The sequence below is a fragment of the Melozone crissalis genome, unplaced genomic scaffold, assembly GCF_028551555.1.
Source record: "Melozone crissalis strain CALT ecotype California unplaced genomic scaffold, PUWL_Pcris_2 ptg000254l_1, whole genome shotgun sequence".
Classification (NCBI taxonomy): domain Eukaryota; kingdom Metazoa; phylum Chordata; class Aves; order Passeriformes; family Passerellidae; genus Melozone; species Melozone crissalis.
Window position 1 is genome coordinate 436,421 of NW_026536012.1, and position 68,034 is coordinate 504,454.

General features: G+C 50.2%; 5 protein-coding genes across 5 annotated transcripts in view; 2 read left to right on the top strand and 3 right to left on the bottom strand.

Annotated features, from left to right (window-relative positions):
- The first annotated feature begins 8,166 nt into the window (after window positions 1–8,166).
- LOC128949656 (biotin-dependent 3-methylcrotonyl-coenzyme A carboxylase beta1 subunit-like) lies at window positions 8,167–18,490 on the top strand. The gene is made up of 12 exons (XM_054294565.1): window positions 8,167–8,723; window positions 10,699–10,895; window positions 12,127–12,305; window positions 13,092–13,172; window positions 13,349–13,527; window positions 14,259–14,451; window positions 15,478–15,569; window positions 15,754–15,910; window positions 16,427–16,549; window positions 16,920–17,062; window positions 17,390–17,471; window positions 18,371–18,490. Exons 1-12 carry the CDS (start codon window positions 8,167–8,169, stop codon window positions 18,452–18,454), a joined length of 2,067 nt encoding a protein of 688 aa, XP_054150540.1. The 3' UTR covers window positions 18,455–18,490.
- A 94-nt stretch (window positions 18,491–18,584) lies between these two features.
- Window positions 18,585–26,344, bottom strand: RPE65 (retinoid isomerohydrolase RPE65). Its single transcript, XM_054294528.1, has 14 exons — window positions 26,288–26,344; window positions 25,416–25,498; window positions 24,951–25,101; window positions 24,146–24,253; window positions 23,913–24,054; window positions 23,204–23,351; window positions 22,859–22,940; window positions 22,534–22,666; window positions 22,277–22,416; window positions 21,324–21,453; window positions 20,370–20,484; window positions 20,171–20,265; window positions 19,969–20,080; window positions 18,585–19,477 (listed from the first exon to the last, which is right to left on the bottom strand). Exons 1-14 carry the CDS (start codon window positions 26,296–26,298, stop codon window positions 19,326–19,328), a joined length of 1,602 nt encoding a protein of 533 aa, XP_054150503.1. The 5' UTR covers window positions 26,299–26,344; the 3' UTR covers window positions 18,585–19,325.
- A 1,812-nt stretch (window positions 26,345–28,156) lies between these two features.
- Window positions 28,157–38,951, bottom strand: DEPDC1 (DEP domain containing 1). The gene is made up of 12 exons (XM_054294554.1): window positions 38,891–38,951; window positions 37,787–38,052; window positions 36,499–36,643; window positions 35,707–35,825; window positions 35,182–35,312; window positions 34,688–34,735; window positions 33,867–34,007; window positions 32,632–33,399; window positions 31,928–32,100; window positions 31,102–31,278; window positions 30,716–30,901; window positions 28,157–29,064 (listed from the first exon to the last, which is right to left on the bottom strand). Exons 1-12 carry the CDS (start codon window positions 38,942–38,944, stop codon window positions 28,924–28,926), a joined length of 2,349 nt encoding a protein of 782 aa, XP_054150529.1. The 5' UTR covers window positions 38,945–38,951; the 3' UTR covers window positions 28,157–28,923.
- Window positions 38,952–39,586: 635 nt separating this feature from the next.
- LOC128949636 (cystathionine gamma-lyase-like) lies at window positions 39,587–48,830 on the bottom strand. The gene is made up of 12 exons (XM_054294539.1): window positions 48,636–48,830; window positions 46,998–47,079; window positions 46,352–46,447; window positions 45,301–45,410; window positions 44,637–44,768; window positions 43,389–43,446; window positions 43,097–43,174; window positions 42,330–42,482; window positions 42,093–42,214; window positions 41,567–41,619; window positions 40,397–40,535; window positions 39,587–40,148 (listed from the first exon to the last, which is right to left on the bottom strand). The coding sequence occupies exons 1-12, from the start codon at window positions 48,795–48,797 to the stop codon at window positions 40,140–40,142; spliced, it is 1,194 nt and encodes a 397-aa protein (XP_054150514.1). The 5' UTR covers window positions 48,798–48,830; the 3' UTR covers window positions 39,587–40,139.
- Window positions 48,831–52,407: 3,577 nt separating this feature from the next.
- ANKRD13C (ankyrin repeat domain 13C) overlaps window positions 52,408–68,034 on the top strand; it is a 15,744-nt gene continuing 117 nt past the window's right edge. Inside the window, exons 1-13 of the mRNA XM_054294532.1 lie at window positions 52,408–52,745; window positions 57,210–57,251; window positions 58,684–58,788; window positions 59,732–59,817; window positions 60,807–60,852; window positions 61,548–61,614; window positions 62,858–63,002; window positions 63,708–63,839; window positions 64,590–64,751; window positions 65,458–65,537; window positions 66,098–66,196; window positions 66,772–66,872; window positions 67,663–68,034. The exon at window positions 67,663–68,034 is cut by the window's right edge and continues 117 nt beyond it. Of these exons, the coding sequence (XP_054150507.1) occupies window positions 52,439–52,745; window positions 57,210–57,251; window positions 58,684–58,788; window positions 59,732–59,817; window positions 60,807–60,852; window positions 61,548–61,614; window positions 62,858–63,002; window positions 63,708–63,839; window positions 64,590–64,751; window positions 65,458–65,537; window positions 66,098–66,196; window positions 66,772–66,872; window positions 67,663–67,793 (1,503 nt within the window). The 5' untranslated portion in view covers window positions 52,408–52,438 and the 3' untranslated portion in view covers window positions 67,794–68,034. The remainder of the gene's footprint in view (window positions 52,746–57,209; window positions 57,252–58,683; window positions 58,789–59,731; window positions 59,818–60,806; window positions 60,853–61,547; window positions 61,615–62,857; window positions 63,003–63,707; window positions 63,840–64,589; window positions 64,752–65,457; window positions 65,538–66,097; window positions 66,197–66,771; window positions 66,873–67,662) is intronic.

The following is a 68,034-nucleotide window of genomic DNA, read 5'->3' on the forward strand; positions in this document are numbered from 1 at the left end:
ACAGGGAAATTCCAGGCTCCAACTCCTCAGCAGCTGCCCCAAACCCTTCTCCCCAGCTCCCTCCTTTCCAGGCTGGACAATAATTAAATATCAAATTATAACACTCTTTTTAAAATGAGAGCGAATGTAGGAGTGGTGGGAAAGCTGTCGAGGTGTTAAACTTCCCAGAAACTGATCCCAGACGTGGAGAGTCACTCAGGAATCTGATTAACCAGGTACCTCAGCACTGTGTGCAAATGTGCATGGAAATTCTTACTCTAATTATTCAAGGCCAGCTTGGACTTCCAGCCTGGCCTATGGAAGGGTCCCTGCCCTTGGAACTGGATGAGCTTTAAGGTCCTTTCCAACCCAAACCATCCCAGGATTCTATTCCATGATTCTGTGAAGGTTTTCGGTCTGAAATCTAGTGTGGTGACTCTGAGAATATTTACATAACACATCCATAAGTATAAATGCAATAAACAGAGCAAACAGCAACTGGCATCTGGATTATTTGACCAATCATAAATATGAAGAACAATTCTGAATTTTGCACTGAAAAAAGTCACAGCAGACACATTTTGGTCATACTGTAGCAAGGAAATAAATTAAAATTAATAATTTTAAACACTGTTATAATTGAAATTTATGTACAGACACTGTGTAATCCCCCTGCAACATTTCCTCTTTTTTAACATATTGGTATTTGTAGATTCAGATTAAATAGATTTAATAATAGATTAAATAAATTTAGATTAAATAGATTTACATTAAATAATATTTTTCACTATTTCTTTTACCTTTATGTTTCTCCTGAGTTCTGAAGAATCAAAAAGCTGCTGCAGTTCTACAAGAAGAATTCCTGATGCAACAGCCTTTCCTGCAGTTCATAATTACTCTGGCATTAATGAAGCTGTTAATTACACCACTGCTCTTCTGCTGAGACCAAAAGATAGAGAGACCTAAAAATGAAAAATTTGGTTATATTTTCAAAGTTTAAAATGTTACAGCTGGAAATCTCTTGGAGGTTTTTGTGGAAAAGTTCCCTCTGCTAACTGCTAATCCCACCATGGCGTCTGGAATTTCTGCAGCATCATCTCTGTGAATATTCCAGAGTTCCCTGTTTGTTGCCTGGGTGATCAGGACTGGATTTAGTGGGGGCAAAGAGAGCTGCACATGCAAAGCAGCAGTTCCATGTGCCCCAGGAAGCTCTCAGTGACACCTGCCAGCAGCAGAACTGTTTCTCCATCCCTTTTCCCCATCCTGTGGATATGTTCTGCCTTATTCACAGAAATTCCTCATCCAACACCAGGACAAGGCAATCAAGTGATGGGCCAGGGTGGAATCAGTGAATTTCCACATCCAGTTCCTGCTCTCACACTCCTGATTTTACTGCATTAAAGTCACTTGCCAGGACATTGACATTTCCTTCCATTTCTTTACAGTTATCCAGAACAGCTCCTTAGAAGTACTGCTGTGCTTCCAGTTTGAAAGCCTGTGTTCATTTATTTTACTTCTTTTCTAACAATACCAGCTAAAAATGTCCCCATCAGAATGTAGAACCCACTGTTAGGGGTTTTTGTCACCTGAAATGATTCAGCTGTGGCCATCAGTGCTGAATGCTGGAAAAAGGATCCAGTCAAACAAACTGGGGGAAATTTGAAGGGCTCTTTTATGCACCAACAGGGCTGAGAGCTGCAGTAGGTGAGCCCAGCTCAGAAAGACTCTGAATCAAAGGAACTTGCCCGTGCCATAGGGGTTCCAAGGAAGCTTTTCCCTTGAGAATCCCAGCCCTCCCTCTCCAGCCCGGCTGAAGGGCTCCCTGCCGAGCCAATGTTTCTCACACTCAGCTCAGTGAAACCAAGGCTCTCAGGGGGAAGATGATCCAAGTGCCCTGGAGAGGAGAGGTAACCCAGGGGGGGCTGCAGAAACCAAACCCTCCCACCAAGCCTTTAAAATGCGCCTTAACACTTCACAGGCTGCTCTAGCTCTGATTTTCATTTTCCCCTCTTTTTCTGGCTTCACTGGTTCATACCACAGACAGAATTTTTAGTGCACCAAACTCAGCAAAATATGTTACCAATAACTAAAATTATTATTAATATACCAAGGGAGTACATGCAAATCAAGGGTAAAGCAATTCCAGTCTGAAGAGGCCACAGAATTTTCACAAAAATCTAACTATTAATTTTTAATCATGATTCCATTTGAGCTGTAAATATTCACATAGGGGTTACCAGCAGGAGTAAAATAAGCTACTTGATGTGTAAATCCATGGGGTCTTAGAGACTGGGGGGTTGTAGCCCTGATGCTTGCCAGAGGCTGAGTTGCTGAAGTGATTTTTTGGAACCCCATTTCTGTTCTGTCACTGCAAAATGTGAATTCACATGGTACCAATTACTGGATCTTGGACAAAACAAGTAGCAGTGAGAAGAAACCCCTGTGGTTTTTATGAGAATAGTAAGTAGAAGTCAAGAAAACATTTCATGCCAAGTGGATCAGGAAAACAGGAACTGGAGGAGGATTTTCTGGTATCACTGCAGCATCTTGTCTGTGCTTTTCTATGTATTGTTCCTTAATACTCAGTTTTATTGCTGAAACTTTGCACCATAATTCAAGGCGGAGATATTTTACAAATCATGGCAAATTTCATGGAGTTCAAAGCTCAGAAATGAGGTTTTTGTTTTCAAAAATGTGGTACATGATTGTAAAACCATCCAGTTTTGCTGAGGACTGCTGACACAGAGTGGGGCTGCTGGCTAATGGGGTGCCCCAGCACACACAAGGAGGGTCAGACTCTTCAGGCAAACTTATTTATCCACCAGGATCCTGGAAAAGGGCAGAAGAGGGAACAGAAAACCACTTGCAGGGCTTTTCCCCCTGATTTTGGTACTGTATCGCTCTGGCCTCTTTCTGTGGTGAGCAAATCGCAGTAAATGGTATTTTTATCCTTTTATATATTACATGCTTGCAAAAATTGCTGACAGAAACTGCCAACAGGCTGCTCTAATCACTATAATGCTGCTTCACTGGCAAAAAAAAAAAAAAAAAGCCTTTTTGCTTTAACCCAGACCATCTGCTTTGGGGGCTTTTAATGATGCAACTATGCTGGCATTTACAGAATGAAAACCTCTCTGCCGTGACCTCAGAGTGGGGGATCAGCTCCAAGGGGATGGGAAGGAAGGAGGGGGATGTTAAACTGCTCTGAAGGAGACAAGAGATGCGTGAGGAAGGTGTGGAGCTGCAGAATTGGAACACATCTAACCTCAATTCTTCTCTCAAGTAATGTTTTCCTGGAAACAAACGCGTCACGTCCCCCCAAAGGTGCTGTGAGTAACAGCAGCTCCTGCAGCATCGATAGGATATTTACTGAGTGATTCAGCCCCTTCCTGCAGTGTTTATCTGCCTGCCCTGACCACATCCAGTCGCCAATTACTAGCTGGGAATGGCCTTACAAACCCATGGGCAAGGCGCTCCAAAGCTCGGGCGCAGCCTGAGGCTTTGGTGTCAGCGCCCGGTGCCAGGGGTTTGCACAGGGGAATAAATCCATCAGCGCTTTCCTGGAGTTTGCAACTGAATCTGCAGCTCCTCTCACCCACAAAGAGCTTTGGATTACCTCAGAACACTCTTGGTCAGGCCTTTGAAGCAGGGAGCAGCAGATCTTCACACAGTTGTTGCATTTCAAACTGTACAAGAGCAGCTGCTCAGAGGTTTCACACACCTGGGCAGCCAAAACCAACAGGTCTGGGCCCATGAAAGTCATTTTTCTTCCAACTTGGCTATCCTCACCAGTTACCTGCATTCTCAGAATAAAATTCTGTTCTTTACAGTTCTCACCAGTGCAATTTAGGACAGACTGGCCCTGCTACAGGGAATTGTACACCCTATTAATTCTGTACACACCGTTAGTTATGTACACGTTATTAATTATGCCTTAATCAGAAGATAATTCTGTTCCCCTAAGATAATTCTTCTCTTTTTGCTCTGTGCACTTTTTGCAGGAGTAAGGCAAACCAGAAACTCACATTTCTCAGTGATGGAAACAAGAGGACACATTGTTTGTCTTCTCCAAATCAGCTGTGGTTCCACGATTGGAGTTATTATGGGATTATTCTTGGGATTGTCAGCTCTTTGTGGGAGCAGGCTGAGAAGCAGGGAAGGCTAAACTGGAGTTTAAAATACTGTGATACTGGTAAATGGTGTGGAAAATAACTGTAGCTAAGGGTTTGATGCTAATACATAATTTTTGAGAGGTGTTGTAATACAGCTGCTGTCTCATACAGCTGTGATGAACAAATAGTGCACAAAACTTCCATGACTCAATGGATCACCCTCATCTTTTGGCACAGCTTGGGAAGACATCCCTGGATCTCTGTCTGGGGATTCATAAAACCCCAAATCACCCAAAATAAGAAGCTGAGTAGTATGGGAGCATCTGATAAAACCCTCTGTGGGAATGGCATTTACTTACTGAGGGTCGGGCTCCCACCTTCTCCTGTATCTTCCAACTACTTCATTTAACTCCTTGTGTTCTCTTGGATCTTCCAGCAATTAAAATAAATAAACTTCTTAATATTTCATATCAAATCCAGACTCTCCCTCAGCACACCCGCCAAGGCTCAGCTCTTCCTTTGGGGTAGATGCAAACAAGCGAGATTCTCACACACATCAAGATAGAATTACTGTCTTATCAAATTTGTTTTGAGTCAAATCTATTTTAGAATGATGTAAGTCCTGAAAAACGCTGCAGGACTGTCCAAGTCTGTTAGAACTTCTAAGTAAACAAAAAAACCCTGCTTTAATTTAGCCCAATTTCCAGGCCACCATGGTCAGAACCCAACTAAAAGCTCTTTGGGCACTAGAAAACAAAATCTAAATATGAAACAGAAGCTCCACAAGGAGGAGGGCTCTGTGGGAACCCTCCTGCCTTTGGTGTGACAATCCCAAAAGTGTGTTCTGGTTTCCCCCAGCATCCGGTGCACTCCAGCAAAGTTTCTAAGTTTAAGCTTCACTCAAAGCTTCAGTGTTCCTTAAATGGCACAGCTCAGCTTGGCTGGCAGGGCTGCAGCTCATGGTAAAGGAAGCCACCACCACATGAACGTTTTCCCTAAATGCTGCTCTATATAGTCTCAACGCTCAGCTCAGGAGTGGCTAAAATAAGCCCCTGAAATAACAACTGCAAACACTACACAAGGCTGCAGCCTCTCCCAGGGGCTGGGTTTGCCTACCTCAGGGTGCCTGAAACAAAGGATGCTCCATGCCATGACAGGACAGCAAGGCTGAGCCAGCTGGAGGACTAACATAAGTCAATTAGGATCCGTTGGCTCTTAATTAGAGGATTTGTTATTTATTCCAGGCTGCCTCCCGGTACAAACTGGTGGCTGACGCCTTCTCTCTGGGATCAACTGGCACTCAGAGATGTGGGGCCTGTTTCTTTCTCCTTTAATCTGAGCAAACAGCATTTAACTTTCATGAGAATGAAATCAAATTACTCTTCTAAGCCTGAGTGAAAACGCCTGTTGTTACATACAGCAAGTTCTGCCTGTGACACTGATTCTGTCTACTGGAAAACCTGTAAAATAATAAAGAATCAGTGAATCATTTAGGCTGGAAAAGAGCTTTGAGGTCATCAAGCCCAACTGTTAAACCAGCACTGCCAAAGCCACCCCAATATAAGCCGAGAAACTAACAGCAAATGGTATTTATGGAAAATCTGCACATTAAAATCACATATAATGAAATTGCTATGCAACACCAGTGATTCAGAGATGTCTCCTATGGAAGCCTAACAATTATGGAAAATTAAATAAGCATGAAAATATAATTGGACAAGAGTCACTGATATATTCACAGAACAGAGAACTCAAAAATCTCATGAATCCAGGGAAATTATATGGGTCAAGTTTAAAAGGAGCCCAGAAACACCAGGGAGCCCAATTCTCACTTCAAACACATATCCAAAGTGTTTGCATCTGCAATTCCTCCTCCAGAAAGCTGAGCACCACCACCAACCACTTGAAATCCAGACTTCTTCAAATGTATTCTGCTTTACATGGATTTCTGTCACCACTCCTTCCTTCCCCCTTATCACCTGCACCACAGAGAGCACAAAAATTCACATGATATCCCACAGGAAATGCAAAAGATCTCTGTAAGGGTGCACAGTGACTCTCTCTCCTCTTCAGCTCTTCACAAGTTTCTCAAAGTGTTGGGAGAAAAGGGCTCTGGCTACGCCAGGGAAGGAGGGGAGAACTGAAGTGAGCAACAGCCATCCCCAGAAATGCCCCAAAGCAGCCTGAACGGTGCAGCAGCTGCTGGATTAATGCATGGGCTCCATCAGGAACCTCTTGTGGCTGGATCAGTCCCCATAACGTGTGGATCAGTGGTTTTGTTAAATGTCATGGCTCAGTCCAGAGGAGGCCCCGGCGCTGCTGCAGGGCTGGAGCCAGGCTGGGACACCTGGGGTGCTCACCTGGAGAGGAGAAGGATCCAGGGAGAGCTCAGAGCCCCTGGCAGGGCCTGAAGGGGCTCCAGGAGAGCTGCAGAGGGACTGGGGACAAGGATGGAGGGACAGCACACAGGGAATGGCTTCCACTGCCAGAGGGCAGGGATGGATGGGAGATTGGGAATTGGGAATTGTTCCCTGGCAGGGTGGGCAGGGCTGGCAGTGGTGACTCTGCAGTGTCTGTGCTGCCCTTGAGTGCTGCCTTTGATCTGGCAGAGCATCTCTGCCCGCTGCTCCCGCGGGTGTCCCTGGTCCAGCACAGACCTTCTCCCTGTCACAGGGTTTGGGACAGCCACAGGGACTCAGGCACATCCCGTGGGACAGCTGAAGCCACCCAGGGCAGCGGCACCTCCTCCCACAGCTCCACCTGAACTGAGCTTCTTGCCACAAGGGAGCACAGCGTTGAAAAGTGTCCTGTCCGCTATAACTGTAAAAGGACAGCAAATATTATTTTAAATTATTATATCTCGGGAAATTTTAATTATTACCTTCAGGATTTTTTAATAACATATATAATGTATTTACCTACGAATTCCAGCCCATGCTGGATACTTTCACTCACGAACATATTAGTCATCCCTTAATTATTGCTACCCATCCTTATTAATATGTATAATACAGATAAAGAGCTCCCTGGCAGGGATGCATTTTAATGAAGGCACTGAAAGGCAACATACAGTAATTTCTAGAAGGTTGTGCCATGGTTGACAGTAGCAAACCAAAGCAGCCCAGAGATGGGATGAGGTGTGGAAGGAGAAAAATCAAATGCGTTTCAATATTCTAACGATAAACTGAATTTCAGAGATGACATCTGGGGCACAGGGCACACAAGGAGTGGGACACCCAGGGCACAGGACACCCGGGGCATGGGACGGCAGGGACAAAGGATGCACATGGCATAGGACACTCGGGTCACAGGACACCAGGGACAGAGGACACCGAGGGCACAGGACACCGGGGGCGGGCCGCCCTGCGGAGCCGCCCCGACCGGCGGGCGGGGACCGGACGGGGTAAGGAAGGGGCGGTGGCGGCAGAGCCGGCGGGGCCGCGGCGGGCGCGGGGCGGGCAGGGAGTGGGGCCCGCGGGGGCCGGGGAGCTCCGGCCGAGAGGCCGCGGGCCCGCGCTCCTTACCCGGCCCGGGCGGCCTCGGTCCCGGCCCCGCCGCGTTCCGCAGGCCCGGCCCGGAGCGGGGCTGGCCCCTCGCGGCGGCCGTGGTACGGCCGGGACCGGGGGTGTCCCCTCACGGCCCCCGCGGGTACGGGCGAGTCCCCTCACGGCCCCCGCGGGTGCAGGGTTGTCCCCTCACGGCCCCCACAGGGACCGGATGTGCCCCCTCACGGCCCCCGCGGGAACAAGGGTGTCCCCTCACGGCCCCCGCCGGTACGGGAGAGTCCCCTCACGGCCCTCGCAGGAACAGGAGTGTCCCCTCACGGTCCCCGGGACAGGGCAGGCACCGGCGGCAGAATGGAGTCAGGGCGTCCCCTCATCTCCCCTGCGGGAACAGGGGTGTCCCCTCACGGTCCCCGGGGCAGGGCAGGCACCGGCGGTGCCCCCTCATGGCGGAATGGAGTAAGGGCGTCTCCTCATGACCCGCGCCCGAGGCGAAGGGGCCGCGCTGCCATCCAGCAGGAGGAACCTGCTCTTTAATTCCTGTCACTCGTTTTCCCTCAGTTCTCGGGGCGATGTGGAGCCCGGGCCTGCTGTGCGCCCTGGGCCGGCGGCGCCCCGGGCCCTCCGTGCCACTGCGGCCCCTGACCCGCCTGCTCCAGAGGGAATATCGGGAGAAACCCCCGATCCACCTGCTCCAGAGGGAGTATCAGGAAAAAAACCGGACCCACCTGCTCCAGAGGGAATATCGGGAGAAAACCCCTTTCTGCCTGCTCCAGAGGGAATATCGGGAGAAACCCCCGATCCACCTGCTCCAGAGGGAGTATCAGGAAAAAAACCGGACCCACCTGCTCCAGAGGAAATATCGGGAGAAAACCCCTTTCTGCCTGCTCCAGAGGGAATATCGGGAGAAAACCCCTTTCTGCCTGCTCCAGAGGGAATATCGGGAGCTGCCGCTGCCGGGGCAGCGCTGGGGAAGGACACAGCACCTGCCTCCCCGCCGGTTTTTAAGTAATAAACCCAAATCCAGGCGCCATCCCAAAACGTTCCCAGTTCTAGACGGACGTGTCCCTGCCGTGTACCAACACGTGTTCCAAGAGAATTTAAGGAACAGCGAGGCTGTGATTAAAAGGTAATAAAGCGGTTTTGTGGGGTTTTTAGAGCGTTGCTATTTGTGACATGGTGTAAGAGTAACTTACGGACAATTTGGGGACTTTTAACATGGTACAATACTCGCCCCATGGAGCAATGTAGCTGCTCAGTCCCTGGAAGGCCAGGTTGGATGGGACTTGGAGCAGCCTGGTGTTCCTGGATGAGCTTTGAGGTCCCTTACGACACAAACCAGTCCATGAAATGTTGACTGAAATACCCAAGGTGCAAACTATTTGAAACAGTGCCATGTGTTGTTTTGCATATATTGCCAAGAAATACTTTTTCCAGACCTACGTAACATTTGTTGCGTGTTGCATTTTGAATGCAAAGACGTAAATGGTGACTCACACCCTCCTGACGGAGTAGGGGATGGGTGCTGCTGTCCATCATCATTTGCAGATAAAATGACAAAATGTGTTTCATGTGTTTGTCCCAAAAGATCAGGCAAAATTGCAAAGGCCTTTGTTCAGGGGAGTGATCCACGAGCTGGAAGCAAAGCTTTGGAAAACACACTGTGCCCTCCTGTGGTGGCATTGAGGACAGGAGTAAATCCTTTTCCTTCGAAGTTTTTCCAGGCTCCATTGTGTGCAGGGAGCCCACCCAGATCACAGAGTCACACCCAAAGCTCTTGGCTGGATTATTCCCAAGAGCAGGTGGAACATGGAGGTTCATGCTGAATTAGGACAGGCACATTATGATAGCCTCATTATTATATATTATATTATTAGCTTTATTAAACAGTTTTTTGGATAACAAAAGTGAAACGTTTGCTTTAAATAATAGACCTTTGCTTTTTACTACACCTTGGAAAAACAATAATCTGAAAATGTGAATTTATCTTCATTTTCATGCCATTTGTGTGAAAACTGTGTAATATGTCTAAGCTCAATCTGCTAAAGGGTAACTTGTAAGGCAAATGGTTGGGTCAGGAGGGCCCTCAAAGCCCATCCAGTGCCACCCCTGCCATGGCAGGGACACGTCCCACTGTCCCAGGTGCTCTAAACCCTGGATTTGGGCACTCCCAGGGATCCAGGGGCAGTGTTGCCTTCTGGAGCAAGGCAGGCGACCTGGTTCAGACGAACAGCACGGTGGCCCACTCACCAGGGCCACTCGGGCCAATGACACACGCAGACATCAATGTGATGGACGGTCCAAAGGCGTTTATTATCTCGTCTCTTGGGTTTTTATAGTCTAAGGGGTCTCTACGTCAGCATGGGTCTGTCTTTACCATCTATGGTTAGTAAGAGGTGGACTGTTACTGGGTAGGGGATGGAAAGTTACTGGAATTTGGTTAAGGGAGGCTACCTTCCTATGTTAGTTTCTTATCTATGGGAAGCAGATGGTCTTATCTAAGGGGATCAGAGGGTCCTGGCTTTCCGTGACATCGCGAGATCTTCCGCAGCGCCTTTCCCTGTCTACCACAGGGCAGCCACAGCAAATCTGGGAATTCTATTCCAGGGCCTGCCCACCCTCACAGGAAACAATTCCCAATTCCCAATCTCCCATCCATCCCTGGCAGCCATTCCCTGTGTGCTGTCCCTCCATCCCTGTCCCCAGTCCCTCTGCAGCTCTCCTGGAGCCCCTCCAGGCCCTGCCAGGGGCTCTGAGCTCTCCCTGGATCCTTCTCCTCTCCACGTGAGCCCCCCCAGGTGTCCCAGCCTGGCTCCAGAGGGGCTCCAGCCCTGCAGCAGCTCCATGGGTTCCTCTGGACAGGGCAGGATGAGCTTCTCATCCACCAACACCCCAAATCCTCCGGATCTCCTGTCCATCCCTTCTCCCACAGCCCGTGTTTGTGTTTGGGATTTTCCTGGCCCAGGGCAGGACCTGCACTGGGCCGTGTTGAGCTCCTGCGGCTCCTCCAGCCCCAGCTGTCCCCTGTCCGTGTCCCTCTGGAAGCCACCCTCCCCTCCAGCAGCTTCGTTCCCATGAGTGAAACTTTGGATTTTCCCCATCAGGTACTCGGAGCTGCTGGAGCGGGTGAAGGAAGGAGGGGGAGCAGCCGCCGTCCTGCGGCACACGCAGCGCAACAAGAAGCTGTTCGTGCGGGAGCGCCTCCGGCTGCTGCTGGACGATGCGGATTTCCTGGAGCTGTCCCCGCTGGCAGGGCTGCACTTGCCCTACGGGAATGTCCCTGCTGCCGGCTGCCTCACGGGTAATGGGCTGCGGGGGCTCTGGGAGAGGGAAACGGGGGGAAAGGATGCATGGAATGAAGGTTATGGGGTATTTTGGCATCTGAAGTGCTTTCCTAGGAAAAGTGAACGCTGGTTTTGTCCAGTTCTTATTCCCAGCAGGGAGGAGTTCAGCCACTGCTGTTTTACCGTAATGGGAGAAACTTTTGAAAGAACAGTTTTTAATTTCTTCTAGATTTAGTAATTCCATGTACCACTTACTAATTTTTGTCTCAAAAGATGTAGCTGTGGATGCTATCTCCTCTTTTCCAAGTATTTTCCAGAATACACATATTTAACCCAATTATGCTACATGGAATACATTCCTGTCCTTATATCTTGGCTGCAACCACTTAGTTTGAAATAATTCCTGAAGTTTGCTTTCCTCTTTTCCCTTTTTGATATTGTCTGCAACAACAGCATCGCAAAAAATAAATCCCAAGGTCTTTCTTTAATCCAGATAAACACAAAAGTCATGGGGAAGATCAACTCCTTACTGTGAATTTAATTTGGGATTGGACTGCCCAGAAATTCCACTGAGTGACTGCTTTCAGCTCATTCATACAGAAACAAATCACACAGTATTTCCACAAGTCCAAAAAATGTGTCAAATCAGCTGTTGCCTCTTTAAGGAGAGAGGACAAAGTTACTGTGAGAGACAGGAGCTGTGACATACATTTGGAAGCGTTTTTCAAATCACAGACAATTGCATTTTCTATGCAGACATTGTCTCTTTAAACTGGAACAGCTCTTCAAAATGAAATTTCACTGAAATTCAATGAAATTCAATTTCATTCAATATCAGCGAAATTGCATTTTGAAGAGTGGTTCCAGTTCAAAAAGTAGCTAGAAGTACAGTATGAAAACCCTTTTTTTCATCACAGATTGTCATACTTTTCACTTTTATAGGGGTAATTTTTAATTGCCTTCCCTTTTATCTCAAGGGATAGTTACAGTGTATTTCTTTCTGTTGCATTGTCACCAGAAGTAAGTAAATTTATTTGAGGTTTTTCTGTCATTTGGATTATTTTTTAAATACTGTCATTCCAGAGAAGAGTGTAGATTTCTTCTCTGTGTGGTATTTTCATATTAATTTGGAGCTCCTTGATGTAGCATTACTGAGAAAAACGCCTGAAAAAGTTAAAAGGTTTGCCCCCCTTGCTTTACCTATTGCTTTAGAGAGCCCTGATAACTATCTGTGGTACCTGCTTGCAGGAATTGGCAGAATCTGTGGGATCTGGTGTGTCTTCTTTGCGGGTGATGCCACTGTGAAAGGAGGAACCCTTTACCCAATTGGAGTGAAAAAGCAGCTGAGAGCCCAGGAAATTGCCATGGAGAACAGGCTGCTGTCTGTGCACCTGGTGGACAGTGGGGGAGCCTTCCTGCCCCTGCAGGTACTGCTGGCACTCTGCAGAGCACAAAATATCAGTGTTTGTTTCAGCACCTGGGCTAGCCCCACCTGAGCAGAGCTTGGAAACTCCAGTGAGTGTGCTGAGCTGCTTTTGTGTCTGATAAAGTGGGAGGTGTCTGTTTTCACTCCAGAGTCTCTAAAGTGTTCTGTATTTTATTGTCCTGTTTGTGCCAGAGGTGCACTCAGCTCTGTGGCCTTTAAATGTGGAGTTTTTGGAATTCTGAATGCAAAATAACAATGTGAACAGGTTCTTCTATGAAATGCAGAGATCATCCTGTCATAGAGACTGTAGTTGTTCTCTCTCCAGCTGAGGGCAAGCACACAGGAGAAGTTACCTGGAATTTTAAAGTTAATTAAAGTTATTAAATTTTAAAAGTTACCTGGAAGTTAACCTGGAATTGTATCCAAAACTAAGCAAAAAATGAAACTGCCAAAGGGATTTCACAGATGAAGTAGAACTACCACCCTTCCCTTCTCCACATTTACGGTCAGTTTGTGTAGAATATATTGATTTCAGAGAAAAGTCACAAAACTTAACCTGTGCTTTCAAAGCAAATAGGTATTTGTGGGATATTTGACAACGTATAAAGGAATAAATACCATAATGAATGCTGTATATGAAATATATGAAATATTAATCAGGAGTGACTATTGATGGGGACCTTCCCAGTGTCAGTTTTGGTGTGTTTGGGAATGAATGGAGTGAAGAGGAAGCATCAAGTTTCGTAGTTACCATTAAAAATCCCTTTTTCTTTTCCCTGTCCCTCAGTCAGAGCTGTTTCCTGACAAGATGCACGGTGGCAGAGTTTTCTACAACGAGGCAATCATGTCTGCCATGGGAATCCCTCAGGTACAGTGGCATGGGGGGTGCAAGGGGGTGTAGGGAACGTGTAAACGGGTAGTAAAATTTCTGGTTTGTTCCCCAAGTGCTGTGATTTAGCACTTTGTGCATTTCTGAAACAACTCTGGGCTTGGCTTTGCCTTTCCTGTCCCCCGTCCAGCCCTGCTGTGTGTGTGTCCCCTCAGGTGGCCGTGGTGTGTGGCTCCTGCGTGGCTGGAGGTGCCTACGTGCCCACCATGGCCGAGGAATCCGTGATCATTGATAAAGTTGGGATGCTGTTCCTCGCTGGGCCGCCCCTGGTGAAAGCTGCCACGGGAGAAGATGTCTCTCCTGAGGAGCTTGGAGGAGCCAGGCTGCACTCCCAGTAGGTGGAGATTTCTCAAGAGCAGGGAATTCAGCACGCTCAGCCTGAAAGGAATGTGCCATTGGCGTTTCAGAGCAGGGCTAAGAGTGGAACCTGTGCTTACACTGGCTTGCCTTCTCAGGTTCAGGGGTTTGGGTTAAATCAGCCAAATGGAAGTAAAATGAGGTTATTGATGGGGTGAGGCAGGGACTGGACGGGTTGGATTTGGATCTCTGTTGTTCCACATACTTCTTGAACGACTTCAGGCAAGTAATTTCCTCTGTGCCTCACAGGGAGCAGCTACAGAAGAGGGATGCTATCTCCTCTTTTCCAAGTATTTTCCAGAATACACATATTTAACCCAATTATGCTACATGGAATACATTCCTGTCCTTATATCTTGGCTGCAACCACTTAGTTTGAAATAATTCCTGAAGTTTGCTTTCCTCTTTTCCCTTTTTGATATTGTCTGCAACAACAGCATCGCAAAAAATAAATCCCAAGGTCTTTCTTTAATCCAGATAAACACAAAAGTCATGGGGAAGATCAACTCCTTACTGTGAATTTAATTTGGGATTGGACTGCCCAGAAATTCCACTGAGTGACTGCTTTCAGCTCATTCATACAGAAACAAATCACACAGTATTTCCCCAGGGCATTTGGAGACTCTCAGCTCTTTTCCTAGAGTTTGGTTTTTCTCTCAGGATATAGAACTCGTTAATTCAATGCTAATTAATGTCTCTCTCTCCTAGAGTCAGTGGCTGCAGTGACCATTTTGCACCCTCAGAAAAGGAGGCCTATGAGTGCATTCGTAATATTGTCTCTACCTTAAACTGCGAGCCAGTGCCAGAGCAGGACAGGGAGCCTGACAGTCCCTTGTACAGCCCTGAGGAGCTCCTGGGCCTGGCACCACTGGCTTACAGCTACACTCTTCCTGTCAAACTGGTAAGGGAGCAGGGATTTCATTCCTGCATCCTTCACTCTGCTCTGTCCCACAGCTCCAGGTGTTATTCTGAATTATTACCTCATCTGTTGCCAGCCTGTCTTAAGCCTGAAATAAAGCAGGATGGCAACAGTTCTGTGGGATTATAGAAAATATTTAATTTTATTATTAAAATATTTATAAGAAATAATTTATATTTATTATAGAAATATTTAAATGTTTATGATAAAAACATTTAAGTACCTGAAATCCTGCTGGAGATAAAATAATCCAGATTGTGCCAGTGTTGCCCAGCTGATTCCTTGCACTGTTGGGATGCTTGCTATATGTCTTGCACTGTGTTGGCTGCCTTGAGAACATAAACCCCTTTCATGTCTGTGTTTCCCTTCCCCTGCCTTTTTGTTTCTTTCCCCCAAGCATTCAAATAATGTAAAAGAAATGGTGAAATTATTGACTGAAAAAACAACACAGCTCAAATCACACTTGTTTGAGGTTGGGATGGAACTAAAGCTGAAGCAGAGACATGCAGAGCTGCCCACGCTGTTTCCTTTGTGTTCTGCATGAGATTTTGTCTCCAAGGATGTGAATGCAGTACCTTTTCCAGTGGTAAATCCCTGCACTTGAGGGAATTGACTGTAGAAAGCTTTGAAGGCAGCTTTTAACTGTGTTGGAGAAAAGCATGAGCAATATCAACCGAACATTTCTTATGCACAAAATCTGGAACTGCACATACTGGGGTTTGGTTTTTGCTTTTTTACATTTTTATGCACAGGAACAGCTGTGCTTTGTAAAACTAAAATAATTTTGGAGTTGGCCTTTGTCTTAAAATACACAGTTGGTAATTAAACGAAACACAAATTGGATGGTTTGTGCATATTGAGCATTTAGCCAGTCACCCAAAGACCCTCTGTGCTCATCTTGCTTAACTCAGGCCTGCTGCTGTTTGAACAGAGCATTTCTTTTAGCAGAACTCTCCTATTTTCACCTCAAATTCTCGAGTAAAGTCAAGTCTGTGTATTTGTTTGCAGATCCTGAGCCGGCTGCTGGATGGAAGCAGATTCCAGGAATTCAAGGCTGCCTATGGGACAACATTGGTGACAGGATTTGGCCATGTGGGAGGGTATGGCTGGGAACATTCCCCATCCAAATGGCTGCACGTGCATTTCTCAACAGCTTTTGTGGCCTCAGCAGGTCCCACACCACTCCAGCCATTCCTAGGGCTCAAGAGGGAGAATCATGGAATTGCTGAGGTTGGAAAGGACCTCTCAGATCATGGGGTCCAACTGTCCATGTTTGTTCTGTAGGCGCTTGGTGGGGATAGTGGCCAGCAATGGGGAGCTGGCTCACGATGCTGCTCTCAAGGGCAGCCACTTTGTCCAGCTGTGTGGCCAGAGGGGAATTCCCATCCTCTTCCTCCAAAACACTGCTCCGCAGCCAGCAGGGCCTGCAAGCATCTCACAGGTAAGGCATGTTTGCTTCCATGCATTTCCAACAATTCTTAGTTCTTCTGGGGCCTAAAGTTACATTTTCAGAATTATTAACTGTTAGGAAAACTGTTTCTTTAACCACTCTTGATGAAGCTTTGTAATGACTTTGCTAACAGAAAGATTTAAGAACATTCTCACTTGAACTTTAAGCAGGCCTGGATGCTGGTATAAAATGATACAGCTCAGTTAGCAAGACAGGCTGGAAAGTTTGGGATTTGCAGTGCTTTTTGACATTGAAACAATGCTTATTGATTCCTCTGCTTACTCTGCACTCTAGAAAATTGGCTATTTCTCTTTTGAAAGTGAAGGCATTAAAGCCCAGTAGGATTTGTCCTGGGCTAAGGAAAGTAAAACCTCCATCAGCTCCCAGATCTGTTTCTGCAGATTTGTAAATAAATAAATAAAACAATTTATAAATACAAGTTTGTTGGGAGAGGAGGGAATCTAGAATAAAGTCTTAAAGGATCTAAAATATCTGGTTTTATTCCAGGCAGAGGCTCATTCCAACAGGCTGAAGGCCCAGGCCTCCATGATGGCTGCAGTTGCCTGTGCTGCTGTTCCCAAAATAACCATTGTCATTGGAGGCTGTTTTGGGAGTGACAGCTACGTCATGGTACGAGTGGCACCAGCCCAGGGCTTGGGGACACACCTGTCACACTGCTCAAGTGCCACTGCATTTCTAAAACACAGCTGGGGAACTGAGCTCTGAACTCATATTTAAGTAAGAAATGCAACAATGCATGCGATTGCTGAGAAGCAAATGTGGAAGAATCAATCATGGAAGTGCTTGGAATTGAAAATGAAATATTAAAATAGAAATATTGAAGGCAGTGGGGAGGTGGTGGTTCCTAGCACAGGGTGTCTGTCCTCATACAAATCCACCTGTGCTCCATCCTGCCTTGCCCTTGGTGGTTTCATCCCACAGACACCTCTTTATGATTCATCTCAGCGGGTTTGTTCTGTTCTTTGGTTTTTCCTTGCAGTGTGGGAGATCGTTCAGTCCAAACTTTCTGTTCCTGTGGCCCAATGCAAGAGTTGGTCTTGTGGATTCTCAGAATTTCCCCACAGTTCCACCAGCTGGGGACTGGACAGGAGAGGAACTGGAGCTAAAACAGCTGAAGGCAAAGTAAGGACATTCAATATCGACCTGACAGGGATTTCATTGTTCAATTATCTACTTTTGTTCATCTTACAGAGCAACACATCCTGACTAATGAAACAAAATGGATCTACTGCAAAAATATTTTAAATTTCCACATAGTTTAATGTCTTTCTGTTAGGGACTTCCCATTACTGCAGAATGGTCAGCTCTGTTATTTGCTGCTTTCTGACTCATTTTAACAGCGGTGCTGCCCATTCTCTTCAGATGGATGGATTTGCCTCTTTCATCTGTAATTTTTCACTGCTCTGGTGTTTTTGTTGTGCTTTTAAGCCTGTTCTCTGCTCTCTCCAGGTTAGAGGAAGAAAGCAGTGCCTTTTACTCCTCTGCCAGGCTCTGGGATGATGGGATCATCTTACCTCAATACACCAGGAAGGTGGGTTTTCCTTTTAGGCCATTTTATTCTCCAGTCTCACAGTGGGTGAGCATGACTCACTCAGGGTTGGCAATGTGGTGAGTCCAGACCTGGGGCTCCCACTTCTCACTCCATGGAATTTCTCTCTGTAATTCTCATCCTGTCTCTTCTCCATTAGTTTATCAAAAAAGCTTCTCTTGAATTGACCACAGCATTTCCTCACTGAGCCTCTCCTTTGAATTGCCATAATTTGAATCTGCATCTGAATCCCTTTTTTCCATATAATTACCCATTTCTTCACTCTTTGGAGTTCAGGCTCCTCAGAATTCCTTTTGTTTCCAAAACATTCTTTTATCCTGGGATGTTGCTTTTTGCAATTTTCTCTTCCTGCTTTAAATTTGCTGTGGACATTTGGGATGCTCCCCTGCCTTTTTTTTTATTTGAAATTGGCAGAAATCCCTCCCTCCATTCGGTTCTTTCTGAAAGCTGCTGCCATTGTTCTTTTATTTTTCCTTGTAAGATTGTTTATTAGCAATAAAAATCTTCTCTGCACTTCTGAAGTTTGTTTACTTGAAGATCTCAATCTGTCCTGGTTTCAGCTGGGGTTAAATCACACCACAACCCTTCTAAATATGGTGCCTATTTATGGAACTATGTGGATGGTAAATATTTTCATGGATTTTTTGGGAACTTTGATAACAGAGAGCACCAAGAAGTTTCTTTAGTCCTGTAGCCCTGAAATTCCCACTTTATGAGCCTCACATGAAAATAAGAGAAAGTTGAACTGTTGATTTTACCTTGTTCAGTGTTCCACAAACAGAAGGAACAAATAAAAATAAGCTCAGAACTAATGAGTTGTACTGGTTGGGTTTTGTTTTGTTTGAGGCTCATTGTTTATATTGTTTTTTGTTTATAATTAGGTGATTGCCCAGTGCTTGGAGATCATGGAACAGAAGAAGTACCAGGCTGTGTCTCCCCGTCCCCATCCCATCATCAGGATGTAACTGCAGCCCCCTCAAACCAGAACCCTCTACCAGAACTCTGAGTATAAAGGTTTTCTAATTCTTTGATACCATTAATAAAAGTGTTGAACAATTGAAGACAAACAAGGATCCCTGATTTTAAATCTGCAGGCAGGAAGTTTTTATTCTCAACAATAGCCTCTTTTAACATCAGCTGAAAGTTTATTCTGGGAGAAGGAAGGATTAAGCTGAACATCTGTAGCACTCTAAGAAAGAAAAGTCAGCCCAAGGGGTAACAATTGCTTGATTTTTTCATGTCCATGTTTTTACATGAAATCCAGAAATCAAGTACACTTGGACAAAAGAAGGGGAAAGGAGCAAACACACAAGGGAAGGTGTGCAGTGTGCAGCCTGGGTGAAGAACAAAACTCTGCCTGCCACCCTCTTGGGATTCCCAAAGCAGCTGTGGAAAACTCCACTGGGATTGCTCTGAGGATACCACAGCAATGACCAGGATGGTGTTTCAATCCAGAATCGTTCCGTTTAGGCTAAAAATTCTCGACCATGTAACAGAGCCGGTTGTACACAATGTTACCACATGTAAAAGTGTTGAGGTTACTCTCTGCTCTTTCAGCTTCTTTCACTCTGCTGCAGCTACAAAGTTTAATTTTGCATAAACAGAACCTCTCCACCACCCCCAACTTGTGGTTTAACTGGAAAGGGTACCAAAGGGCGCATTTAAAAAATACCTGATTAACCATTTTGAAGAATCATTGACAAGACTGAACTGCTTGATCTGAGTTAAGCAGCCCCACAAATGCAAAGGGCTGTGGAAGGAGTTTGGGTCACCTGTAAACGGAGGCTGCACCTGTGGGAGCTGGAAGAAGCCCGGGCCAGGTGTCGCTGTTTGTGCTCACGCTCTCTTGAAGAGCCCATGGAATGTGACGGGAATGTTCACCTCCACCTCGGCCCTGGCCACCTCGCTCATGTCTTTGGCGTTGAGGATGAGGAGGAAGGCGGGCTTGGGCCCCGCCCCCGGGCTGATGACGATGCTCAGCACCACCCCTGCAAGGTGAGAACACGCTGGGTGTGGCCCAGGCGGGTGTGGGCTGTGTCTGACCCCGGCTGGGCAAGGCAAGAGCAGCCCTGGCACTCGGGGCACCAGAAATCCCGGGAGAGTCATCCATGCTGAGGGACAGGGACACAGCACAGGCTGCCCAGGGAAGCTGCGGCTGCCCCTGCAAGTGCCCAAGGCCAGGTTCAAGGCTTGGAGCAACCTGGGACAGTAGAAGGTTTCCATGCCCATGGCAGGGGGTGGAACGGGATGAGTTTTAAGGTCCCTCCCAACCCAAAAATTTTATCACCATACTTTTAGTTTTCCCGTGTTTCCTCAGAAATTTCCCACCAGTGTTCATACCAGTCCCATCTCAGCCCTGCAGCCAGCCTGGCACAGCCCTTCCCAATCCCAGTCCCAATCCCAATCCCAGTCCCAATCCCAATCCCAATCCCAGTCTCAATCCCAATCCCAGTCCCAATGCCACCACCCCCAGCATTACCATCATCTTCCTCCAGCGCATCCGGGTGGGAAACGAAGATGGGCTCTGACGGGTACGCATCCGGCTCCTGCCACACCCAGGTCTCCTTGGTTTTCACGTTCAGCTTGCACAGCTAAAGGTGGGGACAGCACACAACCACAGAGCTCAGAAATACTCCTTGCTGTCCCCAAATCGAAGCCATCCCCCGTTGGCTGATATTTACCCTGTCTGGCACAAAGTGGTTCAGCCCCAGCCCGTAGGTGTACGTGTACGGCTTCCCTCCGTACTTCCTGTAGTTGATCTGGGGGAACTCAAAGGCTACAAGGAGAAGTAAATGTGCATAAATGCTGAGGGTTAGGGGGACACGGTGTGCAGGCAGCACGTGGCTGCTGTGGCCCGGGGGAGCCGGGCTGGCATCGTACCGTGCCGTGGCCCTGAGAAAATCACCTCTGGCTCCAGCCAGATGGTCTCGTCACTGCGCAGCGTCGCTGTGGCCGTCGTGTAGGGCAGGGTGACCAGGTTCTTCCCTGTGTCAGCCTGTGACCAAGAGAAATAAATACCCAAGAGATTGCAGAAAAGCTTTGGATTATTTGCACAGAGCTGTAGCAAACAGCACCGAACAGGGAAGGCAGTGACGTGTGGCAGAGCCTCAGGAGTGGCAGGAGGCGACTGCTGCCGTGTGCTTGGCAGTGCTGCAAGAACTGTCCTGATCCTCAGCCTAAACACAGCTTCCCTCCCTGCTGGAGGCATTCAGGGGTTTCATTAAGCACTGCCACGTGGGCTTGCACTTCTCACTTGATCCACAGCCCAGTGAGCTCCGTGAGAGGCTCTGCTGACCGGTCCCCTGCAGCCCTTGGCCCACCCAGCAGCCACCATGAGCAGGGTCATGGAAAGGAACCCAGCAGCTGCCAGCCAGAGAGCTCTGTCTGTGCCAGGCTGGCAGCTCCAGGGACCTCACACCGAGGGCTGGAGGATTTAACCACAAGTGCTTGGGCTGTGGCTGCTCCCTTCTGTGCTTTGAGCAGATCCAGTATTAACTGCTCTGCTGTGAACGGTAACACATGGAGTCATCAAAGAGTTTGGGTTGGAAGGGACCATAAAGCTCAGCTCATTTTCCTTGCTATGGGCAGGGACACCTTCCACTAGACCAGTTACTCAGAGCTCCATCCAGCCCAACCTTGGACACTTCCAGGGGATGGAGCAGCCACAATCTCTCTTGGGCAGCCATATAAATAAACTAGAAAAACATCGATCAGCTAAAGGAAATACAAAGTTTCTCTGAAGGCCCATACTTCAGGTTTTCTCTCTTGATGAAAAGGTTGAATTTGAAGCAAGTGGGGCAGGAGCCTGGCAGGGAGAGGAGCAGCCTGCAGTACCTTGTCGATGCTCAGGGGCAGGACGTATCTGCGGGCCTCGGGCTGCGGCGCCTTCTCCGCCTGCCGCTTCACCTCGTCCCAGTTGGCCCGAAGGTTGGCCAGGTACAGGTAGTTGTAGACAAACTCAAACCTGCACCAAACGGACAAACACAGCTGGCCTTTGCAGGTGTGGGGGAAGTGTAGGTGGGTTTTGCCAAAAATTCATAGAAGCCTAGAATGGTTTGGGTTGGAGGGTTCTTATGATTATCTCGTCCCATCCCCTGCCATGGGCAGGGAGACCTTCCACTGTCCCAGAGTGCTCCAAGCCCTGTCCAACCTGGCCTTGGACACTGTCAGGGATGGGAAAAAACAGAGTGACAGAAGCCCCAGTCCAGCTCCTCAGCAGAGCTGAGCCCCTGTCACAAAAACCCAGCAACTGCTGGTGTTCAGCACAGGCACGGGAAGGGGCTTGGAGCAACCTTGCTCATGCTGGGGGTTGGACCAAGATGAGTTTATGGTCCCTTCCAACCCAAAGCAGTCTGGAATTCTATGATTCTGTGCCAGGATCAGCTGAGCTCAGGGTATCCTGGGTATGCAGCCAACACAGGGCTGAGCTTCATCATTTCAGTGCCACATTTCTGTGTTTACATGAAGAGCAGCATTCAAGCCTCACACACACCCTGCTCATTGCAGCCCCAGGAGCCAGAATAGCATCAACCCTTCACCAGTCACTAACATTTCTTAAAGATAAAAGTAAATAACAGATAAAAGTATGTTTTTCCTGGAAAATGAGCATCAAGCAGGCTCCCTGCACCTCTGGAGAGCTCAGTGCTGTGTAGTCTACATGTCACCACGTGTTAGATGTTCAATGGGTTGGTGGAAGTGCCGGAGGCCCCAGCAGGGATGTGCCAGGGCAGGGAGGGGTGTGTGTGGTGCAAGGGGCAGTGGTGGTGCCCAGGGAGCCTTGGCCTCACCCCTTCCAGGTGCACAGGTCCACGATCAGGAACCCGTTGTCCTCGTAGGTGTTGATGTGGTGGAAGAGGTTGAAGGCCGAGGTGCGGTACTTGAGGTTGAGGAGCCTGCCTTTCTTCTTCTCTGCCACGTGAAGCCACACCTGCAAAGCACACAGCAGCTGGGCCTAGGCTCAGGGAAATGAAGGTGAAGCCGAGGGACCCCCGGAGCCAGGTCTGGCTGCCCAGTCCAGCCCAGTTTGGGATGAGCCCATGCTTACCCCCATGGTCTCGTTGGACTCGAAGCAATCCATGTAGTTGGCTCCCCAGAGGCTCCAGGAGGAGAGGAACTTGAGCAGGTTGATTTTCACCGGTGTCTCCACAAACACGATGTAGTTTGGGGTCAGCCCAAAGCTGTGGGGGAAGGCAGGGGAGCACATCAGGCTCACTGGGGTCAGTTTGGACAAAAACCGTGGAGCTGCTCAAACACGTGGATCATTGCTCCAAGTGACCCTGATTTTGGTCAATCACCTAATTTTCATTGCTGAATACATGTGAAAACTAGTCCCTGGTTGCAGCTGACCTGCTGACCCCATGGAATGTTACCTGTGGACATAGGAGGGCTTGAACCTGTCACTGCAGGGGAACTGCACCACCACCTCCGACTTGTTCATGGGGTCTTCCTTGTCTGGAATGGGACAGGTGAGAGGTTATGGAGGTCTCACCCACACGTGGGCTGCACTTACAGCCTCTACCCAGCAAATTCCTGCCTTTAACACAAAATTCGTCATTAAAACGCCACCTGGAAGTGACTTAAATACAGCATTAAAAAAATAAAAATTAAAGGAGCTTAGAAAAAGCCTAACTGGATAACAAAGTTCATTTAAAGGACAAAGAAATTATTCATAAGGGAAAAGTTTCCCAGCTGGCTCTGAGGTGGGATTGACTGACCTGCCTGCAGAGGGGGAATCCGGATGATGTTGTAGGCCAGGGCAAAGTTTTTCCCAAAGCAATTGCCAATGTTGTAAACAGTGCCATCATTCTCAATGTGGGGATGAGCTGTTGCCCCATTGACAGACACATATTTACAGAGATCCACCTGGAGAACAGCGGAGACAGAGTCAGGAGTGAGGTGGGAAGGCACAAGCTCTGCAGGGTGTTGTGAGTCAATGCATCCTTGCTCTGCATGTGGGAAATTCCTCTCAAAGTCTGCAACTGAGCTCTGATTTGCAAACTCCAACCACAAGTTGAAGATGCTGCAGGGGCTGGAGCCGCTCTGCCATGGGAGGGCTGGGGGTGTTCAGCCTGGAGAGGAGAAGGTTCAGGGGGGACCCTCCCAGTGCCTAAAGGGGCTCCAGGAGAGCTGGGGAGGGACTGGGGACAAGGCATGGAGGGACAGGAGGGCAGAGTTAGGTGGATATTGGGAAGAACGTCTGTGAGGGTGGACAGGCCCTGGCACAGGTGCCCAGAGCAGCTGAGGCTGCCCCTGGATGCCTGGCAGTGTCCAAGGCCAGGCTGGACACTTGGGGACAGTGGAAGATGTTCTTGGTGGCACTGGATGGCTTTAAGAACCCTGCCAACCCAACCCATTCTGTGACTCCATGACTTTCATTTCAGTTTTCCTTCTCCACTCCTCTGTCCTCCCAGGACAAAGACTCACCTGCTTGATGGTCTCCAGGGTGTCTGGGTTAATCCTGGTGATGAAGTTGGTCTCAGTGCAGGCATAGTAATCCTCACCCACAGGGTAGACATTCACCAGGGCGTTATCCGTCACCTCCACACCTTTGAAGTAGGAGAAAAACCTGAGCAGAGAAAACCAACAGGCAGTCAGGGGCTCCTGGGAAGCAGAAACTCCATGGGACATCCCAGCAGCGTGTGCACCACCCGAGGGACCTGGAGAAGATGTTCTTGCAGGGGTCTGGGTAGGCGTAGGTGCCAAACTCCGTTATCACGATCCTCTTCTCCGTCATGGCTCGCACGTAGGCGTCGGTCCGGACAAACCTGGGGCCAGGAGGGAAACTGTTACACGGGACACCAGGCTGTGCAATTAATGCAGACATTGCTTTGATGACCCCTGGGAGAGCTCTGGCACAACCTCACATTGCACCTGGAGCTCTCCACAAGCTCTCATTGCAGCTGGAGCTCTCCACAAGCTCACATTGCAGCTGGAGCTCTCCACAAGCTCACATTGCAGCTGGAGCTCTCCACAAGCTCTCATTGCACCTGGAGCTCTCCACAAGCTCTCATTGCAGCTGGAGCTCTCCACAAGCTCTCATTGCAGCTGGAGCTCTCCACAAGCTCTCATTGCAGCTGGAGCTCTCCACAAGCTCACATTGCAGCTGGAGCTCTCCACAAGCTCTCATTGCACCTGGAGCTCTCCACAAGCTCACATTGCACCTGGAGCTCTCCACAACCTCACATTGCACCTGGAGCTCTCCACAAGCTCACATTGCACCTGGAGCTCTCCACAAGCTCTCATTGCAGCTGGAGCTCTCCACAAGCTCACATTGCAGCTGGAGCTCTCCACAACCTCACATTGCAGCTGGAGCTGGGTTAATGATATCACTGCTAGAGCTCTTCCAATAACCACATGGACTCGAAATAACCAGGATCTCCCACAGGCACAGCCTGTTCCCAGCATTTCAGACAAGCAAATGCTTCCTTATTTATTCCTTTTGCTTGGAAAACTGGCTCGTACCTTCGGTGGTAGGTGACGTGCCCCTCCTTGAAGTCGAACTTGTGCAGCAGTGCCTGGCCATCAAAGAGGTGGTAGAAGGGCTCTGAGCCCACCTCAAACAAGCCAGGACCACATCTCAGGAGGCTTCCTCGCAGCCAGGTGGGAATCCTGCCTGTGGGAGACCCAGCGTTGGGATGGGCACAGCAGATCAGACCAAGCAATTTTTATTGTGATGGCAAGAAAATCAAAACTTCACTTTCTAATTAAACTTAGTGTTTAAACACATGAGCTCTGCAAGCTCTGATTTCTTCACACCTGCTGTGGACCAAGACATTCAGTATTGTCTAAAGAGCTCCCCACCCAATCTGACCTTTCTCTACCCCAAATCACCAGCCCTGTGAGCTCCTTCACATCCAGCCCATAAAGCCCTGGCAGCCCCAGAGCTGTGGGAGCAAAGGAGAGCAGGAGATGAGGCCCCAGACCAACCTGTGACGTGGGCAGTCACTGGAGAGGACAGCTCCTCCACTGTCTCAAAGAGCTTCTTGTAGCCTCCAGCAGGATGCTCCACCCTGGAAGGGCACAGCTGGGTGAGCCCGGAGCAAGGGCACAGCTGGGAGCCCTCCCAGGGAGGGATGGATCTTTCTGCACTGGATGATCCATGGCTTGCAAAGAACTTGGGGGAGGAAGGAAGGAGAAGCACCTTTCCATGGGGAAAGGCTCTGAGGCTCCAGACAGCTGCTGAGAACTGCCCTGAGCGTGAGGAGGGACAGGGACACTGAGGGGACAGCCCATGCTGCAGCCCAACAAACCAGGACACCCAAATCACCAGAAAGCAAAATCCAGCTTGTATCTCCCAGCTCTTGGAAAAGCCTTTTTTTATTTTTTCTTTTTTGCCTTTTTTTTTTTTTTTTCTTTTCTGAAACAAAGAATTATTTGTTGGGTTCCAATTTTATCTGCTGCAAAGCCCATGAAGACACACCAGGCACAGGCTGGTGAACTCTGCCCAGAGCAGCTGTGGCTGCCCCTGGATCCCTGGCAGTGCCCAAGGCCAGGCTGGACAAGGCTTGGAGCACCTGGAACAGTGGAAGATGATCCTGCCATGGCAAAAGTGGCTTTAAGGTCCTCCCAACCCAAACCATTCCAGGATTCCATTATTCTGCTCCAAGTCCTGGTCAATCCTCTGGAACCTGGAGGTGAGCCTGTTTCCCCAAACCAGAACCCCACCTTGGCACAGGATGTGAGATGGAGACATGGAGACCTCCCCACCTCTCCTCCCCTCCAAACCCTGCTGCCCCCAGCCCCAGCCAGTGCTCCACGTGGGATGTGCTCCCACAGAGAGGAGCCTCGGGGATACTCACTGGCTGTACATCCTCCCTGACGAAGGGCCCGAGGCTCCGGAGCCAAGCAGGGAGCCAGAGCTGGGCTGGGTATTTATGGGGTGCTGAGCCCTGCCCAGGGCAGCCCCATCCCAAAACAGCCCCCACCAATGAGAGCACCCCGGGAACAGAGCCGGCTTTCAGCTCCAAAATCCTCCCCGGGCTTTGGGAGCTTTTGTCCTGCTGGGCACACAAAAAGGGGCTTTCACGGTTTTCCTGAGACCTAAATTCTTCCCAAGCAGAAGTGATTACAAAGAAGCAAAGCCCAGGGAGGAGTGCACGGAGCGCTGGAGCCGTGCCGGGCGCTGGCAGCGGCCCCTGGCTCTGCAGGGACCATCCCGGCTCGGCAGGGACCATCCCGGCTCCTCCAGAGCCTCCCCGGAGTGTGTGACACCAGAGACACCGGGGGAGGAGAGAGTGCCAGAGGCAAACATCAAGGAATCCCCTGAGCTGGAGGGAGCCACAGCGATCAGTGATCCTGGCCCTGCACAGACACCCCAACAATCCCATCTGAGCGCTCTCTGAACCCTCCTGGAGCTGCTCTGGCAGCCTCGGGGCCGTGCCCAGTCCCTGGGGAGCCTGGGCAGTGCCAGCACCCTCTGGATGAGAAACATTCCCAAAATCCAACCCAAACCTCCCCTGGCCCAGCTCCAGCCATTCCCTGTCCTGTCACAGGGAGCAGAGATTGGAGCTGTCCCTCAGTCTCCTCCAGACTCATCACCAGGAACCACCTCTTGTAAGAATGGTTTATTTTTTAATTCATTTATTAAAATAGTTATGAAAACAACATTTATGAAAACAACAGTGCTGTAAAGAGCAATTTCAAAGATGAACAAGGTCCCAGTTTCCTGCTGTCCCCACAGGCAGAGGATGAAGGTGTTTTATCACCACATACATTCAGGTGCTGCTTCCATATAGAAACAGCTCCAGGGACCCAAACTGGGATGAAGGGACAGAAGGAGACATTAAACATCCCCTGCTCCATTAATGCCACAACCAGCACATGAGGGTTGGCTCTTTCCCTGGGGTTTTGCTTGTTCCCTTTCAAGGCAGCGTTTCCACTTGGACAAGGGCTCATTTAAGGCTTCTTACAGAAAAACCAGGATACTGCACTGAGATCGTGATTAAGGCCTCCCATTAACTCTTTCTACTGAAGAACCATAATTATAATTTCTCTTTTTATTCCCATTTTGGCTAAGGTCTGTCAAAACCTTAGAAGGGAACATTAAATAACCTGGATCAAGAACTGGGAGTAATGAGGGCAGGCCTTTGAAAGCCAAATCCTGGAAATGTGAGCTTCTCACCCAATAAGTTACTTAACTGGAACACTACATAAACAAAGCATTTATGCAACATGGCATGGGGTAGGAAGCCCTGGAAGCAAGTTCAGGCAGGTGCTGAGTGCTGGAGGCTGGTTACAGATGTTCCAGGGCAGGAACAGCTGCCCCTGCCCTGAAAGCACAAAGTTACCCTCAGGACATAAGGCATCATTAATACAGGGTAAAATGAGGCTCATTCGGGTTTCTCATTTACAAAATCTTTCCAAAAAAAAGGAGAAAAATGGTATTTTTGGGGAGAGAACTGACAGGCTCAGGATCACAGCTGTACCAAGGAATTCTGGCTGGGAGAGTGGGCAGGCCCTGGCATAGGTGCCCAGAGCAGCTGTGGCTGCCCCTGGATCCCTGGCAGTGCCCGAGGCCAGGCTGGACACTGGGGCTGGGACAGTGGGAGGTGTCCCTGCCATGGCAGGGTGGCACTGGGTGGGATTTAAGGTCCCTCCCAACCCAAACCAGTCTGGGATTTCAGAGCCATGCAGTAGATTATTATTATTAATTATACTTTCCCAAAAATTCCTGCAGATTTCAACTCCTGTGGGGGAACCTTTATCTTATCATAATTATTAGGTAAATCCCTAACTCTGGGAAAAATAGGGAAAATTAGTATATTCTGTTCTCACTTCATGGATCATCCATCACTCCTATTTTGAGAATCTCACCAACAGATCCAAAATGAATTTTCCATGAAAATGCAGAAATACACTTCAAGTCTTTTAATATAAATAAATATCAAAAAGCTGATGAGGGTTTTACAGATGATATGAACAGAAGCATTTATGGAGTGTGAACAGAAGCATTTATGGAGTGAGATAATCATTTATTTATGGTGAACTGGCTCTCCTGGTTCTGAACTCATAGAAGCTCCTTTGTTTAAAGACAAACATTTTGAGAATAGAAAAGGCACTTAGTCACAACACACACATGTAAAACCTACAATAAATGGCACAAATTCCTGACAGACATTTAAAGGTTATAACAAGAGGCACATCATTAGTTTCCCATTAAAAATATATATAAATTCTTGGTTAACAACAGCTTTATGTGTATTTTTACATTTTCCTACTCCGATATATTGTAGTAATTTGTAAACAGATAAATATTTTTCTTTTAGAAGTTATTCCAAAGTATCTGCACCAAAAAAGGTGTTTTGGCACCTTCCAGCACAGTGTCCATGTAAACATTTCCTCCTTCCACAGCACAGCAAGCACCAAACTCCTGCAGCAATTCCTCTGGTGAATCCCTCAGACTCCAGGCAGGGAGAGGTGGCTCAGGAGGGTGAAATCAGTACCTGAGGCTGCGGAATTTGGGTTTCCTGAGGCTCAGCATGGGCTGCTTGAGGGTGGGTTTGTTCTCCAGGAGCTGCGCTTCCGACTCCGTCCTTGGGAACCTGCTCCCGTAGATCTGGGGGTATTCCTTCTGGAACTGCAGCACACACAGCAGCCAGGGTGAGAAAACCCCAGAGGAAACCCCACAACAGCTCCAGCTGTGCCCAGCACACCCTGTGCCTGCAGAGCTGCCTCCCAGGAACGCCTTGGATAAACTCCCTTGCCCAACAGGGAGCCAAGGCTTCTCCCAGGAAAGCTTACCACCGATTCCATGGAAATGAAAGCACCTGGAACCAGAGCAGTGATTTGGACACTGTGCCTGTTTCCCTTGCAAGGCCTCAGGGAGGGATGAAAAACTGTAACTACATCTGGACATGAGCCAAACCTTCCCACGGCATCCAAACCACTTTCGTAACTTCTGGTGTTGACACAATTGGGACCTTACTCTCTAGAAAGTGCCGTGAATTTGGCTCTTCCCAAGAATTCCCAACACTTCCCATCAAGCAGAATGTGTCCAGCAGGCCCAGGGCAGTGCTCATCCCTGTGCTGGCACTGCTGAGGCACCTCCAGTACTGGGACCATTTATCAACTACAATTCACCATTCTTCTTTAGATTCAGAAGTTTTGATGAACCAAACCAGACTCACTTTTAGAGGCCCACAACGTTTCCACAACACACATGAAGTCAGAGCTGCAGGAGGGGCACCAAAGCCGAGTGTGGCTGTCCTAAAAAGCTGCTTGTTCAAAGGGGAGTCACAAGACTCGCTTAGGAGATTCCAGGACAAGTACAAAACTACTCCATTGGGCAGGAAGACTTGCCAAAAGAAAGAAAAACCCTCCAGGATTAAATCCTGCTAGAACTGCTGTGTTTTAGCCTTACTATTAGGCAAGTGTTGGTAGGCCAGAGAAGTGCAAGATAATCTTGAGCACTGTAAATGTTACAAAACACAAAGCCAAGGCCACCAAAAGAATGTTTCAGGATCCTCAACAGAGAGAGTCTGGTCTTCTAAGGCCAAAAATCATTGCTTTTAACCCCTATTGAATTTAACCCCACCTCTGGCATGTTAATGGTGACTTGGATGGCCAGTGCAGCACAGGAATCCAGGCTGCAGTTCCACAGGAATCACTGAATGGAGAGCAGGAGCTCCAGCAGAACCATTTGTCCTGGTTTTACACCATTGTTTGAACACTGCTGCCAGTCAAAGGCTGCATTATTATGGAGTGGTTTGGGCTGGAAGGGACCTTAAATCCCACCCAGTGCCACCCCTGCCATGGCAGGGACACCTCCCACTGTCCCAGGTGCTCCAGCCCCAGTGTCCAACCTGGCCTTGGGCACTGCCAGGGATCCAGGGTGGGCACTGTGCCAGGGCCTGCCCACCCTGCCAGGGACAATTCCCATTTCCCAATCTCCCATCCATCCCTGGAAGCCATTCCCTGTGTGCTGTCCCTCCATCCCTGTCCCCAGTCCCTCTGCAGCTCTCCTGGAGCCCCTTCAGGCCCTGCCAGGGGCTCTGAGCTCTCCCTGGATCCTTCTCCTCTCCAGGGGAGCACCCCCAGGTGTCCCAGCCTGGCTCCAGAGGATGCAGCATTAAAAACCATCTTTAAAATCCCAAGCAGAGCACATGAAGCACTCACAGCTCTGGAGCACAAACATTTCTCAGCACATTCTGCTCCTCTCCTGCCCCAGGCTCCGGTGCCTGAGCCCTTCCCTCACAAAGGCACTGCACAAGCAGATGAAATAACCTCACCTGTTTTAACTTTTTCTTTTTCTCCTTCACAGAGAGGTTTTTATCCTTGATGATGTTCTCCAGGAGCTCTGCCACTGCAGCCTGTGAGGTGGAGACCTTTTGTTCTTCAAACTCCTGAGGAGTGATTTGTTTGCAGTAGGAATACGTTGGCAAGATGGCACAAATTTCTTCTTTTTCCTGTTTGCACTGGAAGAAAAAAGGGCTCTGCATGCACTCAACTGATTCTGTACTGTTGAAGTACCTAATAAACACCCGCACCCACCCACAAGCTGCAAAACATTGTAATTAACATCTACACATTCAAAATGTCCTGGGGTTGTTTGAATTTTCCCAACTTCAGAAGAAGCAATTAAGAAATGAATCTGCACTGCTCTCACGGCACCAACCTGAGCCTTCCTCATGTACTCGAGGTGATCCTGCACAGCAAGCTGCAGGTAAGCTGGGACCTGGAGTATTTCCTGCTGATGGTCCATCAGGAAGGACAGCAGGCGTGTGGAGAGCAGCTCATCCAGGTCCTCCTCCTCTGCACAGCGCAGGACACAGCGGGAGAACGTCTGGATCAGCTGCAAGAGTTCAGCACAGCTGCAGTGGAGAAAGCTGGGGGATGATTTCCCTCCTCTCCGCTCCACAGTGGCTCAAATCCCCCTGTACCAACTTCCAAGTAGGGTCACACAAGGAGGAAAAGTCATCATTGTTCCCTCAGCTGAATTAAAGTCATTTCTTTGGAATTGAACAGCACTTTCAATTAAAAATACATTTTGTAAAAGGTGGTAGCAGAGAAAGGCTTAACCTATAGAAAACTGAACATCTTGACAGGACTGTAGAATAGGTTCCTGGAATGGTTTGGGTTGGAGCAGGAACACCTCCCACTGTCCCAGCTGCTCCCAGCCCTGTCCAGCCTGGCCTTGGGCACTGCCAGGGATCCAGGGACAGCCACAGCTGCTCTGGGCACCTGTGCCAGGGCATCACCACCCTCTAAATAAAGAATTTCTTCCTACTTCTAACCCAAACCTAAATCCTCAATTGGAGGAGACAAGTGAGGTGATTAAAACCTGCAAAGCCAACCTAATGCACACCAGGATTAAACTGGAGTGAGATGGGCTTTAAGGTCCCTCCCAACCCAAACCAGTCAGGGATTCCAAAGAGCAGCAGGGTGGGAAATCAGGCTGAGGAATCTCTGCATCCCTCTAAGAAGAGTTTTCCTGCCCTTACCAGGGACCTGGTGCCCATGGCATCGTGCAGCCGCGGCATGTCGACGTTGCCACTGATCCTGTTCATCATCCTGAGCAGCAGCTGCAGCTTCCTGCGCCTCGCCGGGGGCAGCAGCAGGCAGCAGATCTGCAGGGCCTCCACTGCAACCCTCTCCAGGTGAGGCTGCAGCAGATCTACAAGTCAACCACAAAGACAGCTGGCATTAAGATCTGAACCAGCTTCCAGCATGTTTCTACCTCAGTATCACAGATTTCCTATTTTTCAGTGTGATTATTTCTGTTCCAGAGAAATCAGCTGTAACACAGAGAATGTACAGGCCTTTGTTTGTGTGGTCATCTTCAACTTCCTCCATTATGGTGCACTTAGGACCACAATACAATTAAGGAGTGACACTAATTATTCCCAGAAAATACAGATTTACAGAACAGAAAAAGACATCTCCATCAGGCAGGTTTGTGCAGATTCCCTGTCCCCATCACTCACCTGAGCAGAAAGGCCAATCACTGACACATTGAGCTCCTACTCCAAAGTTACTACACACAGTTAGCAGAGCTACAGCAGCTTAAACAATAATGCCAGCAGATTTCCTGTAAAACCCCACAGACGCATGCTCTGTGCCTATCCCAGCAGAGTGGCAGAGGTGAGGGAAGCAGGGTTAGTGAGGCCACAGCACAAGGCAGTAGAGCATGCTGCAGAGCCCTTACTTGTGGCAGGCAGCACACAGGGGGAGGGGGGGGCAGAGCGTGCTGCCAGCTCGGTGCTGCTCCTGCAGAGCCTCCTTTGGACGCTGATGGCCGTGCCCTGCCCCCGGGGCTGCACTGTGATCTCAGCGCTGGGCCTGTTGATGGCACTGCAGCTCCCGGAGCTCCTCCTGCCCAGCAGGCTCAGGGGGGGCCCCCGGCTGCCGCCCCGCAGCTGCTCGGCCCAGGGACACGGGCCAGGCGCTCTCCCGAGGCCCTGGGCCGGGCCTGAGCTGCCCCAGCCCAGCTCCAGCACCGAGGCCCCTCTGTGCTCCTCCAGCAGCTCTCCACTGCTCGTGCTGGTGCTCACACCTGCCCCGAGGGGAGCACGTCCTCCTTTATCACACACACTTGAAGCAGCAGCTCCAATTCTCTCCAAGGAGTAACACCTTGTCCTAAACGCTCCAGGTGGCTCTTGGGCATTCCCGGGTCCTGCAAGGTTCTGGCAGCTCCCTCCTATCAGGCTCCCAGCACTCCCTTGTGGCAGTTTGTGCTGCTGCCATTTCTGTCCGTGCTGCTTTTGGGCTCTCAGCTCCTCTGAGGAAAACCTCCTGGAAGCTTCTCCTTTCTCCTTCTTGTCAGACTCTTTGAGGAGCAGGCTTAGGAGAAGACACTCAGTGGACTTGAAAGAGTTCAAGTGAGGAGGTTTTGAAGGCTGAGGGTCACATTTCTCCTCTTGGACAGAACGATTTCCACTGCCCAGATCAGGAATTTGGATGTAGCCACACAAAACTATCAGGGAATGAAAGAGATGTTAAAGGTGCAAGTGGTGTGAAAATGAACCAGTTCAGAGAGCTGCTAACTGGGCAGACAGACAACAAAGTCAAGATATTAATTAAGATATTAATTAAGAAGACTTTAGCTCAGTTCCAAAGCAATTTAACAAGGCCATTGCATCCAGCATGCAAGAACAAAGACGGGTAACACTGCAATAGTGAGGAGCAGGCAGAACAAGCACACCTTCTGAAGTTCTTGTTATTGAATATTTAGAATGTGAGCTGAAACAGCAATTGAAATGGGAAATCATGAGGCAGAAGTACATTTTAATTAACACTAATACAGAATGGAGCAGTGATGATCCTCCTCAGACCGGAGCTCCCACACACATCAGGAGGCCGAGCTCTGCTTTGAATCACATTTGTGTCCCCCAGCTGATCTGAACTCAGAGCTTCTCTGACTGTTTCTAAACTCATACATACCTAAGATATTAACAAAGAGCTCATAGTATTCAAAAGTAAGCAATGGCTCAGGAAGACTGAGAAAATAATCAGCAACTGTTCTGAATACGTCCCGCTCAAAGCCACTGTAGGTGTCCTGGCTCATGTCCTTGTTCCTGGGCCCTGAAAAGAGGAGAAGAAAGGAAATTCACACCAAAAATCCATAGTCCCTCTAGAAAAGAAATTTCTGAAGATCAGCCTAAATTTATTCTTCTTCCACAAGCAAAGAATCCTATCAGCAATGCACAAATATTGTATTTGGCACAATTTGTAAGCAAAAGCAGTGTAAGAGATTCCAGGCAGCCACTAGAGAGCTGTGCTCAGTTCTGTTCCACACCAAGAAAATAAATAAAGAAAAATTAATCTGTGGTCTTCATAGGTTCCTCAGCAAAATTATAACCCACTCTTAGTATGTGCCTTCATTTCCAAAGCACAGTGATCCCACTTCTCCCACAGGGAGTTCAAGCTCCCTGAGCAAAAGGAAGCTCAGCACATGGATAAAAAAGCTCATTATCTCTGGTCTCATTTGAGAGGCACTCATCTAATTAATTGAGAGCTGATTGTTTACAAAGCAAAGAAAATGGATCTCCCCAGTTTAATATGAAGTGTAGGAAATGTTTTGGTCCAGCTAAAAGCCAAGGACTGGAAAAGCAAAGTCCCTTTCACTCCTGAAAAACTGCACTAGAGGAAACCACCCACAGGTTTCTGAACTGAAACATCACAGCTGATTTCACACACACAAATATTTCCCTTTCAACCCTCAAAAGAGGTTTCTGGAACTCAAAAGCTCTTCAGTGACTTACAGTAGGCCAAGCACTTCATGGCTGACAGCACCCAGTGAGGGAGGTCTTCTGAAATCCAAACAGATAAAAGCATCATTTAGACATGAGCCCAAATAATTAACAACTAATAACAGCTCACATGTATTAAATAACACCTAAAGCACAAAAGATTAAATTTAAAACTGATTTTAAGTACTGCTCCACATATCATTTTGAGAGGATAAAGGGGAGTAATTTCAAGCTGAAGGTGGGCAGGGTTAGATGGGATATTGGGAAGGAATTTTTGGCTGGGATGGAATTTTGGCTGTCCCTGGATCCCTGGCAGTGCCCAGGGCCAGGCTGGAGCAGCCTGGGACAGGGGAAGGTGTCCCTGCCATGGCAGGGGTGGGATGGGATTGAAGGTCCCTGAGCTGTGCTGTGGTTTTGGAAAAGGTGGAAACAGCAGACTGTGAAATGGATGAATTAATATTTATAAATAAAGAGTTTTTAGGCAAATCTAGGGAAATAAATGTCACCTGCTTTGTCCTGCAGGATGACCATGCCGTGTTTGCTGGTGTTGCTCATGTTGTACATGACAAACTCAGGGATGATCTGGGCTGGCTGCAGAACCTCCTCCAGCGAGGGCAGTCCCAAAATGGTCTGCAGACTGGGGAGGAAGAGAGCAAGATTTGCAAGGGATGAAGGAAAACAAGTTCTTTCCATATCCATTCCAAAACTCTGGTGAGCTAAAGTGCTGTTTGGTAACTTCTCACTTCCAGGAGGACAAAGGGGGACACTTTTCCCTGGGACAAACAGCAAGGAAGGGCACCTGAGGTGTTTAAAATAGATTTCAGCCTCTGATCACAAATTCCTTAAATGCAGCAACCCAAAGTTAATAAACAGATTAGAAAACCTGTGTAAACAACAGGAAAAAAATTAAACCCTTCAAAAATTCAAATTAAATTTTAAACGTAGTTTTAACAATTAAAAACAAATGGTGAAAGCTTGCTCGGGCCATTTCCCACTGAAGGAGAAGGTGCTGTGTGTAATTCCTCACTCACTGTATCTGGATGATATTTCTCCATGTTTCTTGCACATATTCCTGTGTTATTTCCCTCCTTTGCTGTGTGCCTTCCTTCTTTTCTTCTGCTACATCAGCTTTTGGTCTTGCTAAGTTTTCCTGAAAATCAGTGGTTTGTACTGTAAGATAAATGAGCTTCTTAAGGCAATTAAAAATTACAGAAAATTGGAATCAGAAGAACAGGGCACTCTGTGGAACATTAAATTCCACATGGGCCAGGGGGTAACCTGCAGCCTCAGCACTGAAATGGAGCACAAAACTAAAAAGAAATGGGGAAAAACTCCTGATCAAACCAAAATCAGCAATTTAAAAGATAAAAACACCTCAAATCCAGATGTATTAATATGTGAATTATTCTCCTTTAGGAGTGGAACCTAAATTCAGAATTTATGCACGCCAATCTCAGCTGAATCAAGGGCCACACTAAAAGATGACCAATTAAATTATTTGTGCCTTTTAGTTGTCCCCCAACAATAAATTAAATTTCAACAAGGCCACACTGTGCAGATCACTTCTAGGACTTCACCTTTCAACCCTCCCAGTACTATAAAATCCTTAGCAGGGATAATTCTGCACTGAGACAAAACAAAGAAAACCCAAAACAAAATAAAAATCCCTCTCCTATAAATTTATTTCTTAATATTTCCAAATTCCTTAAGTCTAAACTATTCTTTCTTAAGGGAAGATGCCACAACAGAGCAGTGTCACTAAATTTTAAAGACCAAGGACAATGCAAGCCAACTGCACTGCTGTGAGGAACAGAAGTTATTACCACAGACTGCAGGAACTCCTGTTTCTTCAAACCCCTTTTGGATGAGCTGGGCAGTTTAAAAAGTTTTCCTTTGTCTCCAGAGAAGTTTTCCAAGTTCTCCCTTGGTGGGCTTGGTAGAGGTTTGACTGGAGAGGTTGGAGGGAATCTGTAATGAACGGGAGAGATGTCAAACACATTCAGAACTGATCTGTAATCAAATAAATGACTTGACAAACAAAACCTCTGACTCCATAGCAGTGTGACTCTGTTAGGAAATATTTTTTTAAGTTTATCGTATGATAAATCAGCTTTAGGCTGTTTTTCCTGATGCCAAAGTCCAGCTGAAGATGTTGGCACAGCCTGAGCCCAGAACGTGAGAAGTGGGGCCATTAATACCTTTGATTTCAGAGTGCTTGGCTCTGCTTCCCACTCAGGCTTTGTGTAAAAGGCCCAAGAGAAGCAAACCCAGCAGGCAGCTCCTACAAAACACCCTGGCTTCACTCCAAAGCACTGGGGTGCAGTTTGAATTCCAGCAAAGACCTGGGATGGACAAAAGCAGGGACACACACAGAAGGGAAGCAAAACACTCAGAGGAGAAAAACTGTGCTGATAATTAACTTGTTACCTAGGATGTTTAACCCAAACAAAGCTCTTTTCGCAAATCTAAGCATCTTAAATTGTGAAAAATGCATGTATTTTATGATTGGCTTTTTCCAAATATTAAAATGAATGTTATATGTGTTGTGTTAGAAAGTAATGTGTGTTAAATGGAGTTTTAGGTTATAAAAATGTTAAAATGGAAACAATGCTATGTATGTTTATCTTTTTTAAAGAGAGGACTCGCAGTGAGATAGCAGCCACAGGACACTTCAGTCTTTCAGAGAAAGAGAATTTATTGCCCCATTATCAGAAGAAATGAACTACTTCTGCCTCGAAGGCACTGTTAGGATTCAGAGGAAGAAGCTGACACTGCCCAGACAGAATCCTGTGTTTGAATGGAATTTATGCACCATGTATGAGGTGTATGAACATGCAACAGGCTGTTGCTTTTAAGGGTTAATCCGCTGTTAACGTGGGTCCTTTTTCGGGCTCTTGCTACCCAGAAAAGGTACCCGGACTGTCTGTAACTCTTTGGTTCTATTGTCTCATATTGTCCTAATCCAAATTATCATGACTCTGATTGTATTACTATTTTTATAACCATTTTATTACTATTAAACATTTAAAACTTTAAAAACAAGTGAATGGCGTTTGTCACGAAACCAAAACTCCCAACTTGCGAGAGCAGGGGATAACTCTGCCTCAGTACCTGTACAGGGCACCGTTGTCCTCCAGGTTCTCAGCGCCCCAGCGGCCCTTGATGTCCTCGATGACGTGGTTTTTGAGGAATTTCCGCAGGAGCTGCACCGTCTGCTGCCGGGTGACGTCGGGCCCGAAGCTGCTGTTGCTGCGGAGCACCTGGTGCAGCCAGTCCGCGGCCTCGGCCGCCGTGAAGCAGCTGCCGTGCGAGCGGAGCCGCTGCCGGTGCCGCCGCACGGGCATCCCGGCCCGGAAGCAGCGCGTCACCTCGTTCCACTGCGGGGACACCGAGCGGCACCGCCGCTTGCAGCCACCGCCGACAACGGCGTGTCGCGACAGCGGGGCGTCAACGTGATGTGACAGAGGGCAGGGCGGGGGAGGTCTCCAGGTACCCCCACGTCGCGAGGGTAGGGATGTCCGTGCGCACCCAACGTCGCGACAGAGCGCAGGGGGATGCCAGGGCACCCACATCGCGACAGAGAGCAGGGGGATGCCACAGCACCCACATATCGTCCTACAGAGTGTCCCTGAGCAGCCAATATCGCGACAGAGCGCAGGGGGTGCCAGGGCACCCACATCGCGACAGAGAGCAGAGGGGTGCCACAGCGCCCACATATCGTCCTACAGGGTGTCCCTGCGCAGCCAATGTCGCGACAAACCGCAGGGGGGTGCCACAGCACCCACATATCGTCCTACAGGGTGTCCCTGCGCACCCAATGTCGCCACAGAGCGCAGGGGGGTGCCGGGGCACCCTCACACCGTCCTACGGGATGGCCCAGGGCGCCCCCGTGTGGCGGCCCCGCGCACCCGCACACCGAGAAAACGGACCCGGGGCAGAAGGCGCCAGGCAGCCACGTGTCGCGACAGCGAGCGGGGGGTGTCCCTGAGCCCCATCACGACAGCAGGCAGGGGGTCCCAGGGCACCCAGGTGTCGCGGCAGCGGGCACGGCGCATCCCCAAGCGCCCCTCTGTCGTGACAGCAGGCCCGAGGGGCAGAGCCACCTCCCGCCCCGCGGCGCTCGCACGGGTGCCACGGGCGCCCCACTCCCCCCGCATCAGCCGCGCCCCCGGCTCCCGCCCGGCCCGGTACCGCCCAGCCCCGCTCGGTGCTCACCAGCCTCGTGGCGCGGTACGGCCCCAGCCCGGGCCCCGGTCCCGGCACGGCCATGGCGGCCCCTCAGGCAGGGAGCGCAGCGCCCCCTGCCGGCCCCGCCGTGCGCGCAACGGCCGTCGCCGCCGCCCCGCCGTTCGAATCCGCCGGCGGCCGCTGATTGGCCGAGACGGGCGCAGGCGGCGCGTGACGCCACTGGGCGGGCCGGGCTGAGGGGACGCTGAGGGCCCGGGGTCGGATCCCGGCCCGAGCACTTTCACCGGCGTTAATTACCTTGCTGTGATTAACAGTGATTACAGAAATTCGTGGACCCCAGTTCGTAACCTAACAGTCATTAACGTGCTGGGACAGCTGGCCCCGCCGCATGTCACAGCTGCTCCTGAGGTGTAGGGGTGGCACTGGCTGGGCTCTGAGGTGCATTGCAACCCAACCCAGTCTGGGATGCTGAGGGATGAGGAGGGCTGGGTAGGAACACCTTCACTTGGCTTTAGTCAGGGTTTAATCCCTCTGTGCTATGAAGGTTATTTTGGCTGTGGCCAGTACAGAATTGTCCTGCCTCAGCTCCATTCCCTCCTCAGCTCCATTCCCTTTTCTCCCCTCAGCTCCATTCTCCTCCTGCCTTCCCACAGGAAAATCCCAACAGCTCCAGGGGCACTCCATCCTCTGATTCTGAACACAAAGAGCACGTGCACACGGGAATATAAGCAAGGAAAGGAAAAGTGTGTTTTAATTAAAATTATTCCAATCATTTCCACAGCACATGGTTTTTTCTTAAGAGACTAAGACTATTCTTTAGAAAGTTATTATTTACCAGGTGTTTGATTTCACTTCCTTTTCAATAAAATATCAAGAGAAGAAAAAGCTCTTAGGCAAATTTCTAACTTAATTAAAATAAATCTGAGCTCCATCAAGTTTTTGAGCTGAGCTGATGGGTGAGCAGAGAATGACCCGAGACCAGCAAAAGGCAGCAGCCCCTGTGTCCCCAACCCTGCAGGAGCAGGAGGAACACTGAGCTCTGCTGGGAGAACTGGGATCACATTCCCATGGCTGCTCCCACACAGCTCCTGGCTCCAGCAGAGCCCAGGCTGTGCCCAGCACACCCTGCACAGCCAGGGAGAGCAGCCCAACAGCAGCAGGGAGAGACCCAGGAACCCAGGCTGGAATTCCCAGAGGCAAAGCAAGAGGGGTTTGGTTTTCCGTGTCCTCGTCCACAGCCATGTCCAGTTCCAAGGTGCTTTTTGACCCTCAAGGTTTATGCAAACTGCAGGAAGGAAAGGGAGGGGTCAGTGTGCTCTGTCCCTCTATCAACCACACATTTTTATCTCCTTTACATAAATTAAAGTCACATTTAGCATTTGATTCTCCTGAATCCATGGGGAGCTGTGCCTGAGCAGGGCTGCACACAGAAACTTTCCCTCCCCAGCCCAGGGTCCACCAGGGAGGAGCTGAGGCTCAGCCCCTGGGAAAGGCTGGCTGGGGATGATTTTTGGAGAGGAACTCCCCACTCACCGCAGCCTCCAGGGCCTGGTCCAGGTCATCCAGCAAATCCTTCTCATCCTCCAGCCCCACCGAGAGGCGGATCAAGGTGTCACTGATTCCCAGAGTTTTCCTTTCCGCCTCAGGCACTGAGGCGTGGGTCATGATGGCCCTGAAATGACAAAAACCATTTTATCCCAAGAATTTGGGACTTGGATTGGTAAAACCAGCCTGGCTGGTTCCCTGCCAGCACCCCTGAAATGCAGCAGGATCTGACACCTCCTCTGTGCCACCTGTGTGACCCCACAGATGCAGAGAGCCCCTGGCAGCAGCTCCTGGAAATGCTGGGAACGCTGACAAGTCAGGGAATTGCATCTCCAGCTCCTATGTGCAGGACACAAATGATTAACAAGAAGTGGATATTTAAAAATCTGGACGTGACAAAGGAGAAACTCCTACTGCTCTTCCTTCCAGAGCTGCTCTTTCATTCTACAGAAGCTCTGAAGGCTCAGCACGTGGGGAATGTGCAACCTCCAGAATAAAGTCTCCTGGTTTCATTCCTGGTGTCTCAGATCCCTTCTCAAACTGCCCAAAGGACTCTGGAGGGTTTATTCTCTCCAGCTACACAGGACACAGGCAAGAAGGGATTTCCCCATGTGCTGTCACTGGCACCAGCTCCTTTCAGCTGCTGGAGGGGTTCAAGGTTTGCTGTGAAATCAGTAAGTGAAATGATTTAACATTGAAATACAGTCATTCATTTCCATGGACCTTTTCCAAAAGCAAGCTGGCTTGGAGTGAAATGATGCAATTCCATGAAGATACTGTTTTGAGCAGTTTAAAAGGCCCAGGAGGCCCTGCCAGGGCCCAGAGGCAGCTGGGGGCACACAGTGACCGTGCCCCTCGTGTGAGCAGGGAGCAGGGCATTGCTCCATCCCAGCTGCTCCTCATCCCAGCACTCTGCAGCTGCTGGGATTGCCTTCATGGACACCAACTGTGCCTCAGCCCTCCAAGTGAAATTCCTCAATCTCTGCCCTCCCACAGGATTCCCTCCCTCTGCAATCTCCCCTGGCTCTGTGCTGCACAGCAGTCCCTGAGTTTAGCTAAAGGCAAAACAGCAAAACAGCTCCGGGGGCTGGGAAATTGTGGGAATTTTGTGGTGCTCTGCAGCTTTTTGGGGCTCTGAGGATGGGAGGATGAACTCACGGATGCTCTGCCAGGCTCTCGAAGCCGCCCAGACTCTCAGCCAAGCTAAACACCTATGGCAGAAAGGGAGAGGAGTCGTTACAGGAGTGGGCTCACGACACAAACACCTCCTGGGCACAGGCAGAGTGCACAGCTGGCCAAACACCAGCACAGGCTGGGCCAAGGACCCAGCCAAGCATTCCCAGAGCCAGGGGCTCCCTCAGTGCCTTTCCCCCTGAGGGCACTCTGCAATGTTCCAGCAGAGCTGCACCAGCCCAGCTGCCCAGCCCTGCAGAAAGGCCTTTGCCAGCAGCAGCTGAGCTGGACACCCTCACCCTGGGAGCAAACAAACAAACAAACAAACACTCCCACGGGGATGAGGGGTCCCTTTGTTCCCTCTCATTCACCCCATGGACAAATTATCCCTGATTTATAGTGGGATTTATGGGACACACCCAAAGGACTTGGCAAGAAAAGCTACCGCACCCTGTCCTCAGCAGGGCAGATTCAGCTCCCTCTGAGGGTGATTTTATTGACTTTGTTTTACCTTCAAGTTCATGAGAAAGGCAGAGGCATTTTCTTTTTTCCCTTTGATGTAGAAGGTGACCATCCCAGGACAGCCTGCACACTGCTTCTTCATCACCTCGTACTGAGGGTGGGAAGGCAGCCCTGGAATGGAGAGAGTTGGGACAATTCCCAGTGAATGCCAGTGCAGAGCTGGGACAGCTCAGCCTCACCCAGCCCATCTCTGGGCACCACAGCTCCCCAGTCCCTGCTCACCCACCTGGGTACATGACCTTCTCCACCCTGGGATGGGATTCCAGGAACTTGGCCACAGCCAGGCCGTTGTGGAAGTGCAGCTTCATCCTGATGTGCAGAGTCTTCAGCCCCCGGTTGCAGAGGAAGCAGTCAAAGGGAGAGGGGACAGCTCCCAGGGCTGTGGGAATGGGAACAGAATCCCAGAGAATCACACAGAATCCCAGAGAATTCCACAGCAACACTGGTGTTCTGCATTCAGCACAGCCAAACACATCCTCACCTCCAGCATTGCTGACCTTGGCACAAGTGGGAACACAGCCAAGGCAATCTCCAATCCTCATCTCCCACATGGGGCAGCCAATTAATGAGGCCAATTAACAGGCTCAGGCCTCAAGGATTACATTATTTATTGGGCACAGTGCACCCTCAGTGCAGAGGGCACAACCCTGGACAGGAATTTATTCCTGACAATGAAGAGGCTGGAAAATTGCTGGAATCATGCGAGGCAGGAAAATTCTGCATTGGGCACACCCTGATGGGTGAGGGAGGTTCAAACCCCCCAGGCTGCAGGTGGCACCTCAGTGCTTTCAGGATGGGCCCCAGTGCTCTCCTGGAGTGCTCAGGAAGGGGAGATCAACGTCTCTCATTTTATGGGACTGTTCTATTGAGCTTTCCCAGCTCTGTTAATTTACATTCCAGGCTGATTTCCCACTTGTGTGCATGCCCACCCTCCCCAGCAGGAGCTGTGGATGTGAACAGGATTCCTGTCAGGAATTCCCTGTCTGGACTTACAGTACTGCAGGACTTTCAGCCTCTCATAGAGATCTTCCCTGTTTACAGAGACCAGGCCCATGAGGACATCACTGTGCCCTGCAAATGACAGGGGACAAGAATGGGATCAGCCCCAGGTGTAAATAAAACCCCTGGGACACCTCCCACCACCCCAGGCTGCTCCAGCCCCAGGGTCCAACCTGGCCTTGGGCACTGCCAGGGATCCAGGGGCCTCCCCACCCTCCCAGCCAGGAATTCCCTCCCAGTCTCCCTCCATCCCTGCCCTAAGCATGTGCTGAACTCTCACACTCACCATTCATGTATTTGGTTGCAGAAGACATACAAATATCAGCCCCCAGGGCCAAAGGACGCTGAAAGGAAAGGAAAATAACATCATCATTCCAGTTTGGGTTCATCCCCAGCCATTCCAACGGCTCTGAGCTCACACAGGATAAACAAGGGGAGAAACAAACACAAAAACCTGAGCATGACAATAGAACATGTGCTAAAGGCAGCAGTACAGGGAGGCACTCTGAATTCAAGGGAAGCACAAGAAAATGTGATTTAAGAGCACTGCTGCCACTCCCACAGGCTCCAGGGAGAGAAGAGATTGAGCACACCCAACACACAGTGCAGAGCTGGGAAAACAGTTCTGCAGCTGAGCTGGGGCAGGGACACACCATGGCACGGAGCCCACAAAGGGCATTTCCATGGGAAGTGAGGGACTCCAGCTGCACAGCAAAAGAATTGCTTTGCTTTCCAGCTGTTGCAGATCCTGCCCTGGGGGAGCTGGGAGCACGAGCAAAGGAGCTTCCTTTGGCAGCTCTCTGCCCTCAGTCCCAGTGCTCTGCCCAGGAGCCTCCTGAGGGGAGACAAACCAGGAGCTGGATGGGCAAGAGGGGCTGAGCAGTGCCAGATTTTTAATCAGTCACTAATTAAGGCACTTTGCACCTGGTATCAGCACATTCTAAAGAGTGAAGGGCATCACTGTTAAAACTTAACAAAGCAGACAGTTGCCAAAACTGCTGCTACCACATTAAATGCAGACTCCCACCCAGGGAATGTGGAGATGCCCAGCCAGAACCATAATGGAAAAGGACTTTTACACTCAACATTGATGGACAGATAACTGTGAAATTCTCCTTTTCTTAGCCCAGTGTGGTACCTCACCTACTGCTCCCACCAATTAATCATTAGCACTGGCTTTCCCTCCACACTGGGCTGCTCCAGACACATTAACCAGCACCCTGTGCTCTTCCACACAGCCCTTTCTGAAGGAAATTGGGAATTCTGAAGTGAACAACACATTGCAGGGCAAATCCCCAAGCCTCTGGCATGTCCCAGGCCAACTGCAGAGCTGCTTGAGCTAAGCATTAACATTTTCTGCCAAGTTCTCTTAATTCAGCAAGATCACCGTACCCTGCAGGCACTTGCACTCTGCAAAAAGGGTGACTTCAAACCTACAACACCAGGGCTCAGCTTGGTCTCCTGGGAAACAGATCTGATACAATCCCTTTCCCATCCCTTTCCCAATCCCCCTGTCCTGGGACAGGTGACACACCTGGAAATATGGAGACATGAAGCTGTTGTCCACTGCCACCAGCACCCCCGGGTGCCTGTGCACGATGTCTGCGCAGGCTTTGATGTCGATCACCTTCAGCGTGGGGTTCGTGGGGCTCTCAAGCCAAACCAGCTGCACAAACCCAAAACAACTCCAGGTCAGAGAGCTCCCAGCGCTGGGCTGAGTCCCAGGGGCTCTGGGTGCCCAGTGCTGGCAGCTCCCCGTGGCTTTGGGCCCTGGGGACGGGCAGCGGCCCTGCCAGAGCCAGGGGAGGCTCCAGCGGCTCCTCCGAGCCCAGGGAGCTTTCCCTGCGGCTGGGCTCGTGCCATCCCAGCTGGAGAAGGGCTCAGCAGCAGGACAGAGCCTTCCCCAGAGCCTTGCCCAGCACAGTTCACTTCCCCTGGGGCAGGGATCACCCAGCAGTGCCACGGAGCCCCCCCGGCTCCGCGCTCAGCGCTCCCTCTGCTCCCCCTCACCTCTGTCCTGTTCCCTCCTCTCTGCAGGCTCTGCCCTTCTCAGGATGCTGCCCATGAGGGGCACAGGGGGATAGGGTGGGTGCAGCTGTGCCCCAAGCTGCCCCCTCAGCTCAGCACAGCCCCAACCCAACAGGAGCAAGGATAAAACAATTTAACGCCCCTTTAAAGTCCACTTCCCTCTCCCCTACCTTGGTCTCTGGTGTAATTGCAGCTTCCAGGCATTTTGGCTTTGTGCAGTCAACAAAAGTTACTTTCAAATTATTTTCTGTGGCTACTTCCTGGAAGTATCTGTTTGTGCCTTAAAAAACCCAAAAATCACAAAATGAAACAACTTCCTTAACTTTCATTGCCTGCTCTGCAGCCTCATGCATCATGCAGGGACAGTCAGGAGGGCATAGCTTGATGCTGCACACCATCCATGGCACATTTATATTTTCTTTATAGAACATGTGCTAAAGGCAGCAGTACAGGGAGGCACTTTGCACCTGGTATCAGCACATTCTAAAGAGTGAAGGGCATCACTGTTAAAACTTAACCAAGTTTAAAGATTGTTGCAGATTGAGTGATTATGAAACAGTAATAATTTAAATATGAAATCAATGTGGGGTTTATGATCAGGAAATTAAACACAGAAGAACAACCAAGGGGAACACTCCAGCTACTGTTTTCCATCACTCCAATAAAAATGATTCCTTCCCGTCTTTGAAGCCTTTCCCAGGGAAGATTAAAAGAATCCAGCAGGTGATCAATGGATGTGCAGCACTCACTACCAGAAACACTGCCTGCATTAAAAATTCATTGGTTGGGTCCTTTTGCCAAGCTGATCCCCAGGGACTCAGTTTTCCATCTGAGCAGGAAGGGATGGGACATGGAGGTGGATTCTGGGAGCTGAAGGGAACATCTGAGTGATGTTTGGGAGGTTCTTTTGTGAGAAACCCTTTCTTTGGAACAAACCAAGGCAGAGGAGGAGCAATGAAATTCAGCCCTGCAGAAACCAGGCTGAGGCTCCAAGGAGAGGGGAAAGCTCCCAGGAACTGCAGTGAGCTCACCCTGCTCAGAGAGGGACTCTGGCAGAGCTGGGTGCACTCTGCCACTGGGGAGCTGTGAGGAGAGGGATTGATAAAAACAGGCTTCAAAGAACAGCGGGGTCCTACAGGGGAAATTCAGAGTTCCTGAGAGCCACAGACACGTTTGAGCCCCTGCACAAACAAGGCTGAAGCCACTGGGTGCTGTACCCACCTCCATAGACATCATCCATGCAGATAACTGTGTCCCCTGACTTCAGCAGGTGACAGATGTTCAAAAGAGCTGCTAAGCCAGAGGAATAAGCCAAGCCTGGAGGAGAAAGGATCACCGGTGTTTGATGTGACACAACAAGTCAGACTTGCCTTGGCCTTCCTCACTTTGCCTCTGCAAAGAACCTGTTCTGTCACTGCCTCACTGGGAACGTGGAGCCAGTGACAGCAGGGGATGGATGTGGACACCATGGAACCAGGACGGACACTGGGATACACTGGGACAGGCTGGGACACACTGGGAATGGACTGGGACACACTGGGAATGGACTGGGACACACCGGGAACGGACTGGGGCCAGGGGCTGCCTGCTCCCACTGCCTCCAGTGCTGCTGCACAAGGATGGATCCAGCTCAGCCCAGGCATCAGCCACACTGAGGGAGCAGCAGACAAACCCAGGCATGGAGCTGGACTTTGCTGAAGCTGTTGGGCTCTTCCCCACCTTGGAGCTGCTCCTGCCCACAGCCAACAGCCAGAGCCGTGGTGAGGGAATCATGGAACGGTTTGGGATGGAGGGACCCCAAAGCCCACCCAGTGCCACCCCCTGTCCCGGGCTGCTCCAAGCCCCGTCCAACCAATGAGGTGCTCACTGTATTTGGCTCCATCGAGGGCGGCCACAGCCTTTTCCAGGCAATCCCGAGTGGGGTTCCCAGACCGGATGTAGTCATAACCCTGGGGTGGGAATAAGAAACAAACATCAGAGACAGCACTGGGAAAGTCTGGGATAACAGCAGTTCTAGGTTCCTTAAAGAGCCCTGGCTGAGGGCATGCAGGTCCTCCCAGAGCAGCAGGATTCTGTCCTGGCACAACATGCAGCGGGGCATCCCTGCCAGAGAAAGGGCCTGGGGTGCACTGGGGCAAGGAGCCACATTCTCCTGCTTCTCCCCAGACATCCATCTGTGGCCACTGTGGGAGAAAGGGCTTGGGCTGCACAGTCCAACCACCCTGAGAATGCCAGGCTGGCTCTGGCTGGGACCATGAGGGTGCCCTGGTCCCATTCCCTGCTCAGCAGAGCACAGGGCACAGGATCATGTCTAGACAGCTATGGGTATCTCCAGTGAGGGAGACTCCTCAGCCTCTCTGGAGGGAATTCTCAGGAAAAACGTGTGTCCACCTCCATCACACCCACAGGCACCGGACAACTTCCCTCATCAGCTCTTAACAACCCACACGTTTCCAATTGCCACAGCTTTTATGCAAATTCTGGGGAAATTCAATGAGGAAAATAAGACTCATGCACGCACAGATGCAGTTATTACCAAGAGAACCTGCTGAGCACCCTGGGATTTGCCTGCTTTTAGGATTTCTCTTTAATGTCAACTTCCTCATAGTCAGGAATTCTGCAGATCGCTCTGGCAGAGCTCCCGGCAAGAGCATGGATCCTGTCATCAGGATGTGGATACATCAGCGTGACTCCTTCTGAGGGCCTCCTCAGCACAGCTGGGATTCTGTGTGGAATGAGGAATCACAAGGCAAATTCCTCCTGCGCCACCAGCACAACGCGAGATTGGAGCAGGTGCTGATTGAGGAGTGGCAGCTTTGTGCCACGTCCCGTCAAACCTTTCTAGCACTTTCTACAGGGCATCCACAAACTCCTTAAGAAATATTCCCTCGGTTTGGAAGGAAGACCGAAGGCGGCTCTTACACAAAGCGTGTGTAGTGGAACAGGGATTCTGCCCGGCCCTGGGGCGAGTGCAGTGTCGGGAGAGCCGCCCGTGTTTCCGGCTCCGGGCAAGCCCTGGAGCAGCGTTCCTGCGAGCCCGGGGGCACCGCGTGCTCCCTGCTCCCCTTCCCCCGCCTTTCCCACGGGAATCATCCCAGCCTCATCCCAACCTCATCCCAGCCTGATCCCAACCGCTCCGGATCGCCGCCCGCAGCGGGAACAGCGAGCCCCGGGCTGGCTCGGGCTGGAAGGGAGCACAGCGGCTCCTCCGGTGCCACCGCCGCTCAGCAGGGCGGTCCCGGAGCACAGGCACGGCATCGCGGCCGGGCGGCTCTGCAATGGCCCCGTGAGCAGCCCCGCTCCCGGCACAGCGAGATGCTCGCGTCTGCCCAGGAGCTGCCACGGGGGGAAACATCCGCGCCGGGAGCTCCCTGCCCTGCCCAGGCCCTGCCGCCTCCTGGCCGGGACACGCCGGATGCTCGCGGCCTCCCGCGTGTGCCCAAGCCCGGAAGGGGGCTCGGTGTCCCTGTGGATGACTCAGCGCCCCGGTGGCGGCCACACTCACCGCGTGGTCGCCGGGAGCCCGCTGCTTGAAGGTGGTGGAGAGCGAGATGGGCGGCACCATGGCCCCGGAGCGCCATTGCTCGGGCTCCTGGCCGGCATGGATGGCATGGGTGGCGAAGTGCTTGAAGGGCGGCAAGTACCCCTCCGTCCCCTTGCCTGCCATGGCCGCGTCTGTGTGGGACCGGCCCGCAGCGCTCCGGGGGCTCGGCGGGGCGAGAGCTCCTCATTGGCTGCGGCGCCGGCGGGGAGGGGCCCTCGCGCCCTCCCATTGGCTGCCGGCGGGGCGGGGCCCGCCCTGCACAGGCAGCCCCCGCCCGCTGGGGGGCGCCACGCGCTGCGCGCTGAGGGGCCGCTCCCGGGAGCCTTGCCGGGACCCAGGGGCGCCTTTCCCGGGAGCCGTGCCGGGACCCAGGGGCGCCTTTCCCGGGAGCCGTGCCGGGATCCAGGGGCGCCTTTCCCGGGAGCCGTGCCGGGATCCAGGGGCGCCTTTCCCGGGAGCCTTGCCGGGACCCAGGGGCGCCTTTCCCGGGAGCCGTGCCGGAATCCAGGGGCGCCTTTCCCGGGAGCCGTGCCGGGATCCAGGGGCGCCTTTCCCGGGAGGAACCGGGAATAATCTGACCGCACGGCAATGACCCACAGGGGAGCAGCGTGCTGACTGCCCGGCAGCGCTGCCTGCAGTACCTCAGCACCTGGGAGTAACCCCAGCTGGGCACGGGCTGGGGGACCGGCTGGAGCTGCTCTGGGGGAAGGATCTGGGGATTCTGAGGGACAACGAGCTGTGCCCGGCCAGCAGTGTCCATTTTGATCCTGAGGGACAACGAGCTGTGCCTGGCCAGCGGTGCCCAGTGGGATCCTGAGGGACAACGAGCTGTGCCTGGCCAGCGGTGCCCAGTGGGATCCTGAGGGACAACAAGCTGTCTATGGGCAGCGGTGCCCAGTGGGATCCTGGGGTACCACAATCAATTCCAGCAGGTCAGAGGTGATCCTGCCCCTGTGCCCAGCCCTGGGGACACCTCTGGGTGCTGTGCCCAGCCCTGGGGACCCCTCTGGGTGCTGTGCCCAGCTCTGTCCCTCAGCACAGCAGGGCAAGAGCTCCTGGAGCTGAGCAAGGGCCTGGAGCATCTCGGTGCCCAGGAAAGGCTGAGGGAGCTGGGGCTGCTCAGCCTGGAGAGGAGCCCCAGGGAGAGGGCCCTCAGCCCTGGCTGTCCCTGGCTGTCCCTGGCTGTCCCTGTGTACAGAGGTCAGACCCAGCAATGGCCCCAGAGCCACGGGCAGGGACTGAGCCCAGCAATTCCCCCAGCACAGGAGGCAGAGCTTCTGCTCCAGCCCTGAGCAGATTGTGCACAGAGGCTGTGGACTCTCCTCTCTGGGCATGTTCCAGAACCATTGGGACACAAACCCGTGCTCTGGGATGTCCCTGCTGGAGCAGGGAGGTGACTGCAGAGGAGCCCCTGTGGTCCCTTCAGCCTGACCCATTCTGGAGTTCTGTGATTAAAAATTAATTCACTGAGTCTCCCTGCCAAGGTTATCCTACGTGGACTGATGTCCATGGAACAGCACTTTGACATCTGAGGACAAAGAACACACATGTGCTGAAGGCCACTGATGAATGATTTATATATTAGACTTTGTAAGGAAACATTTTTTTTACAACAAAAATATGGATAAAATGTGAGCAAAGCTGGATCTAAGAAGAGCAAACCTCTGGATGTGTGCAAGACCATGCCCCAGCCTCACATACAGGCAGGAACCTGGGATTTAGGAGGGAGGAATTCCATCCCCTGTTGTTAAATCTGATTGCTGTAGGAAAGTTCTGTTGATAGGCAGACAAAAAAAAGCCATTCCCAAGAATTTGTAAGTGTAAAGTAATCCCACAGCTGGGATTCCTTACAAACACCAGTTTTCCCGGAGCCCTTCCCATGAGTAATGCTTTGGTTCCATTTCTGGGGTGAATAAGGGAGTCCATAATAAGCTGGTAAACAGTGACTTCATGCCTCTAGTAATTAAAAATGCAGCGTGAGGCTTCCACCATCAGCTAAAACCTGAGCCAATCCCTCCATTCCACAAGACCAGCCATGCTCTGTGTGTGTTTCCAGCATGGGAGAACAGGAGACATCAGAACGGCTCACAGTGCCAGCCTCTCACATTCTGCCTGCAAATGGGTTTGACTTTCCTCAAAAAAACAGGGAGAGACAGAAAAATCTCAGTGGAAAGACCACTGGAGTATAGAGCAAAAGCAAATTGTTGGGTTTTTTTCTATTTTTTTCCTAGAATTACTTCAAATTCTGTATTAGGACTGTAAAAAGCTGTGTGGGAAGCAGCTGGGGACAGCAGGCACAGGAATTCTTAAATGTGCCTAGAATTCTTCTTGGTCACTTGGGATGAGGGAGATGATGTGAACTCAGGAAAGACAAGGCCATCAGGCTGGTAATTCTGTTATCACAGCAGGTCTGGTCTCCCTGGCAACCTGGGGGTTGTTTTCCCTGGGAGAATTATTAAAAAATCCAATTTACCAGGAATTTGGGACATCATCATTTTTACAATTACTCATCCCATATTTGAAGCAGAAACTTGCAGAACTGGCCCAGGAGCAGGACGTGCAGTGGGGAATTGGGAAGCTCCAACCCAGACAGGTCCTTTCGGAGCTGACACTGCACCTACAAGGGCTCGCACCACCACAGGGGCACTGTCCCGGTTTTCCTTTGAGGAACACTTGTCCCGGTCCCATAATTTCCCAAAGAACTTTCCATGGATGGTGGGAGAGCACTGGAACAGCTGCTTAGAGAGTCATGGAGTCTCCCTGTCCTGGCTCCTCGGGATGTGCCCTTTGGGATTGATCCCTGATTCTGCCTGTCCCTCAGGGTGTGCCTGTTGGGATAGATCCCCAATTCCGCCTGTCCCTCAGGATGTGCCCTTTGGGATGGATCCGGTCCCTCAGGATGTGCCCTTTGGGATGGATCCCGTCCCTCAGGCCGTGCCCATTGGGACTGATCCCTGATCCCGATCCCTCCCCTCAGGATGTCGCTGTTGGGATTGATCCCGGATCCCTCCCTCAGGATGCGCTTGCTGGGATCGAATCCCGGATCCGGTCCCTCAGGATGCGGTTGCTGGGATCGATCCCGGATCCCGTCCCTCAGCATGCGGTTGCTGGGATCGATCCCAGATCCCGTCCCTCAGGATGCGGTTGTTGGGATGGATCCCCGATCCCTCCCTCAGGATGCGGTTGCTGGGATCGATCCCAGATCCTTCCTCCCCTCAGGATGCGCTTGCTGGGACCGAATCCCGGATCCGGTCCCTCAGGATGCGGTTGCTGGGATCGATCCCGGATCCCGTCCCTCAGGATGCGGTTGTTGGGATCGATCCCGGATCCCGTCCCTCAGCATGCGGTTGCTGGGATCGATCCCAGATCCTTCCTCCCCTCAGGATGCGGTTGTTCGGATAGAACCCGGATCCCGTCCCTCAGGATGCCGTTGCTGGGATCGATCTCGGATCCCGTCCCTCAGGACGCGGTTGTTGGGATAGATCCCGGATCCCGTCCCTCAGGATGCGGTTGCTGGGACCGACCACCGATCCCTCCTCCCCTCAGGCCGTGCCCATTGGGCGGATCCCGCCCCGCCCCTCCCGGTCACTCCGCGGCTCCTCCCGCGCGCTCTCTCGGTGCGGCGCAGTCTCGCGAGAGCGGCGGCCGAAGATGGCGGCGCGGAGCCGAGGCCCGTGAGGCGCGGGCGGAGCTGCGGCCGCTCCGGGGGCTCCGGGCGGGACCGGCCCCGCGGGCTCCGAGCGCTGCGGGCGCTCCCGCCGGCCATGACCGGCGAGAAGCTCCGCTCGCTGCGCAGGGACCACAAGCCCAGCAAGGAGGACGGGGACCTGCTGGCGGCCGGCGAGGACGAGGCGGCCGCGGCGCCCGGGGGCGCCTTCACGGGCGGGAAGGGCGGGCGGGCCGGGGGGCACCGCGGGCCCGGCGCTCACCGGCACCGCCCGCCGGCCCGGGCCGCCCCCGCCGGGCCCGAGCGCGGCCCCTTCCCCGTGCACGAGTGCGTGTTCAAGGGGGACGTGCGGCGGCTCTCGGCGCTCATCCGCACGCAGGGCATCGCCCAGAAGGACAGTCACGGTGAGCGGGACGCGCCGGGGAACCGGGGCTCGGGGCCGCGTCCCGGCGGGGCGGGAGATGCGAATGCTGCACCGGGAAATCGGGAATTCGTTGGGAGTTTCATAAGGGTGTGTGAATACCCTGTAGGAAGGGTTGTGGACAAGGGATGGAGTGGCTGGCCAAGGGGGATGGCTTCCACTGACAGGAGGCAGGGATGGATGGGATACTGGGAAGGGATTGTTCCCTGGCAGGGTGGGCAGGCCCTGGCACAGCGTGCCCAGAGCAGCCGGGGCTGCCCCTGGATCCCTGGCAGTGCCCAAGGCCAGGCTGGACAGGGCTTGGAGCATCCTGGGATGGTGGAAGATGTCTCTGGCATGGCAGGGATGAGCTTTAAGGTCCATTCCAACCCAAACCATTCCGTAATTCCATGACTTTTGTAATATGAATGAGCACTGTGAGCTCCAGTACCAGCACTGTGCTGGCAGAACTGCCTCTGACTGGGTGTTGCTTTGTGTTCAAGACCCCGCTGCATTTAAAAGATTCGTTCTTTTTTAGGGTGTTTGAGCTGTCACCTGTTTGCTTTGGGGGATGCTGAGCCATTCCTTTGGCTGTTGGCAGAGCAGTTTTTGATATTTCCCCAGGCTACAAAATCAATCCTTTTTTTCCCCTTTCTTTTTAAATGCTGGGTTTTGAGAGAGTTGTTCTCAGCTGCTCCTCTGCAAATGCTCTGTCCACAGCAGTGTCAGTGACAGAGATGGAATCTGATCCTTGTGCTGCTCTGAAATTTGTAAATATTGAATGTCTTGCCAGGACATTTCAAAACGTTTTAATTTGGAGGATATTTTATACTGTTAACAAATAAATCAGCCTGGGGGATCAGTCTGACCTTCATGGTTGGTTCTAATCTCTATTTCAATAGCCGTTTCAAGAGTAACATGATCCATTTCTGCTGGAGAACTCCCAGTTCCACGTGTGTGGTGTCTGAGAAGTTGTGATAAAGAGCAGGCTTGTGTTGTGTTTCTGATAAGGAGATGGGCTCTTCTTCATTGTGGTGTGTAAATTCAAAGGGAGCACGACGGTGAAGGATCTCTGGGGCTGGCACAGGGGCAGGAACGATGGAGTTGGGGATTCCAGCTGTGTCTGTGGTGGCACTGGAAGGCAGCTGGGGGCTGCAGGGTAGCACAGGGCTCAGCTCCCAGCCAGGATGGGCAGGAATGTTCCCTGCAGCTGGCACGGCGCTTTCCCGAGGGCAGAGCTCCAAATCCAGCTACAGATCTGTTTATCCTGCCACCTTCTTTCCAGCAAACCCTGCTAGAATGAAAGCAGCAGACTTGGGGAGGAATTTTCCCACTCTCTCTATTCCTGCTGCTGCTTCTCCCTGTTCCTCCTCCAGTTCCCCTTCAAGCAGCTCAGCAGCAGCAGCTCCAAATCTTTCCTTGAAGGCACTTCCTGATCCCTCTTTGCTGTGCTGTCACCCTCAGTGTGTATCTCACACATTGATTCCATCCTTTTTGGATCCATATATAAATCCCTAATTAAGATCTCCCTGCTTTCCCAGCTCTGTGCAGAGTTGGGACACTTTGGGGATATCTGACTTGTCATCTTCCTCCAAGTTTTTACTTGAACTATTCAAAAAAAAAAAAACCCACAACAAACCTCTTGATGGTTTGACATTCCAAAGGCCTGAGTAACATTTCCCTGTTATTGTTTTCTTCCTGCCTGTTTCCATCTGTCACTTGTTTACACACACTGGAACTGGGAATCATTTAGGGGACACTCCAGCTGATGATTTGCTCAGAAATAAGTCAGAGGAATCCAGGGATGTGCTGAGGATTGGACAGAGGGGAGAGAGAATTTATTGTTAATAATCCAGGCCTGTTTTAGTGTTGGTTCAGTGCAGGAAAGCCAAATCCTGTGGAATGGGAGACTCCTGCTGTTCTGCTAAAAGCAATTGAGTGTTAATTGAGTGCCTCCCCAGCTTCCTAAATTAACCTCCAAATCACAGCCCAGAGGAAGGCCAGTGTCATTATTCCCAAACAATGAGTTTCCTGGGAGAAGCCTGTAGCTACACCTAGTAGATGACTTCCAGCTTTATTATAACATGCATTTAAGAGCTTAAATCCTGAACAGACAAATCCTCTTGCTGGAAAACAGCCCTGGCTCCCTGTGGGTGGGCAGGTACCTCAGCAGAGGAGAAAGGCCACACGTGTGTGGGGACAGGTGCTGTGTTTGAGGTGTGGTGTTGGGCCAGCAGGCTTTGTTTGCCCACCTGGATGGGCACAGGCAGGATTCCAGGAGCTGCTGGAGCACTGGTTTCTTGGGAAAGGGGGCTGTGGCTGTGCTGGGCACTGCTGAGGCCTCACCTCAAACCCTGGGGTCAGTTCTCAGGCCTTCATTCCAAAAAAGACCCTGAGGGGCTGGAGCATGTCTGGGGCAGGAAATGGAACTGGGCAGGGGCTGGAGGGTGTCCAGGAGCTGGGCAGGGGCTGCAGAATCCCTGAGGAGCTGGGCAGGGGCTGCAGAATCCCTGAGGAGCTGGGCAGGGGCTGCAGAATCCCTGAGGAGCTGGGCAGGGGCTGCAGAATCCCTGAGGGAGCTGGGCAGGGGCTGCAGAATCCCTGAGGAGCTGGGCAGGGGCTGCAGAATCCCTGAGGGGCTGGGCAGGGGCTGCAGAATCCCTGAGGGAGCTGGGCAGGGGCTGCAGAATCCCTGAGGAGCTGGGCAGGGGCTGCAGAATCCCTGAGGGAGCTGGGCAGGGGCTGCAGAATCCCTGAGGAGCTGGGCAGGGGCTGCAGAATCCCTGAGGAGCTGGGCAGGGGCTGCAGAATCCCTGAGGAGCTGGGCAGGGGCTGCAGAATCCCTGAGGACCTGGGCAGGGGCTGCAGAATCCCTGAGGAGCTGGGCAGGGGCTGCAGAATCCCTGAGGAGCTGGGCAGGGGCTCAGCCTGGAGCAAAGGAGGCTCAGGGGCCCTTGTGGCTCTGCACAGCTCCTGACAGGAGGGCACAGCCAGGGAACAGGGACAGGAGCAGAGGGAACGGCCCCAAGTTCTGTCAGGGGAGAACTGGGCTGGACACCAGCAGGAATTTCCCCATGGAAAGGGGGATCCACGGAAAGGCCCTGGAACTGCCCAGGGAGGGTTGCAGTGCCCATCCCTGGAGGTGCCCAAGGAAGGGCTGGATGTGGCACCCAGTGCTGGTGACAAGGTGGGAATTGGGCACAGCTTGATGATCCTGCAGGGCTTTTCCACCCTCGCCATTCCTGTGCCTCCGTGATTTTGACAATGTTTCCCCTTGGGTCAGGTAATTGGCATTTCGTGGGCACTCAGTGTGGCTCCCTCTCAAAGGGGCTCCTCAGGAAGGTTATTTGCATCCCCTGGCAGAGCCTGGCAGCATCCAGGACTCCCAGTGCTGTGCTCCCAGATGTTGGAGCAGCTATTAATAGCAGCAGGAGCTGAGCTGGGTTAGTGTATGATGAGCTGGGCTGTGGCTGCCTGGGATGCTGCCAGTGCCCTGCAAGGATGAGATGAGATGCAGGACACCTTGAACAGCCCTGTCAGCCCTCCTGGGCAGGCAGGACACAGCTCCCACCTCCATCCCAATTCCCCTGATGCTGCAGGGTGCTGCCATTCCTGTGGCAGCCTCTCCAGATGTGCAGCACACCCTCTGCACAGAGCAGGTTCTTCCTGCTGGCAAAATGGGAGTTAGAGAACAGCTCTCAACCGAGTGTGTGTGTTAGAATTGCACAAAAAAATTTGTTTTCCAGCATTTTTTTCCTCTTGACTGCTCTAAGAAGATGTTTAAATGTACAAAATACAGTTAAATGGAAGAACTTTACATCCTTAAGCTGCCTGAATAAACGGTGTCATGAGCCTGGTAGCAGCATTAATCCAGGAAAAACAGCTCTGGGTGCCTCACAGTGAATATTTAACAACACAAATGCCACCTGTGTCACGAGCATCGCCAGGAAAATGGGGACAGGTTTGAGAGGCTGCTGATATCCCCAAAGCTTTCTTTGGAAACAGCCAAAAGGCAGCTTTGTAGCGAAGGTGCTGTTCCTTCTCAATATGCCCAGTACTGTAGTTGTAAAAAATGAGTACTCAGTCTTTGAAATATTAATAAAACAGGCTGTTAAATTTTTAATCAGTATCATATCTGTGAGTAGCTTTTAACCCAGATCTGTCAGGCTGGGAAGGGATCAGACCCTTCAGCCTGTGGGGAGCACAGGGGTTGTGTCTTTCTCAAAGACACCTCTGGACCTCTTTGCCTGGAGTGAGTTTCAAGATATCATTAAAAACCCTCTCTTGGCCCATGAAATGTATCTCAATATATTTATTTTGACAACCACAATCCAAGCAAACGTCACTCCTCTGGTGGGTGTTGCTGTGTTCCTGGGTTAGAGCAGGAACTGCAGTTTCCTAAGGAAGGGGTTGCAATGCATTCTGCTAACTTTCATCTCATCTCTTTTATTTCTGTGCTTTCTTGTAGGAAACACTCCTTTACATCTTGCTGTGATGTTGGGACATAAAGGTGGGTAGAACCATTTGTTTTGTTACCTTTTCAGTGATCCTGAAGATTTGGGGGCAAGAGGAAAAAAGGGGTTTTTCCCTTTCCTGAGTGTGATGATGTGTTTCAGGCTAGTGAGGTTTTCTGGGAAGAAGATGCCACATGGATTTGGAGAAGAAGAGTGGGAAAGGAAATCTGAGCTTTATTCCCAGAATTCCACCTAACCCTGCCCTCTGGCAGTGGGAGCCATTCCCCCTTTCCTGTCTCCTCTTGTCCCCAGTCCCTCTGCAGCTCTCCTGGAGCCCCTTCAGGCCCTGGAAAGGCTCTGAGCTCTCCCTGGATCCTTCTCCTGTGCAGCTGAGCACCCCCAGCTCTCCCAGCCTGTTTACTGAACTGGAAATGGAATCTGGCTGGAGATTCCAAGCTGGTTTGCCTGCTCCCTGCAGAGTGATGTTGTTGTCCTGGGCACAGTTTAAGGAGCCATGAAAATCCCTGGGTGTCTTGGCTGGGTTAGTCAGGGCCTTTGTTTATCCCACAGGAGACAGTTTGTTCAGCAGGGAGGGATCTCTTCCTCCCCAGCCACTCAGCCTGCCTGACTCACGGCTGCTGCATCTGGAATGACCAGTGCAGTTTCCTGTGGCACCTGTGGTAGGAAAATAACCCAGGAAGTCCTGTCGTGGTGATGAGACAGCTGGGCCCTGCTGCATCACCTCCAGACGGCTCAGGGTGGCTTTAGTGACATGTGCTGAGGTTTCCTCATGGCTGGAAACTGCAGAACCATTTCCAAGGAGCACATGGGAGCGCTGAAACCCTCCTTGCTTCCTTCAGTTTTCCACCATCATGTCCACCTGTGGATGGGGAATGCAGCTGTTGGTTCCACACCTGCTCTGAGGCTTTCCTGGAGCAGAGGAGCCTGTTTGCCCTCCTTAAATCAGATTCCCCAGGATGTTCTGGCACACAGGGATGTGTTGTTGCCTCAGCCTCCTCTGCCTCCCCCGTACCTGATGGGAGTTGCCCCAAATCCGTATCCCCATGATCCATTCACCCCTTGGAGAGGGATGAAGGCCCTGAAGTATCTCAGGTATCTCTCTGCCTTGTGTGTGCAGCAGAGAGAGCTGATGTCATGCATTAAATATAAATATCCTTGTTCCATGGTGGTGTGTGTATCTGACATGCAGAAATATTATAAAAAGCAAACTCCACGTAGCAGGAGGGACAAGTCTCTTCAGTGTTATATAATTGGTGGCTGATCACCAATTATTTTTAGTGATAATATTGAACAGGGAAGTGCTGGAAGTCCTTGCATAAATGGCTTTGTTTGTTAGAGTGAGTCAGAACCCAGATATGTGTTTTGATAATCTCTGTAATATCTTTGATATGAATTGCTTTGGTGGTTTTATCCTGACTGCTCCTGCTGCATCCTTTACTGTAAATAACTGTGGATATTTTGTTCCAGAATGTGCCCACCTGCTTTTAGCCCATAACGCTCCAGTAAAGGTGAAAAATGCTCAGGGATGGAGCCCTCTGGCCGAAGCCATCAGCTATGGAGACAGACAGATGAGTAAGCACCTCTTCATTCATCCCAGTTTGCCAGTTAATCCCAAATTTGGGCTCATTCAGAGCAGGAAAGCAGAGCTCTCAAGCTGGGTTATTTTCCCACAGCCCTCTTTCAGCTCTCTGAAGGGTTTCTCTTAATCAGCTGAACATTTTATATCTGAACATGATCAGGCACATCCATTTCCTTGATAAGAAATTGCACTGGGTTACATAAGCAAGCTGTTAACTCTGCTCAGACTGAGGGCATTGGGAGAGCTCTGCACGAGCACGTTCTGGGTTTGGAATGGCAGGGACAGGATCCAGATGGATCTGGGCTGGGTGGGATCATCTCCTTGGCCTGCTCCCTGTGGTCACAGGTTTGTTAGTGTATCAGTTGCCAGTGGGATGTGGCTTTTAGGCTGCATCTCAACAGGCCAGAGGGAAAATATAATTTATGTATTATTCAAATATTGTTTATTCACCTCAGACATGGAGTAGCAAAAGGAAATTATTCTGCTGCTACTCACTGGTGGATGTTAATAGTATTCAGTATTACCATGTGTGGTGGTGCATCCTATAGCAGAAAACTCACTATATGTTACACATATAAATGTATTATTAATATATTAATGCACTACTTTATAATCTACCAACAGCATTCTCTTGTCAGCTCCTCACTATTGATTTTCTCGGTGGAGTAGATGTTACTCAGTATATTTGTACCCACATATTTACTAATACCTGTGTACAAACCCTCTTGACATGATTCTATAGTTAATTTTACAAACAATTATTGAGGCTTTCCTTCCTGGGGTGATCTGAGCAGGTTAATGTGCAGTTCCTGTAGCTGGGATTAATTCCTCAGGTCTGATGAAATGTTCCATTGCATTGTTGGGTTTAAGACCCCAAGTAAGACACTCACCTGTAATTACCAAACAACCAGAGTTCATGGATTAATTCCTGTGTAGTTTCAGCACTCCTGAGGAAGCTCAAGCAGCAGTCCAGGGAAAGTGTTGAAGAGAAGCGACCTCGGTTATTAAAAGCCCTGAAAGAGGTGAGTTGTGCTGACAAAACCAGAGGGGTGGAAAGCAGTGACTTGTGCTCTGAGTATGGACACTCTGGAAAACTGCCAGCAAGTTTTTTCCACGTTTTTACCAATCTTCTGCTCTTAAAAGCAATCTTGGCTCTGTTTTAAGGAGTCACAGAATTATATTTATTTTAAGGTAATACTTCCTTTCAACTTCTAGAAATTCGAATACAAGGCTTGTGTAAGGCAGACCTGCTCATCATCATTGCAATTTCAGAGTTAAAGAATCTCTATTTCATTAGATTTTTAAGGCTTTCTTAAATCTTGTGTCAATGAATAATTTCCTGGTGTGTTCAGTCCCCAAACCCCCTTGCCCAGTGCTGGAGGAGATTTTTGGTTTCATTCTCCATCAGCACCCAGCAGCCAGTTCCCCTTGGGTACAGTGAAATGTTGCTCAGTTTGGGGACAGCAGTTTGTAGAAGCCCAGTTATTTATCAGAAGTTCATGAACTTGTCCCTGTGGAGGCTGAGCTGTGCTGTGGTCCCTGAGCCCTCGTGCTGGGGTGGCTCTGGCTCACACGTGCTCTGACCTGATGACTTCAGCACATTTCCACGAGGCCACTGGCAATTGGTCTTTGCAACACTCCTGCCTGAAACTTGACTCATTAATTATTGTATAATTAGTTCTAATTCCGTGGGATTGGATGGGATCAATCAAAGCAAGCAGAGAGCTCCATAGGTGCTTTTTAAATTGTTTCCAATAAATCTTTTGCAATGCAGGGCTTGATAGTTGACCTAGTATTAAGAAATGATTAAAAATGTGAGTTCAGATGAGTTACATCATTTTGTCATTATTGATTCTGCTGCGGCTAAAGCTTCAGTGATGTTTAAGTTCAGTACAAATTCAAGTACAACATTAGAGAAAGTTTTCTTTGCCAAACTTCTGCCTGTCTTCCAGCAAATTTTACAGTCATTTAGCCTGAAAAGCTTGTTAACACATTCTTCTCTTCTTCTCAGCTAGGTGACTTCTATCTAGAGCTTCACTGGGATTTTCAAAGTTGGGGTGAGTGCTTCCATGTCCCTTCCCCAGGGAGATAATGCAATCAGCCTGCAGCACACTTGTCCTGTGCTTTGTGCTGGAGCAGCCGCAGTGCTTGGGATCTCAGTGCTGAGGAAAGGACACACAACATTTTCCAGATTTAGTTTTGCTTATTCACTTTTGGAGCTGAATTCTCTTCTCCAGTGACTCACTAAGGAGGGGAAGTAGCTCTTTGCTTTAAGAACCTGGGTGGGATGGGGATGATCCTTAAGGTCCCCCCCAATCCAAACCAGTCTGGACTTCCATGATTTTATGTGTTTTATTAATTTAATAATTAATATTAATACCTTGGATCATTTTTATGCTTGTGGCTGTTCTGCTTTAATTGGAACCAGGCTTTCTTTCCCTTGGTGCATTAGATAAAATGTTAAATCCCAGAATTCAAACTATGAACAGCCACAGTTATTAGGATTTATAAATGGTTTACCTGTGATGGAAATACAAATTCTGATATTGGAAGCAGGGTGTGCAATTACAATTACAAAAAAAATCAATTTTATCAAATAGAAATACCCCTGATGTTGTGTTTGATTGAGATGTTGGAAAATGCTGTATTTGCATTAAAACACATCCAGAATCAAACTGATGGAATAGTTTTAGTGGGAATGCTTTGCAGAGGGATCTCAGTGCCTTGATTGCCTTTTCTCTCCCTCCTTTAGTGCCTTTACTTTCCCGAATTCTGCCTTCTGATGCATGTAAAATACACAAACAAGGTATAAATATCAGGTGAGTGCTGCTTTTGTACCCAAATACTTCAGTGCCAGGGAAAAGCTGAATCCCTGAGGAGCCTGGGCTCATCCACGACACAGCACTGAGCCTTGCAATTTCAGGCTCTCTGATTATCTCTGTTGAGCTGAATATAACTTAAATATAGAGCAAGAGCAGTTCAGCTGGATAAGGCTTTATCTACCAGATGTGCCAGTGAAAAACAGGGATTGGGTATTTATAACACAATTGCAAATAAATTCCAGTATTTCCTGGAGAAGTGTTGCTGCTCCAGTCTCTACTTTAAAAAAAAAAAAAAAAACCAACACAAAAAGTGATATAATTTCTGTCTTTAAGGTGTTTAATGTGACAAATTCACAAACTCAGTAGGGGATTTCAGGAGCCTCTCCAAGCTCAACTCTTTTTAGTTTGGAACCAAATGTGTTTTCTGGCATTTTCTTTAGGGCCCAAAATTTAAAACAGAGAGGCAAGAATATGATCCTGGAGATTCAATCTGTAGAAATTTTTGTTGTAATAAAGGGGAAGCTTGGGTCTGTAAAGTGAATTTTTAGGTGAAGTTTGAGTCTGGGAGTGTTGCTTTCCTTCTCATTTCTGAATGCTGTGCCTGTATGAGGCATGAACTGAGGGGAAATAGATAAATACAGGTTTTTCCTTGGAATCAGAGGCAAATCTATGAGGAGTTTTAATCCCTCACCACTTAGAGTTGAAGTTACCCAGCTGAGGTTCTTTAACCACCTCTTTATGAGAAATAAATGCTCTGGCAATAGTGGACATGAATTACTACAGACATCCATGGCCTCAGCTCCATCTTCTTCCAGTTACTCAGGTCTGCAGGAGCATGTCTTTGGTGTTGGTGAGGGAGAAAAATAGAAATAGCAATGAAAATAAATAAAATTTTAAAAAGAGTTTCTGAGTCCTCTTCACATTTTGGGTCATGTCCCAGTGTTGTTATTCAAGTCAGGACCCTGCTGAGGAGTTGTTTCTCAGTGTATAGCACTGAATAGAATCTATCCCCCTTCCCTCCTCATGCTGGCAGTGTTAAATACAACTTTCTGAAGAAAACTTTACCTTTATAGCAATTTTTTGATGATTTCTGCATTGAGGCCTCACTTACGAAATCCTATGAAAATTCAGCCCTTTATGTGTTTGTTTGCCATTAAAAAAATGCACTTTCCCGCTTGAAAGCTGAATTTCCTCCTGCGTTTATGGGTAATTTTTGTGACATTTGGGGTTGTTTTCACAGGCTGGACACAACTCTGATAGACTTTACTGACATGAAGTGCCAACGAGGGGATTTAAGCTTCATTTTTAACGGTGACGCCGCACCCTCCGAATCTTTTGTAGTTTTAGACAATGAGCAAAAAGTTTACCAGCGAATACACCACGAGGTAAAGCTCTGGGCAGGGGGTGGGACACATCCCGGCCTTTTTTGGGAATGTGTCAAACAAAATTTGCCTCAGAAACACCCAAAGAGCTGCAAAGCAAAGAATTTTTACCTCAGTTGTTCCAACTTGAGCTGTGAAGGTGAAATTGAATTTTGTGAGGGAAGCCAGCTTTGAATCCAGATTTCTGGTTAAGGAGAAGCTGGAATGGGAATAGACTGGAAAGATGTGGTTTAAATTGTGATGTGCTGCTTTTCATCTTTCCACTGGGCTCAACTCAGGTGTCCTCAGGTGGGTTTTCAGACCTGTTCCCTCTGCTTTGCATCCTTTTAGTCACTCCATGGCCAGTTCAGCTGATAACAGCGTGAGGATCTGACTCACTGGACCCCCTGTAATTAGTCAAGTCTTTAATTACAGCTTTATCCCCCAATCACTTAAGCAGATGGATTATTGACTGTGGAAAGGGTGTGGCTGCTGAGCTGCTGCATAAATCCCATTGGGATGCTTTATTCACATTAATATTCAAGATTAAACTATTTGGAAACCATTTGGCCAGAGGTTTTATAAAACCGCTTGAAAATGCAGGAAATGCTGCTTCTGGGAAAAGATCCAAAGGACAAGGCTTATGCATTTGTGTTTATTGGTGTATCTTTGGAGGAAGCAATCGTTGTTTGGTGAGTTCTGCTGAGTATTTTGGAATTTTTCTTCCAGGAATCTGAGATGGAGACAGAAGAGGAGGTTGACATTTTGATGAGCAGTGATATTTACTCTGCCACCTTATCCACCAAGTCCATCACGTTCACACGGGCTCAGACTGGGTGGCTCTTCAGGGAGGACAAAACTGTGAGTGAGGGGAGCTCAGAGCTGCTGCTGGGCAGGAGGGAGGAGGGAAAGGCACTGCAGGAAGCACTGGGGCAGATTCCTGGAGAAACTCTGGCTGCCCTGGATCCCTGGCAGTGCCCAAGGCCAGGCTGGACAGGGCTTGGAGCAGCCTGGGATGGTGGAAGGTGTCCCTGCCATGGCAGGGAGCTGGAATGGGGTGAGCTTTGAGGTCCCTTGTGGCCCAAACCAATCCAGGATTCTGAAAGGACAAGGTGTGCAGGACAAAGGAAAAATCCCTGTCCCTGTATCCCCAGTTTGCACAGGTTCATTCCATGTGGAATCTCTCTGCTGGACTGCCTTCAGCAGGAAAAACAAGGAAGAAGGATTCTGTAGCTGTTGGGCAGGGGGAGGACAGATTGTGCTTGTGCTGGGAATGGTTTTGTTCCAGGAGACTCTGATCTCTGCAGGTTGGTTCCAGGGAGTGCAGGAAGGGTTTTGTGTGTCCCTGCAGGAGAAGGGCAGGGATGGGAGTGCTCTGGAAAGGGATTTCACTCAAATTATTCAACTATCTCTGTCTTAAAGCTTCCCTGCATAAGAAGTACCTGTTCCTGCTGGATTTTTGGGATTGCCCAATGCCAGCCCATGTAGGGGGCTGGAGGAATTCCAGCTCAATCCCCAGGTTCCCTTATTGCCATTATTTGATAGGCAAGAATCAAAATGTTTGTATTTTATCTTCTGTGAGTCATTAATGTCCAAATTCCTTTCATGCAGGAAAGAGTAGGAAACTTCCTGGCAGATTTCTACTTGGTGAATGGACTGGTGTTGGAATCCAGGAAAAGAAGGGAACATCTCAGTGAGGAGGACATCCTTCGGAATAAAGCGATCATGGAGAGCCTGAGCAAAGGGGGAAACCTCATGGAGCAGAATTTTGAGGTACAGTTGATTAACTTTGAGGTGTAGTTGATTAACTTTGCCCAGGATGTGGGAGAATAATCTTGCACACCACTCCTCGTGGTGCAAAATACATAGATAATGTTTTTATTTTCTTTTGATTGGCATAATCTAAAAATCACAAACATGACCCACAAGTGTAATTTTGGTGATGCATTAATGAATTAGCCTGATTAGTGCACACAGGGAGGGATTTCTGTGGTTACATTGGGTATTCAGCCTTAATTTGTCTCTTAGAAGAGATGAGGGGTTTGGCTGTGGCAAATCAACTGCGGATTCTTTTAGACCCAATGCTGATTGTTGGGAATGAAAGGGAAGCCAGAAAGGCAATCGTGCTCCTTTGAGCTTCATTAAAATGGGAGGAAGCCTGTGATTAGCACCAGGAAATCAAGAGCTCTTCAGAAAGAGCCAGGCTTCAGCTGGGAGCACACACAGAGCTTTTAAAGTGATTAATTTATTTCTGTGTGAGCTGGAGCTGCTGCCTTGGCACTCAGAGCCCCGAATTAACTCATTATGATGGAGCAGCACAGCCCAGTCCTGCAGGAGGTGCCCGTGGGGGCTGAGAGCAGGGGCTGGCTGAGCAGGGCGGGCTGTGGCCGTGTTTGGAGCGGGGGGCAGCTCCAGGTGGGAATGGCAGCAGGAGGGGAGCGGGGCAGGGGCTCTGAGCTGAGCTGTGCTTGTCCCGCAGCCCGTGCGCCGGCAGTCGCTGACGCCGCCGTCCCCCAACACCATCTCCTGGGAGGAGTACATCTCTGCAGAGAGTGGCAAGTGAGTGCTGCTGGGCCTGCCAGGGCTTCCAGGGACCCCTCTGCATCCCTGGCAGGGGCTGGGGGTCTCTGGGGGCTTTGGGTTCTCCGCTTGGTGGGTGCTGCTTGTGGGGAGGGAGGAGCGCTGGGTTTGGTGTCTCGGTGTTTGTTCTCCAGAGGGCTGGGAAGGGATCCTTGTGTGTGTCAGTGCCTCAGCTACAGGCAGGGAATCCTGGGATGCTCTGGGCTGGAAGGGACCCTAAAGCCCATCCAGTTCCACCCCTGCCATGGGCATTTCTGGGTAGTGGTTAATAAACACTTCCTGTAGGGTTTATTAACACTGTGTTTATGAGGAATTATTTTATTGGAGTAGTTTTCCTGGTTTTGTCTTGTCTCCTGGTTTAGCAGAGTAATCTAATTTAGGAGGTTTTTTGTCTATATTCTGCACAGCTTTACAATAAAGCAAACCCTTTGAAAGTAAGGATTCCTCCCTGATGTTTTCCGACCCAAGTCTGTTTTCCTTCCTCTAAATTCAGGATTGCCCTGGGAAACACTGACTTTGTCTCTCCCTCTCCCTCACAGAGCTCCTCACCTGGGCAGGGAGCTGGTCTGCAAGGAGAGCAAGAAAACCTTCAAAGCCACGATAGCAATGAGCCAGGAATTCCCCTTAGGAATCGAATCGTGAGTCAAAGCTCCTGGCCACGGGAGTTATTCCTGTTGGGAATGTTGTAACGTGTTCATGAGCTGCAGAAAGAACCCTCCAGATCCCCAGGAGTGGGAGTGCAGTCAGGCTGTTGAGCAAGGAATCCCTTTAACTGGGAATCTGGAGCTGCTGGGCTGGGGAAGAGCCAAGCCCTTACCTGGCTTGATAAGAGCAGAGTTTTGGGTAGGATTATCAGCAGCTGGTGTCTGATCCCACAGAATTCTGAAATGGTTTTCCCCGTAATAAATTTTAGCACAAAATTGTGACCCCTAACCCAGTGCAAAGCCAGGTCAGTTCCACATGTCCATGGAGAAGGAGGGTGGTACCTCATCCCTCATCTCCTGTGGAAAATGAGGATAAAGAACTGCAATCCTGGTGTTGGTTTGTTGTAATTCTGGATGTGGGGTGACCCCGACGCCCTGGGATGGAGAAGGGGGATGCTGTCATTGTCACCCTGTGTGTCCCCTGGGCCCTTTGGGTCACGTTTTCCTGTCCAGAGGGACAGGGTGTGTGTGGCAGGAGGATCTGTCACGGGCTCTGCTCTCCTTTGCAGGTTGTTGAATGTCTTAGAAGTCATTGCACCCTTCAAGCACTTTAACAAACTTAGAGAATTTGTTCAAATGAAGCTTCCACCAGGCTTTCCTGTCAAATTAGGTAAGAGCACACAGCAGCTCCTGGGACTTTATTTATCCAGAGTTTTAGGTTGAAAAAGCCCTCTCAGTCCAACCATTCCCCAGCACTGCCAAAGCCACCATTGCCTCATGTGCCCCAGTGCCACATCTACACAGCTTTGAAATCTCTTCAGGCATGGGGATGCTGGAAAACCCTTTCCAAGAGAAATTTTCCCAAATATCCAATCCAGATCTAAACATGTGCATTTATTCTTGCAATATGTTCAGAAGGTTTTTTGTGGAGTTTTGGGGAGGAACCCTCACCTAGGGATGTGTTACTGAGAGCTCAGGAGCACAGAAGTGCTGGGGCCTTGCTCCAAGGGCAGTGGGATGTGCTGGATTATTCCTGCACTAGGGGAGGATCTCAGGTGTGGAGTATTTTGTAACATTCCTGTGTTTGCTTTTCTTCAGGGATTACTGGGGATAGATTGATTTTAAGTGAAAAATAGAAAACTGTTGCATTTGTAACAGATGGAAATGTCTGAGGTCAGCTTATTCATGGGATAGATGATCCCAGAAGCAGTAGGCCCTTTCCTAAGGGTGCAGGGTTCTGGAGTTGCAGGGAGCTGTGTGGGCAGGTAGGCTGTGCTCTACCTCTGCCACGTTTGCACAGGATTCCAGAGCACTTTGGGTTGGGAATGACCTCAGATTCCAGCTCGTGCTCCCACTCCCACGGCAGGGACACCTCCCACTATAACCCAGCTGCTCCCAGCCTGGCAGGGGTGGGGACTGGTGGCACTCTGGCTGTCCCTGAGCGTGCCCTGTCCCCGCAGACATCCCGGTGTTCCCCACCATCACGGCCACTGTGACGTTCCAGGAGTTCCGCTACGACGAGTTCGATGACTCCATCTTCACCGTTCCCGACGACTACAAGGAGGATCCCAGCCGCTTCCCGGACCTCTAGGGGGGCTGGGAGCTCCCGGGAGCACCAGCCCGGCGTCCCAGGGCCGGGGCAGGGCCGTGGGGCACAGCAAGGGATGGACTCGTGAGCCCGCGGCCGAGGGACGGAGCTGGCGCCGCACCGGGCACCAGCCCCTCCAGCTCCCGCCTCCCAGGGCCTCCTGCTGCCACCCCCTCTGGCACAGCCGCTCCTGGCTCGGAGCTGCCGCCCCAGCTGGGAGGAGCTGCTGGTTTTTAAATTTTTT

Excerpts from the sequence above, each read along its gene's own strand:
- RPE65 (XM_054294528.1), bottom strand. Across the intron at positions 22,417-22,533 it reads AGTCCAACGAGACCATGGGG|GTGTGGCTTCACGTGGCAGA; the intron begins GTAAGCATGGGC and ends TGTGCTTTGCAG. Across the intron at positions 20,485-21,323 it reads TGCCCCTGAGCATCGACAAG|GCTGACACAGGGAAGAACCT; the intron begins GTACTGCAGGCT and ends TCTTGGTCACAG.
- LOC128949636 (XM_054294539.1), bottom strand. The coding sequence starts at position 48,797 with ATGGCAGGCAAGGGGACGGAGGGGTACTTGCCGCCCTTCAAGCACTTC. Across the intron at positions 43,447-44,636 it reads TCATGTCTCCATATTTCCAG|CGTCCTTTGGCCCTGGGGGC; the intron begins GTGTGTCACCTG and ends CTTTCCTTTCAG. Across the intron at positions 41,620-42,092 it reads CCTTTCTCATGAACTTGAAG|GTGTTTAGCTTGGCTGAGAG; the intron begins GTAAAACAAAGT and ends TTTCTGCCATAG.
- DEPDC1 (XM_054294554.1), bottom strand. The coding sequence starts at position 38,944 with ATGGCCGTGCCGGGACCGGGGCCCGGGCTGGGGCCGTACCGCGCCACG. Across the intron at positions 35,826-36,498 it reads AGGAGTTCCTGCAGTCTGTG|GAAAACTTAGCAAGACCAAA; the intron begins GTAATAACTTCT and ends ACTGATTTTCAG. Across the intron at positions 31,279-31,927 it reads CCATGGGCACCAGGTCCCTG|CTGATCCAGACGTTCTCCCG; the intron begins GTAAGGGCAGGA and ends GAACTCTTGCAG.
- LOC128949656 (XM_054294565.1), top strand. The coding sequence starts at position 8,167 with ATGTGGAGCCCGGGCCTGCTGTGCGCCCTGGGCCGGCGGCGCCCCGGG. Across the intron at positions 10,896-12,126 it reads TGCTGCCGGCTGCCTCACGG|GAATTGGCAGAATCTGTGGG; the intron begins GTAATGGGCTGC and ends ACCTGCTTGCAG. Across the intron at positions 17,472-18,370 it reads TACCTCAATACACCAGGAAG|GTGATTGCCCAGTGCTTGGA; the intron begins GTGGGTTTTCCT and ends GTTTATAATTAG.